Genomic DNA, 72,089 nt, shown 5'->3' on the forward strand with positions numbered 1-72,089 from the left:
TTATAGGACCAGACTCTAAAACACCCACTGATAAGGACCCATGTGGCTCAAACCCATGTTGTCCAAGGGTCATCTGTATTTCTTACCTTGGGGGGCCCAGACGTCCATTATCTGTTCTGTGGTTCTACCACACTAAAGCTGGAGGAAAAGCCAGTGGGGAGAACCCCCTTCATCTAGAAGAGTTTACTTTGGCAAATGACCCAGCTCGGATAGGAAATTGCCATGGGCTGAATGGCCCCAAGCCTTTAGTTATTGCTTAGCTGCCAGTGACCTCCCTGCTCCACAAGGCATCCCTGAGGAAATCAGCCTCCAGGTCAGCTCAGTGGCCTTTTTGAGCCTCCCCAGTTGAAGTGATTACTCCTGTCTGCATGCCACAAATCACAGAAATCGTGAAACAGAAATGGAAAGAACTGTTGGTCAATGTGTCTCAGAAGAGTGTGTTCTTGTAGTTGGGAAAAAAGGGAACGAATCAGGCTTCATGTTAGCTAGAGGGCTGATCCCCTGATTCCAGGGAAATCCTCTTGTGTCTGTTACTCTTTAAAAAGCAAACCTTGATAATGATTGTTTTTTTAATCAAGGCAATCTGATGGTTTGTTAATAAAAGATGAACCCAGAGCAGAGTTAATTTCTTGGAAAAGTGTATTTTTTTAAATTATTTATTCATTTATTTGACAGAAAGAGAGAGACACACAGCAAGAGAGGGAACACAAGCAGGGGGAGCAGCAGAGGGAGAGGGAGAAGCAGGCTCCCCGTCGAGCAGGGCCTGACGGGGCTCGATCCCAGAACCCCAAGATCATGTCCTGAGCCGAAGGCAGATGCTTTACGACTGAGCCACCCATGTGCCCCCAAAAATGTAATTTCTAAGTTAAAAAAATACAAAGTCTCACTGAAACCTCGCAAAGGGAAATGAGTGGGAGTCAGAGGCAGACCTATATTCTATCAAATAAAATTCACTTTTCTGCAAAGAACCAAAGTCGTATCTTAACAGCCAATGGAGGCTCAAGAAAGAAGCAAAGCTGTTCTCACTGTGGGCCAAATTCATGCATGCCTTTGGGGCCAGATACCTCAGAGCTGAATATTAGTAATCATCCTTCACAAACTGAAAGAAGAAACACAGAGGACATTTGGGGGACAATTGGGGAAAAGTTAATGTAACTGTATGAACTGAAACATTAAATTTCTTTCTTTCCTTTTTTTTTTAAGTTTTTTTTATTTATTTGAGGGAGAGAGAGAAAACCAAGCAGCAGGAAAGGAGGGGAGAGGCAGACTCCCCACTGAGTGTGAAGCCTGATGCAGGGCTCCATCCCAGGACCCCAAGATCACAACCTGAGCCAAAATTAAGAGTTGGTCGCTCAACTAATAGAGCCACCCAGGTACCTCAAAGTTAAATTTCTTTCTTTATTTCTTTAAGATTTTAATAATTCATTTGAGAGGGAGAGAGAGCATAAGCAGGGAGTAGGAGCAGAAAAAGATGGGGAAGCAGGCTCCCCACTGAGCAGTGAGCCCAATGTGGGACTTGATCCCAGGACCCCGAGATCATGACCTGCTCAAAGGCAGATACTTAACTGAGTGAACCATCCAGGTACCCCTTGATGTTAAATTCCTTTTTTTTTTTTTTTTTTTTTAAGATTTTATTTAGTTATTTGACACATAGAGAGAGACCACAAGTAGGCAGAGAGGCAGGCAGAGAGAGAGGGAGAAGCAGACTCCCCACTGAGCAGAGAGACCCATGTGGGGCTCGATCCCAGGACCCTGAGACCATGACCTGAGCTGAAGGCAGAGGCTTAACACACTGAGCCCCCCAGGAGCCCCTGATGTTAAATTCCTTAAGAATGCTTTCTATTAGGATTATACAGGAGAATATATATATGAGCATTTTTAATAGATACATATTGAAGTATTTAGTAGTAAAGTTTTAAGTTGTTTATACCTACTTTCAAGTAAATTAAGAAAAAATCTTACATATATAAGTATAATATAGTATATATTATATAATATAGTATATAGTATATGATATAAATATAGTATATAGTTTACAATAATATAATAAGTATAATATAGTATATATTATATAATATATTTTATATATTGTATATATTATATAATATAGTATATAACATAACATAACATAACATAACATGACGTAACATAACATACACACATACATCTGTCCATACATATGTACAGAGAGAACTAACCCAGCAGAACCCAAGAGATTCCTCTCCAGAGTTAAAATAAACCTAAACTGTTGAGGGAAGGCTCATACGAATGAAATTAATATCATCAAAATGAAAGTGAAAAAAAAATTCTACTATGCTTATGTTCAAATGTACAGAAAAGACAGTTCTGATAATTTTGAGACTTAATAGAGATTTAAATTTTTTTCCATGTTGTTTGTAATCATATTACAGATCTTCCTCAACTTTCAGTGGGGTTATGTCCTGATAAGCCCATAGTGAGCTGAAAATATCCCAAGTTGAAAATTCATTTAATACACCAAACCTCCTGAACACCAGAACTCAGCCTAGCCAACCTCAACTGTGCTCAGCACTTATACCTGTCTTCAGTTGAGGAAAATCATCTAAGAAATCCTCCTTATAAGCCTATTTGTAAATAAAGCCTATTTATAATAGCGTGCGGACTAACTCATGTAGTTGATTGAATACTGGGCTCAAAGTAAAACACGGAATGGTTATATGGGTGCAAAAGGGTTTTAAGTGTCCCGGTTGTTCACCCTCATGGTCGCGGGGGAGACTGAGAGCTGTGGTTCACCGCCCCAAACAGCATTGTGACAGAGGATTGCACTACCTATCACCAGCCCAGGAAAAGACGCCAAACAAAATTCAAAGTAAAATTTCTACTGAATGAGTATCATTTTTTGCACCATCCTAAGTGGAAACATGGTGACTAGGACCATCCTAAGTCAGGGACCATGTGTATGCTACTCTTGAGCCCATAGTAAACATCTTATTAATAAAATCGTAATGGCATTGTTAGAAACTTGCTTTGGGTGAAGGAGCTTGGGAAGCAATCTTAAGACCTGTTCTGATCTGCCATGAGGTAGGAGAGTGAACAACTAGTCAAAAAGATCTGTAGTCAAATCATTTCCTCATCTACCCCCCAACCCCCATAAAGGGAAAAGACAGTTCTGTGTGTGTGTGTGTGCATGTGTGTGTGTGTGCACACGTGTGTTTAAAAGGTAGATGAAGCAATATTTGTTAGTTTCTATTATCTGTGGAAGACTTTACCTCATTCCCTCACTCTACCCTTAGAATAACCATGTTAATATATCTAGTTTACATATTGAAAACAGTCTCAGGGTACCTGGGTGGCTCAGTTGATTGAGTCTCCAATTCTTGGTCTCAGCTCAGGTCTTGATCTCAGGGTCGCAAGTTCAAGCCCCACACTGGGCTCCACACTGGGTATAGAGCCTACTTAAAAAAAGAAAAAAAAAAAGAAAGAAAGAAAAGAAAACAGACTCAGAGAGGTTAGGTAACCTACCCAAGGTTACACAGCTCATGTGTTTGAGAACCAGGACTCAAAGTTAGGACTGTGCTCTTGTCATTCTGCCAACTAGACATCAAAAGGTATTGTCCAAAGGCATTATAATTCAGTGCCTCAAGTGGCACTTGAGAGTCACTCCAGGGAGCAGAGCATTGGGGGTAAGAATGGAACCTGCCTCTGGGCTTCTGTTTTCAGGAAATAAGTCCTGGCTACTCAGGGCTGTGCTATTTGCTTCTTTGCTATCTTCCCTCCTCAGGTTCTTGGTCCCTTCAACAGAGACAGAGAACTTATCTGGAACATAAACCTTATGTGAAAAAGAAATAGGACACTTGAACAGTTGTCTTTTAAACTTAGCATCACCAGCCTGTTTTTGTTGCTGTTGTTTGTTGTAAATAAAGTTTTATTGGAACAAAGTTACACCCATTTGTTTCTTATTGAATATGGCTATTTTCCCTCTAACTGGCGGAATTGAATGGTTGTAACACAGACTATAAAGCCCACAAGCCTAAAATATTTCCTATCTTTTCCTTTACAGAAAAAGATCTAAGCATAATGATCTGTCTTTCAACCTCTAAGGCAAAGCTCTGGTGCCTGCCATTTCTTTTTTTTTTTTTTTTTTTTTTTTTAATTTTTTATTTTTTATAAACATATATTTTTATCCCCAGGGGTACAGGTCTGTGAATCACCAGGTTTACACACTTCACAGCACTCACCAAATCACATACCCTCCCCAATGTCCATAATCCCACCCCCTTCGCCCAAACCCCCTCCCCCCGGCAACCCTCAGTTTGTTTTGTGAGATTAAGAGTCACTTATGGTTTGTCTCCCTCCCAATCCCATCTTGTTTCATTTATTCTTCTTCTACCCACTTAAGCCTCCATGTTGCATCACCACTTCCTCATATCAGGGAGATCATATGATAGTTGTCTTTCTCTGCTTGACTTATTTCGCTAAGCATGATACGCTCTAGTTCCATCCATGTTGTTGCAAATGGCAAGATTTCATTTCTTTTGATGGCTGCATAGTATTCCATTGTGTATATATACCACATCTTCTTGATCCATTCATCTGTTGATGGACATCTAGGTTCTTTCCATAATTTGGCTATTGTGGACATTGCTGCTATAAACATTCGGGTGCATGTGCCCCTTTGGATCACTACATTTGTATCTTTAGGGTAAATACCCAGTAGTGCAATTGCTGGGTCATAGGGCAGTTCTATTTTCAACATTTTGAGGAACCTCCATGCTGTTTTCCAGAGTGGCTGCACCAGCTTGCATTCCCACCAACAGTGTAGGAGGGTTCCCCTTTCTCCGCATCCTCGCCAGCATCTGTCATTTCCTGACTTGTTGATTTTAGCCATTCTGACTGGTGTGAGGTGATATCTCATTGTGGTTTTGATTTGTATTTCCCTGATGCCGAGTGATATGGAGCACTTTTTCATGTGTCTGTTTGCCATCTGGATGTCTTCTTTGCAGAAATGTCTGTTCATGTCCTCTGCCCATTTCTTGATTGGATTATTTGTTCTTTGGGTGTTGAGTTTGCTAAGTTCTTTATAGATTCTGGACACTAGTCCTTTATCTGATATGTCGTTTGCAAATATCTTCTCCCATTCTGTCAGTTGTCTTTTGATTTTGTTAACTGTTTCCTTTGCTGTGCAAAAGCTTTTGATCTTGATGAAATCCCAGTAGTTCATTTTTTCCCTTGCTTCCCTTGCCTTTTGCGTTGTTCCTAGGAAGATGTTGCTGCGGCAGAGGTCGAAGAGGTTGCTGCCCGTGTTCTCCTCAAGGATTTTGATGGATTCCTTTCGTACATTGAGGTCCTTCATCCATTTTGAGTCTATTTTTGTGTGTGGTGTAAGGAAATGGTCCAATTTCATTTTTCTGCATGTGGCTGTCCAATTTTCCCAGCACCATTTATTGAAAAGGCTGTCTTTTTTCCATTGGACATTCTTTCCTGCTTTGTCGAAGATTAGTTGACCAAAGATTTGAGGGTCTGTTTCTGGGCTCTCTATTCTGTTCCATTGATCTATGTGTCTGTTTTTGTGCCAGTACCATGCTGTCTTGATGATGACAGCTTTGTAATAGAGCCTGAAGTCCGGAATTGTGATGCCACCAACGTTGGCTTTCTTTTTCAATATCCCTTTGGCTATTCGAGGTCTTTTCTGGTTCCATATAAATTTTAGCATTATTTGTTCCATTTCTTTGAAAAAGATGGATGGTACTTTGATAGGAATTGCATTAAATGTGTAGATTGCTTTAGGTAGCATAGACATTTTCACAATATTTATTCTTCCAATCCAGGAGCATGGAACATTTTTCCATTTCTTTGTGTCTTCCTCAATTTCTTTCATGAGTACTTTATAGTTTTCTGAGTGTAGATTCTGTGTCTCTTTGGTTAGGTTTATTCCTAGGTATCTTATGGTTTTGCATGCAATTGTAAATGGGATTGACTCCTTAATATCTCTTTCTTCTGTCTTGCTGTTGGTGTAGAGAAATGCAACTGATTTCTGTGCATTGATTTTATATCCTGACACTTTACTGAATTCCTGTATAAGTTCTAGCAGTTTTGGAGTGGAGTCTTTTGGGTTTTCCACATATAGTATCATATCATCTGCGAAGAGTGATAATTTGACTTCTTCTTTGCCGATTTGGATGCCTTTAATTTCCTTTTGTTGTCTGATTGCTGAGGCTAGGACCTCTAGTACTATGTTGAATAGCAGTGGTGATAATGGACATCCCTGCCGTGTTCCTGACCTTAGCGGAAAAGCTTTCAGTTTTTCTCCATTGAGAATGATATTTGCGGTGGGTTTTTCATAGATGGCTTTGATGATATTGAGGTATGTGCCCTCTATCCCTACACTTTGAAGAGTTTTGATCAGGAAGGGATGTTGTACTTTGTCAAATGCTTTTTCAGCATCTATTGAGAGTATCATATGGTTCTTGTTCTTTCCTTTATTGATGTGTTGTATCACATTGACTGATTTGCGGATGTTGAACCAACCTTGCAGCCCTGGAATAAATCCCACTTGGTCGTGGTGAATAATCTTTTTAATGTACTGTTGAATCCTATTGGCTAGTATTTTGTTGAGTATTTTCGCATCTGTGTTCATCAAGGATATCGGTCTATAGCTCTCTTTTTTGGTGGGATCCTTGTCTGGTTTTGGGATCAAGGTGATGCTGGCCTCATAAAATGAGTTTGGAAGTTTTCCTTCCATTTCTATTTTTTGGAACAGTTTCAGGAGAATAGGAATTAGTTCTTCTTTAAATGTTTGGTAGAATTCCCCCGGGAAGCCGTCTGGCCCTGGGCTTTTGTTTGTTTGGAGATTTTTAATGACTGTTTCAATCTCCTTACTGGTTATGGGTCTGTTCAGGCTTTCTATTTCTTCCTGGTTCAGTTGTGGTAGTTTATATGTTTCTAGGAATGCATCCATTTCTTCCAGATTGTCAAATTTATTGCCGTAGAGTTGCTCATAGTATGTTCTTATAATAGTTTGTATTGCTTTGGTGTTAGTTGTGATCTCTCCTCTTTCGTTCATGATTTTATTTATTTGGGTCCTTTCTCTTTTCTTTTTGATAAGTCGGGCCAGGGGTTTATCAATTTTATTAATTCTTTCAAAGAACCAGCTCCTAGTTTCGTTGATTTGTTCTATTGTTTTTTTGGTTTCTATTTCATTGATTTCTGCTCTGATCTTTATGATTTCTCTTCTCCTGCTGGGCTTAGGGTTTCTTTCTTGTTCTTTCTCCAGCTCCTTTAGGTGTAGGGTTAGGTTGTGTACGTGAGACCTTTCTTGTTTCTTGAGAAAGGCTTGTACCGCTATATATTTTCCTCTCAGGACTGCCTTTGTTGTGTCCCACAGATTTTGAACCGTTGTATTTTCATTATCATTTGTTTCCATGATTTTTTTCAATTCTTCTTTAATTTCCTGGTTGACCCATTCATTCTTTAGAAGGATACTGTTTAGTCTCCATGTATTTGGGTTCTTTCCAAACTTCCTTTTGTGGTTGAGTTCTAGCTTTAGAGCATTGTGGTCTGAAAATATGCAGGGAATGATTGGTGCCTGCCATTTCTAAAAGAACACAAGTACCCTCAGACTACAAAAAAAAAAAAAAAAAAAAAAAAAAAAAGTTAATAAAATTTTAAAAGCTGATATATTACACATACATTCTCTAACCATTGAACAATAAAACTGAAAGTTAATACCTAAAATAAAATTTAAAAAACAAAACATGAAACTCAAATCATCAAGCACACATCTTACTACCTATAAATTCATTACCGTTTTTTCTTTTAAACCCTCTGGAATCAAAGAAAAAACAAAATCATGTGGTTTAAGAGTTCCATAATACAAATGGTAATCAGATAGAAACAAAGATGAAAGTAAATATCCTGTTGAACATACATGAAGATTAGGTAAAGATAAATGGAACATTATCAAAATCAAAAACTTGGTCTTTGGAAGGCATTGTTAAAAGAAGAAAAAGACCAGCCTCAGACTTGGGGGAAATATTTACAAGGAATACGTCTAAGACATCTAAATACAAAGAATGTATTAGCACACATTTAATACAGTCTTGTATTCAGAATATATCAGTGATTCTCAAAATTCAATAGTTTCGAGAAACCCATAAGAAAATGAACAAAAGATCTGAATGGACCCTACCAAAAAAGATGTATGGATAGAAAGAAACACATGAGAAGACACCCAAGATTATTGGTCATTTGTACAACGCAACCAAAACTTACCATGAGACAAACACCTATGAGAATGGCTCAGATAAGAAATACCACACTCAGTGCTGATAAGAATGTGCAGGGACTGGAACGCACATACACTGCTGTTGGTCATATCAGGTGCTATAACCGCCTTGGAAATCAGTTGGAAATTTCTTAGGAAGGTAAGCATGCCCCTACCTCATATTCAGCCATTCTGCTCTCAAGCATTTTTATCAGAGAGGAAAGGGAAGCATGTGGTCACACAACAGCTTGTAACAAATGTTCATAAAAATGGGAACAACTAAAATGCTCCTCAGCGGGTGAATGGGTAAACAGATATCAAGTTAATAGGCTGAATCAGGGAGCTAGACAATAAACAGAACATTCGGCATGATTCCACAGTTATAAAATTCTAGACAATGCCTACTAACCGGCAGTGATAGGAAGCAAGATAGAAGATGGGGGAACTGAAAGGGGGGAGGGAGGCTTACCAAGGACCATCAAGAGATAGGAGAGACATGTTCATGGCCTTGACCATGGTGATGGCTGATGGTACGCATAGAGGTCAAAAGCTGTCAAACTGTACCCTTCAGATAGGTGCTGTTTATTATAAGTGAGTTAAAGCTGTTAAAAATACTGTAAACAAAGCCATATACAAAAGATAAAACAAAAAAAATTGCAACGTATGTCATAGACTGTGAGCTCATTCTTTTTACAAAAGTCTTAGAGATTAAATTGGCAGTATTTCTAAGAAGACTGTCAGAAGAGTCCATTCTCAAATTATTGAACAGGAAATACCTACTGAAAACATGCTATCTTCCCTTAGTGTTAAAGAGATACAAATTAAAGAACAACTAAAATATCATAGTTTCTTATTAATCGGTAAAAGTTTTTAAAATGTTTATATACAGGGTTGACCAAGGTCTGGGAGAAAACATTTTCTCATGCTCTGTTGGAAGGAATCTACTGACAAAATATTATTTGGAGGACAATTACCCACCACAAGTAAAAATGCACCACCTGTGAACCAAATTATTTTGTTAAGAACTTGCTCTTTGGATATATTGGCAAATAATGTTGAATATAACACTATTTGATATGAGACAATCAAACCATCAAATTTTTTTTTAAAGGCTATGTTTATCACAGAGGGAAAGCTATACAGATGATAACATTACATAGTTTTCAAAAGAAAGATATTGATAGGGGCGCCTGGGTGGCTCAGTTGGTTAAGGTTCTGCCTTCCACTCAGGTCATGATCTTAGGGTCCTGGGATCGAGCCCCGCATCGGGCTATCTACTCAGCAGGAAGCCTGCTTCCCCGTCTCTCTCTGACTCCCTCTCTGCCTATTTGTGATCTCTGTCTGTCAAATAAATAAATAAAATCTTAAAAAAAAAAAAAAAAGAATGCAAAAAAGAAAAACATAGCTTAAAGGGGTTACATTTAGAGAAAGGTTAACTCTGTAATCCTATGTATGATTTCAAATTACGTTCAAATTTTTTAAACCAGGTTCTATTGTGTGTATGTCTATGTGTGTGTGTATATACACATCGTGTGTGTGTGTGTGTGTGTGTGTGTGTGTGTGTATCACATCTTCTTTATCCATTCATTAATCAAAGAACACTCACCCTGTTTCCACAATTTGGCTACTGTAGATGATGCTGCTATAAACATATAACCCTCTGAATTAGAATTTTTGTCTTTGGGTTAACAGTTCGATTGCTGGGTGGTTGGGTAGTTCTGTTTTTAACCTTTTAGTAGGAACCTCCCTACTGTTTCCCATAGTGGCTGCACCAGTTTGCATTCCCACCAATATCACAAGAGGGTTCCCCTTTCTAACTGGAATTGAAATAAAGCTTAAAGGGGAAAAAAACGGGTTCTATTACTAGTACTACTACTACTGTAAAATTAATAAAACTGAATACTTGAAACGTGAGGTCAATTCATACCAATTGGATTAAAAATTGGCATTCTTGGTATCTGGAATTATGAACATAAAATATCCAGATACTATGCAGAATGGTTCCTGAACTTAATTGACGAAAGTATCATTATTTTGAGGCTCTGGCCTTTAGATGACCTTCTGCAAGGTGTATGGCTGTGTAGTCCCATCTCTGGTGTAGCGTAAAGATGGCGGGTGTCCTCTGGTCTGAGCAGAAGTCGCAGCCCTCTTCCTTACAGGACATTGGACTTCAGGAAAGTTACTACCACTCCAACCACAGTTGCCTCACCTGTAAAATAGCAGCAGTAACCTCTGTCACATAGAAAAGATATCACATATTGTTCTGAAATAATTGAGCTAAGTCTTCGTTTGGGCCAAGAGTATTTCATTAAAACTTTTGTAGACACTGAATGCCTAGTGTGAAGCCCTCCATCACCGACAGGCAGGGTTCTTACTGCTGGCTCAGAGGTGCAGTACTGGGGCTCTGTCGACAGTCAAATGTCCCCAGTCAATAGGTCAGATGACAGATGTACCTGGTTGCCCTGGTAACTAGCAAGGATGGCCCTGGATGAACTGGACTGTTTTTTTGTTCTCCTGGTTGTCTTTGGGAAGAGTGGATATAGCTGGTTGGTCAATGTTTGTGCGTTTGTGCTTTCTCTTGGGTAAATATTGATTTTTCTGGCTGGATCACTGAACTCCCAAGAAAAACGCTCCTTTTCATAAGATACCATTTGTAAGACAGTCAATACTGGTCATGTTCATGAATACCAGATGAAATAAATTTCATACATGCTTGGGTCTGAGTGACAGAACCACTGGCATTATAATGTGGCAAAGTAATGAGGATGGGATCATGGAACCTGAGAGGACAGTGCCATTAGAAGTTTCCCTCTTATACTGTTGGTGGGAATGCAAGTTGGTGCAGCCACTTTGGAAAACAGTGTGGAGATTCCTTAAGAAGTTAAAAATAGAGGTGTCCCTGGGTGGCTCAGTGGGTTAAGCCTCTGCCTTCAGCTCAGGTCATGATCCCAAAGTCTTGGGATTGAGCCCCTCATCGGGATCTCTGCTCAGCAGGGAGCCTGCTTCTCTCTCTCTCTCTCTCTCTGCCTCCCTCTCTGCCTACTTGTGATCTCTGTCTGTCAAATAAATAAATAAAATCTTAAAAAAAAATTTAAAAATAGAGCTACACTATGATCCTGCAATTGCACTACTGGGTATTTACCCCAAAGATACAGATGTAGTGAAAAGAAGGGTCATCTGTACCCTAGTGTTCATAGCATCAATAGCCACAATTGCCAAGCTGTGGAAAGAGCCAAGATGCCTTTCAACGAACGAATGGGAAAAGAAGATGTGGTCCATATACACTATGGAGTATTATGCTCCATCAGAAAGGATGAATACCCAACTTCTGTATCAACATGGACGGGACTGGAGGAGATGATGCCGAGTGAAATAAGTCAAGCAGAGAGAGTCAATTATAAGGTTTCACTTACTTGTGGAGCATAAGGAATAACACGGAGGACATGGGGAGATGGAGAGGAGAATGGAGTTGGGGGAAATTGGAGGGGAAGCTGAACCATGAGAGACTGTGGACTCTGAGAAACAAACTGAGGGTTTTGGAGGGGAGGGGGAGTGGAAGGTTGGGCGAGCCTGGTGGTGGGTACTAAGGAGGGCATGTATTGCATGAAGCACTGGTTGTGGTGCATAAACAATGAATCCTGGAATACTGAAAAGAAATTTAAAAAATAAATAAAAATTAAAAAAAAAAGAAAGAGAAGAAGTTTTCCAACAAATTCCCCAAGAGAGGGATGTTGGTGACCCATTGGTTGGTGAATATTCAGCACATCACCCAATCTTTTGGTCCGCTGCACAAAATGGGGCTGGCTAGACACATCTCTCCTTGCAAAATATCAGGGATATTTGCTTAAACAGTAACCCAGCGCATTTATAAACATCATTGAGATGTATTACTCAGTAGGCATTTATCTCCTGGAATTTTTTTTTTTTTTAAAGATACAGGAGAAGGAAGATGGTCTCCAAGGATGATGGGAAGAAAAGGGGATGAGAAGCAGAAGCAGAAGCAGAAGCAGAAGCAGAAGGCTCTTCTGAGTTATCCTGGTGAGGATTTCCTCTAAACACTTCAACATTTTAGAAATGCAGCTGAGCACCAGCCTCCTTCACTGGGCTGGAGAAAACTTCTGTTATTTTGAGAACAAAGAAAGCCAAACGGAGGCTACAAATCTGAGAACAAATCAAGAAATATATCTCAAGGAAAACCCCCTGGGGGTGACTACGATCAGGTCGCTTCACCCACCAGGCAGAAAATCTGTGCCATTCTCTGATAAGTGTCCCCCAGACTTCTGCAGAGGTTAATCCATTCCTGATGCTGTGCTGTGGAAAAGGAGATGATTATCCAATGTGTCATGCCAAAGGCATGACTTCTGTAAGCCCTGTCGGTCACCTCACCGCCCTGGCCGGGCGAGAGGCCCCAGTTGGAATCCCAGATCTTTCCCACCAAGCGCAGAATTTCCCCTGGGTTCCCTGGGCATGTCTTAATTCCTGCTAACTGATGGTAATTTTGACCTGTGAGTTAACAGGAACTGCCCTCCGAATTTCTTCTGGCCTTCGTGCAATCTATTAAAAGCACTTAAGCTTCTGCCTTCTACATAAAACACTCCTGTTTTTAAAAACAAACTTCTAAGTAAAAAATGACAGGGTTAATTATTCTGAAATACGCTGTTTATGGCGCAAACTCCATAAAACACAATACATGATTTAATACACCATCCAAGTCAGTGCTGGTTTTCATTTCTGCACAATCAAGGACTAAATCTGTCACTCCTCTCTGTGTGCTGGAACTTGTTTTATCTCCCATCTTACTTTAAATTATACACATCGAGATCATAATGGGACACAGTCCCCTTTGTTGCCAAAACCTGCTAGGTTAGATCATCTATTAAACTCTATTTATTTTTTATGACAAACAAGAAAAATGACAAAGCAGCTACCGAATGCCTACTAATAGACACCAAATGCCTCTTGGGGTCTCCTTCATACTGGACTCATTTGTTCGAGTCCAGCTAAGTTCCTCTTTGATGCTCTACCTCCCAAAAATAATCTTAAGAAGAAGCTGGTTTTCATAAGCTACCGGGGACTGAGCTGGTCACCATCTGCCCTCGTGTTCTGATTCTGGGGTCAAAAGTTTGACGCCACTTTGACAGGCAGAGTTTTGCTGAAAGGAGAAAATCGCATGTCCCACTGGGGTCCTTTGTCTTAGGGACCAAATGAACAAAGTGAAATATCGACTCCTAGTTCGCAAGAGTCACCTTTGGATGCACACACAGTTCTAGAAAGAGTTACGGAAGTGAACACCAGCAGGAAATAACCCAATTCAGAAGACAGTTTCCTAAGAATTATTCTCAGGGAATTCAAAGGGTGTGTTTGGGCTCAATTTGAGCAATCCAGATTTTGACAGCATCATATATTTTTATGTGTTGTGCATTTCTGTCTGTTTGTTTGGAAATCTTTCTGAGTGGTGTTTAAAACCATTCCTAATGTGCCGAGTTCTGGGCTTAGCCCATTCAAGAGCAAGTTCCAGAATGCACTGGGGTCAGCTGCTGACTCAGTTACCTTGTGGGATTGGAGTCTGTAGATGTGGAAAGATGTCTATGGAATGCTGACATAAAAAAAGCAGTGTCTTATCTTTTTCATGGCATCTCACAAAAGGGGTAGAGAAGAAGGTCTGCCTGGTTAATACAGACCCAAGTCAAAGTGGCCAGTGGAGGAGAAAACACAAACTGCTTTTCTTTCAAGAAGTGATCTGGAGAATGCAATGAAATTAAGTTGAGCAAGTGAAAAACAAACACCAACGCCCCCTCCCGCAGCTCTTCTGCCTCTTTTCCCCAGATACTAATTCATTTGTCTTTGGGTCTTGGGCTTTGGGTGGTGATGAATGTTCTATTCTTTTCTGTCTGTCTTCATGGGTCTTTAAATGAGATGTTATGAGCACAGCCACCAGATGCCATCTTGAACCAAAAATTTGGAATGATCCCACTGATTTCATTTGAAAGTCTCTTGTGTTTTTTTTTTTTTTTTTTTTTTTTTTTTTTTTTTTTTATCAGATCCTTTGAGGCTGGGAGCATCTAGGCAAAGCCAGGAGCAATTTATCTTTTGAAGGTGGCAAAGGAATCATGAGATAGAAAGGGTGCACAAGGCAAAAATCTTCAGTTTCTAGAGAGAAAAGTGGTGGGGCCCCATTTTCATAACCGCTTGGAAGATATTAGCAAGATGTTTTTGCACGCACTCAAGGGGTGTGCAGTGTTTGTGTGTGTGTTTGTAGGGAGGACGGCAGAGAACACAAAGAAACTACACTGTTTCCTTAGGCTTAAAATATTCTGGCTTTGAGTGAATATTCAGGAAACAACCTTTTTCCATCTGCTTTGTCATGCAGCGTAAGTCTGTTAAAATAATTCCTGTGTTGAGCTCTCTCATGCATTGCTGACTGTGGCCTCCTGCCTCTCTGCTCATTCCTCACACAAGGTGAGCTGAATGATAACATCTGAGGGAGCACAGATGAGGCTTATGGTCATGGCTTACTTCATGTGACTCCACACGGAAGATAGCTTAATTGAGCCAGATCCTGCTCTTAATTTAAATTCACTATGTTCAGGACCATTAGGGAATTTTTTCTACTTTAAATCTTTGGCAGACAGGTAGGTTTGCCAGATAAATTACAGGATAGCCAATTAAACTCGATTTTAGGAAAATAATAAATGGCTTTTTTTCAGGGCAGTGAGAGTATTTCCCTAATATTGCACGGGACATACTTATACCAGAAATAATAATTCCTTTTATCTGAAATTCAAATTGAATCGGGTATCCTTTATACTCTGTTTATCCTTTATACTCCTTTGTACTCTGTTTTTGGTGGTGGTGGTAAATCTGGAAGCTTGCCTGGGCTTTGAATTTGAAAGTCACTTTTATTTTATGGAGGAGGGGCAGAAGGAGAGGGAAAGAGAATCCCAAGCAGACTCCCCACTGAGTGTGGAGCCTGACATGGGGGTCGATATCTCGACGCTGAGATCATGACCTGAGTGGAAACCAAGAGTACCAAGGATCGGAGGCTTAACTGACTGAGCCTTCCAGGTGCCACTGTAAGTCACTTTTAATTTAATTTTTATTTTTAAAAAGATTTTATTTATTTATTTGAGATACACTAAGAGTGAAAGAGGGAGCACAAGCAGGGGGAGTGGCAGGCAGAGGGAGAAGCAGGCTCCCCACTGAGCAGGGAGCCCAACACAGGACTCGATTCCAGGACTCTGGGATCATGACCTGGGCTGAAGACAGATGCTCAACCAACTGAGCCACCCAGGCACCCCTGTAAGTCACGTTTAAATACCTCTCTATACTTTTCAAATGATCCTATTTTCTGTAGAAAAAAAAAATGGCCTATGACAAAACAGCAAATGTTAATTTTGTGGGCATTGAGCTGTAATACAAATTCTGCCCATGACATCTATATTGGTTCTAGCTACGTATTTCCAAACGGGAACCTATTGACAATCTCTAGTTTTATTAGAAAATAAGATTAAAATGAGACTCTGCCTTCATCAAAAATTAGATTTTTTTTTTATTACCTTAACACACCTGGTCATACCTCAATTAAATGCAGTTGAAAGCACACTGAAAATTGAATCTGTCTTTCCTATGAATCTTATAAGTTGAGGAAGGTTGAATTAACTTTAAAGGAAAGATCAACTGTTGACTGACTTGAGACGATGTCATTCTAGCAATCTTTTTTAGCTAAGCCTCATATCCTGTCTGACCTCTTGCACTGGCAACATGCCATTAGAGTCTCTGATCTTCACGGTGATGTGGCTGTTTTCCAATGCGGAAACTCCACTGGGACCACAATTATTGGTTCTCCCTAACAGCAATAGTATAGTCAGAGCTCAATATATATGTTATATTATATTACATTATATTATATATTATCATTATATTATATTATTATTATATATGATATATTACTTATTATACATACTATATTATTAATCATTATAGAATAATAATTACTTATTATATATTAATTAATATATTATATTACATCAGGAAATTATGCATTTCCATATTTATGCTTTTGTTTAATCCAGTATTGATCAGGATTCAACAGGGTTCCTTGTGGGTAAGGGTGGTCAAAGGGTGCAAACTTCCAGTTATAAAATAAGTAAGTTTGGGGCGTATCATGTATAGCATGGTGACTATAGTCAACAAAACTCTTATTTTATATTTACAAGTTGCTGAGAGAGTAGATATTAAAAGTTCTCACTGCAAGAAAAAATAATGACGTGAGGGGATGATGTTAGCTGAACTTGTTGCAGTCACTGTTACACAAAGTATATGTGTCCCAAATCATTACATATACCTAAAACTCACGTGATATTTCAATTCTATTTCCATTCTTTTAAAAGACATTTAGAAAGGAGGTTCTTGTGGATTTCAGTTGCTTCACAAGGGAAGGATAAATGGACATAAGCCTTTCCAATTTAAATATGAGAAACTGAGTGGCTATGTTACGAAGAACTGACCAAGAAAAAGAGATGAGGTTATAATCTGCTGTGTCTTCCTGGGAAGCCACCGCATAGCTCTCTGCCAGCTAGAACCACAGTGACAGGGTGGGCTCCGTGCCCATAAGAAACGCAGTCGGAGCAACATTCCATTCTGGCTTGAGTCCCCTCCCAAGGAGAGTGAGTGTGGTATCCAGACGCTGCCTGGGAGACAGTCCTGCCCATCTGCAGTTATAAGGGGAATACAGAATGTGGACCAAGTTGTCCTTAAACTTGGAGACATCTATGAAATCTGTGGCCAGAGGTATCAAATCCCCTTTCCTGGAGGAAAACTTATTTGAGAGCTTAAGTCTTTTACTTCTTATTCTTTTTTGCTCGTGGTTTAAAAAAAAATTAATTTATTTCTCAAAATTTTTGTTATTGCAATATAGTTGACATAAAATGTTATACTAGTTTTAGATGTACAAAATAGCGATTCAACAATTCTTTATATCACCCAATGTTCACTACCAAAGGGTAGGTCACCATACAACATTATTACAATATTATTGACTACATTCTCTTTGTTGTATTTTTAATCTCCATGACTTACTTATTTTATAACTGGATGTTTGTGGGGGAACCTGGGTGCCTCAGTTGGTTAAGCATCTGCTTTTGGCTCAGGTCATGATCCCAGGGTCCTGGGATTGAGCTTTGCGTCACAGTCCCTGCTCAGTGGAGTCTGCTTCTCCTTCTCCTGTTCTCCCTGCTTGTCTGTTCTCTCTTTCTGCCACAGAAGTAAATAAAATCTTAAAAAAAAAAATAACTGGAAGTTTGTATCATCTATTTTGCCTATCCTCCCCCAGAAACCACCAGTTTGTTCTCTGTATTTATGAATGTTTCTGGGTTTTGTGTGTGTGTGTGTGTTTGTCCGTCTGCTTTGTTTTTGAGATTCCACATTTAAGTGAAGTGATATAATGCTTGTCTTTCTCTGTCTGACTTATATCACCTAGTAGAATACCTTCTAGGTCCAACCATGGTGCTGCAAATGGCAAAATTCATTCTTATTTTGTGGCTGAGTAATATTCCATTGTATGTATGTATCTATTTTCTTTACTGATTCATCTGTTGACATAGTTTTGTTTCCACCTCTTAGCTTTTGTAAATAATGTTACAATAAATGTGGGAGTGTAGATCTCTCTTTAGGGTCATGATTCCAAATTCTTTCAGATAAATACACAAAAGTAGGGCTGTTAGATCCTACAGCAGTTTTATTTATTTATTTATTTATTTATTTATTTTTAAAGATTTTATTTATTTATTTGACAGAGAGAAATCACAAGTAGATGGGGAGGCAGGCAGAGAGAGAGAGAGAGGGAAGCAGGCTCCCCGCTGAGCAGGGAGCCCGATGTGGGACTCGATCTCAGGACTCTGAGATCATGACCTGAGCTGAAGGCAGCGGCTTAACCCACTGAGCCACCCAGGCGCGCCCAGCAGTTTTATTTTTAAACTTTTTTTTTTTTTTTTTTTTTAGGAATCTCTATTATTTTCTGTAACACTGCACCGGTTTTTATCCCAGCAACAATGCACAAGGCCTCCAGCTTCTCCACATCCTTGCCAGCACTTTTTATTTCTGATTTTTTTGATAATAACTACCCTAACAGATGTGAGATAATATTTCAAATCTCATTATGGTTTTGATTTGCATTTTCCTGATGATGTGTGATGTTGAGCATCTTTTCATCAATCTGTCAGCCATGAGTTTATCTTCTTGGATATATGTCCATTCAAATCTTTTGCCTATTTTCTTTTTTTTAATTTTTTTAAAATTTATTTTCAGCATAACAGTATTCATTGTTTTTGTACCACACCCAGTGCTCCATGCAATCCCTGCCCTCTCCAATACCCACCACCTGGTTCCCCCAACCTCCCACCCCCCCACCCCTTCAAAACCTTCAGATTGTTTTTCAGAGTCCATAGTCTCTCATGATTCACCTCCCCTTCCAATTTCCCTCAACTGCCTTCTCCTCTCCATCTCCCCTTGTCCTCCATGCTATTTGTTATGCTCTACAAATAAGGGAAGCCATATGATAATTGACTCTCTCTGCTTGACTTATTTCACTCAGCATAATCTCCTCCAGTCCTGTTCATGTTGATACAAAAGTTGGGTATTCATCCTTTCTGATGGAGGCATAATACTCCATAGTGTATATGGACCACATCTTCCTTTTCCATTCATCTATTGGAAGGGCATCTTGGTTCTTTCCACGGTTTGGCGACCATGGCCACTGCTGCTATAAACATTGGGGTACAGATGGCCCTTCTTTTCACGACAACTGTATCTTTGGGGTAAATAACCAGTAGTGCAATTGCAGGGTCATAGGGAAGTTCTATTTTTAATTTCTTGAGGAATCTCCATACTGTTCTCCAAAGTAGCTTGCATTCCCACCAACAGTGTAAGAGGGTTCCCCTTTCTCCACATCCCCTCCAACACATGTTGTTTCCTGTCTTGCTAATTTTGGCCATTCTAACTGGTATAAGGTGGTATCTCAATGTGGTTTTAATTTGAATCTCCCTGATGGCTAGTGATGATGAACATTTTTTCATGTGTCTGATAGCCATTTGTATGTCTTCATTGGAGAAGTGTCTGTTCATATCTTCTGCCCATTTTTTAATATGATTATCTGTTTTGTGTGTGCTGAGTTTGAGGAGTTCTTTATGGATCCTAGATATCAACCTTTTGTCTGTACTGTCATTTGCAAATATCTTCTCCCATTCCGTGGGTTGCCTCTTTGTTTTGTTGACTATTTCCTTTGCTGTGCAGAAGCTTTTGATTTTGATGAAGTCCCAAAAGTTCATTTTGCCTATTTTCTTAATCAAGGAATTCAGTTTCTTTTCTTTGTTGCTCTTGGGTTGTAGAAGTTTCTTATGTTTTTTGGGTATTAACTCCTTAGCAGATACGTGATTTTCAATATGTTCTCCCATTCTGTAGGTTGCTTATTTGTTCTTTGATGTAGTCTCTTTTTTTTTTTTCTTTTTCACCTGTGCTTTTGGTGTCCTACCTGGGAAATCATTGCTAAGGCCAATGCCATTAAGACGTTCCCCTATGTTTTCTAGTAATTTTATAGTTCTAGGTCTTACATTTAAGTCTTTAATCTATTTTGAGTTGATTTTCATGTATGGTGTAAGGTAAGAATCCAATTTCATTCTATTGCATGTGGCCATCCACTTTTCCTAACACTCTTTATTAGAAAAAGTATCCTTTCCCTGGTTTGTAATTGTGGCACATTTGTCAAAGATCAGCTGCTCATGAGTTTATTTCTGGGCTTTCTATTCTGTCCCATTGATCTATATGCCTATATATTTTGTATACTGTACCACACTGTTTGGGTGAGTGCAGCTTTGTAACATGCTTTGAAATCAGAAAGTATGAGGCCTCTAGCTTTTTTCTCTTTTGTAAAAAGATTTTATTTATTTATTTGAGAGGGAGAGGGTATGTGAAAGAGGGCATGAGCAAGGGGAACAGGGGTGCAGAGGGAGAGACAAAAGCAGATTCCCCACTGAGCAAGGAATATGATGTAGGATTTAATCCCAAGACTCTGGGACCACGGCCTGAGCTGATGGCAGATGCTTGACCAATTGAGCCACCCAGGTGCCCCTGTTCTTTTTTTTTAACCATTTATTTATTAGAGAGGGGGGAGAGAGAGCACAGTGGAGAGGATTCAGGGGAAAGGGAGAGAGAAAGTTTAAGCAGACTCTGTAAGGAGTGTGGAGCCCAACATGGGGCTCAACTGCATTATTCTGAGATCATGACCTGAGCTGAAACCAAGAGTCAGATGCTTGACCAATTGCATCACCCAGGTGCCCCATGTTCTTTTTTCTTTATTTTTCCAAGATAGTTTTAGCTATTCTGTGTTATTGGTGGTTCCACGTGAATTTTAGAATTGTTTTTTCTATGTCTGTGAAAAATGCCATTGGGATTTTGATAAGAACTTCACTGAATGTGTGTATCACTTTGGGTAGTATGGACATTTAACAACTCTTCCAATCCATAAGCATGAACATCTTTCCATTTATTCATATCTCCTTTAATTTCTTTCAACAGTGTTTTGTAGTTTCCAGGCAAAAGGCTTTTGCCTTCTTAGTTATATTTATTCCTAAGTATTTTATTTTTTTTATGCTTTTATAAATGTTTCTATTTCTTTTTGTGCTGTTTGTTGCTGGCATACAGGAATGCAACTGATTTTCATGTGTTGATTTTGTATCCTGAAACTTTAGTGAATTTGTTTATTAGTTCTAGCAGTATTTTTGTGGAATCTTTTAAGATTTTCTACTTATAAGATTATTTTATCCACAGAGAGACTTTTATTTCTTTTCCAATATGTGCCTATTATTTCTTTTTCTTTCCTAATTGCTATGGCTAGAACTCCTAGTACTATGTTGAACAGAAGTGTGAACTAGGCATCCTTCTTTTTTTCCTGATCTTGGAAGAAAAACTTTCAGTTTTCACCACTGAGCATTTTGTTAACTCTGAACTTTCATTATACTGAAGTAATTTCTTCTATTTCTAGTTGGCTGAGAGTTTTATCATGAAATGGTGTTGAATTTTGTCAAATGGTTTTCTGCATTTCTCAGGACATTCATGTAATTTTGGTATTTTATTCTGGTAATAAAGTACATTACATTTATTGGTTTTCATATATTGAACTATCCTTGAATCTCAAGGATGAATCACACTTGGTCATGGTGTATGATTCTTTCAGTGTGCTATTGAATTTGGTTTGCTAGTATTTTGTTGAGGATTTTTGAATGTACATTCCTCAAGGATGTTGGCCTATAGTTTTTCATTTTGCTTCTAGTGTCCTTTTCTGGATTTGATGCCAGGGTAATGCTGGCCTCATAAAATAAGTTTGGAAGTTTTCCCTCCTCCTCAATTTTTTGGAAGTGTTTGAAAAGAATGAGTGTTAATTCCTTTTTAATGTTTGGTGGAATTCACCAGCAAAGCCATCTGGGCCAGGGCTTTTCCTTCTTGGGAAGCTTTTGATCACTAATTCAGTATTTGTACTAGTTATGGGTCTATTCAGATTTTCTATTTCTTCATGATTGAGTGTTGGCAGATCATGTTTCTAGAAACTTACCCATTTCTTCTGGGTTATCTGATTTGTTGGCATATAATTGTAGAAGGAAGGAAATAATTAAAAAAGAAGAAAAATAAAACAGACATGAAAAATAACAGAAAAATCAAAGAAATTAAGAGTGGATGATTTGAAAGTATCAACAAAATTGATAAACTTTACCTGGACTAACTATAAGAAATGAGAGAAGACTCAAAGTCAGAAATGAACGATGAGATATTTCAACTGATGGCATAGAAAGAGAAAGGATTTTAAAGCTCCTAATTCTAATGGCTTGATTAGTTCTCTCCCACCTTGAAGACAGACAGACAGACACACACACACACACATGACTTAGTTGTAAGGATTTTCTTTCTGTAAATGTAGGCTGGATAGGAATGTTAATAGTGGGCATCACCGTACTTAGCAAGGAATAAAGTGCTTGGTTTGTTGAGATGGAAAAACCTTATTGGAACCCTACTAAGTTGGAAGGAGTGATAATTTAGGCAAGATTCAAGGGGATTCCAATAAAGATATTTATTTTGCAACAGTGTAGTAGTTATCCTTGGTTCGCTTTTCTGTGTTTTTATTATGCACAGTAAACCACAGTCCAGAAGCATATGACACTCTTCTGACATATCATCAGAAGGTCAAAAGTAGCCTAACGTCACATCACAATGTCTCCATCATTCCCCTCACTTCCCCTCATCACACAGGCATTTTACCAGCTCACATCATTGCAAGAAGGGTGAGTGTTAGACATTTTGAGAGAGAAAGACCACATTCACATAACTTTTATTACAGGATACTGTTAGGTTTTATATTATTTATTTTATTTAGTTATTATTGTTAATCTCTTTCTGTGCCTAATTTATACATTAAACTTTATCATAGGTGTATATGTATAAGAAAAAGCATAGCACATACAGAATTTGGTGCTGTCTGAAGTTTCAGGCATGCACTGGGGGTCTTAGAACATATCCCCATCAGATAAGGTGGGGGGGTACTACTGTCCCTTTGCTTTATTTACTTTCTAGTTTCCTAATTTATGACTCCTGATCCTAAGACTTAACGATGTATGAATCTGGAGTGCCTGGGTGGTTTAGTCAGTTAAGCGGCTGCCTTTGGCTCAGGTCATAATCCTGGGGTCCTGGGATAGAGCCCAGCATCAGACTCCCCACTCAGCTGGGAGTCTGCTTCTCCCTCTCTCTGACCTTCCTCCAAGCTTGTTCTCTCTCTGTCTCAAATAAATAAGTAAAATTGTAAAAAAAAAAAAAGTATGTATCTTTATTTTCTACGATTTGTTTATTTATTTGAGAGAGAGAGAGAGAGAATGTGTGCAAGTGGGGACAGGAACAGAAGGAGAGGGAAAAGGAGAGACTCATTAGCAGACTCTGCACTGAGCACAGAGCCCAACACAGGACTCAGTCCCACCACCTTGAGATCATGACTTTAGCTGAAATCAAGAGCTGGATGCTTAACCAACTGAGCCAACAAGGCCCCAAAGATATATGAATCTTGACCAGAGGTGAAGCTAGGAGTCAAGTCTGCCTGGCTCCAAGGAAGCAGTCATGTTTTATGTGATTTTGAATTAGGCGAATCTGAAGTAGTGTGTACAAAATATTATTTAACATGTTTATGCCAAAATAAAGCACACAGATCTCAACTTTTTTAAAGTCAAGAACTGAAAAATTTTAAAACTGATTGATAGGATTCAATAGCAAGACGTTTTTAATCTTATTGCCAAATTGGACTGTGTTGTGGCTGGTTAAAAAAAACCTACACAGGGGCGCCTGTGTGGCTCAGTGGGTTAAAGCCTCTGCCTTCAGCTCAGGTCATGATCCCAGAGTCCTGGGATCGAGCCCCGCATAGGGCTCTCTGCTCGGTGGGGAGTCTGCTCTTCCCCACTCTCTCTGCCTGCCTCTCTACCTACTTGTAATCTCTGTCTGTCAAATAACCAAATAAAATCTTAAAAAACAAACAAACCCACACAGGGGTGCCTGGCTGGCTCAGTTGGTTAAATGGCGGACTTGGTTTTGGCTCAGAGTGGCGAGATGGAACCTGGTGAGGAGATCTGCACTCAGTGGGAAGTCTGCCCCTCCACAACTTGTGTACACACACACGTGCACACACACACTCTCTCTCTCTCTCTCTCAAATAATCCTTAAAAAAATACAGTGCCCATGATTTTTGTCAGTATTCTATGAAGCACGTCACAATTAACATGTACCAGTACTCCTGGGCAATTCTGGTAAATGTTATGTTGATCTCAGTATGTTTTCCATTGCAACTTATTATTTAATATGCATTGTTATTAGTAATGCATCCTGGCAAAATAACTCCTTTAACAACGTCCTCCAAATGTTCACTATGTTGTGGTGTTAGAACTGCAACTGAATATTGCACCTGGAAATCACTAAGTTCTAGAAACATGTTGGATGTGATTAAAAAACACTATAAAAAGTAGGTCAAACTACCAAAATGTGCTGTGCTGTTAATTTTGGAGAGAGTACTAAGAAAACATTAGAGACACTGCTGAGGAAATAAAAAGCAGTCTTAAAGCAAAAATATGTAATAACAGTTGAAAGAGTATATGGTCCCCAAGTTTAATTTGCTCTCTACTCCCCTTTTACATTTGTTCCAAAGGGAAAATTAGTCTTGAATAATGGTAGGTTTTCAGGAATGCATCTCTTGCTCAAAGTTCAACCACGCTGCATTTTTCATTAAAAGCATCTGACAACATTTTGCCTTCTTGTCCAGTTTTATGAAAGAGTCCTGGGGTTTATCAGCAAAATGGAATTTCCATGAGGATGAAGTCTAATGTGGCCTTAGAACTTAATACCATGTCTGCCTGGAAAATAATAGTGTCTAATAAATATGTGGTGAATAAGTAAATGAACAAGTATACAACCTCAGATAACTTAGCACCAACACCCATCCCAAAGATTTCGCTCTAAACCTAAAGCCCTCCAGACCATGTATGAGAGCATTCATTCCCGAGAAAAATGTTGATACTTCTTAGGTCAGAGAACTGACAATTTATCCCTAATTTTCCCTGCCAAGCAACAAGTAATTAAACCCGTTTACAATCCTTTAGTAACCCAAATAAATAAATCAGTCTTTGGCACAAAACTTTCAAAGGCATCAAAGTCTGCCTCCTGTGGGAGTTTTTTAATACAATGCTTTGTTTTGATGCTTTCCACCTCTTTTGAGAGTAAATGGAAGAAATAGTATTTTTTCTTTTTTAATAAAGATTTATTTATTTATTTTAGAGCCAGAGAGAGCAAGCATAAGTGGGAGGGGTACAGGGAGAAGGAGAATCTGAAGCCGACTTCACGCTGAGCATAGAGCCTGATGTGGGGCTTGACACAGGGCTCAATTTCCCCATCCTGAGAACACACCCTAAGCCAAAACCAACAGTTGGAAGTTCAACCCACTGTGCCTCCCAGGTGCCCCAAGAAACAGCTTTTTAATACTCAGCACCATGTTCACCAAAATGGATGATGAGTTGTTAGTTACATCGCACAAAGCCCTCTTTATGAGAACCCCCACAATAAATTCCTGCTTGGTGCTTCCATCAAGTAGATACGCCTGAGCAACTGATTAGCTTTTATCTCTTTGAAACAGTAAATTGTATAATTGACCATGTTTCTTTTTGTATGTGTGTGTGTATATGTGCATGTTAAGTGTTAGAAAGCTTAGAATCCAAATTTGTGGACCAACGTAACAAGGGTTTAGCCCAATTCCCAGCCATAGCTTTTGTTCCTTCTCATCTCTTTCTTCCTTTGCTTTCTTTTTAAATTCAACTTGTGTTTTATGCATCTCCCCTAAGCCCCTCTGCAACAAGGCAAGGTCTCAAATAATGTCAAAATCTATCAAAGCCATTAGTTTTTTCTTTTACCCTCCGAAGGGGCAGATTCAGGCATGAAACTCCCTTCAGTAAATGAGATAAGCATGCTTTCTTTTTTCACAAATCATGGTTTTGTTTTGTTTTGTTTTGTTTTCCTAAGCTAGATGATATTTTGTTAAATACCCAGTAACTCACTTTGGTTATAGGTGGCTCTAATTTATCTGGTATGAAATCTAAACTCACTGATCTGTAGTTCCCTCTGGGCTGATTTGGGGGGTGGGGAGCAGGTTGGGGGTGGAGCATAGATCACATTACTCATCTCTCCAGCTCAGAGGGCTATGTCAATAACCCCCCAGTTTTCCAGTGACCCCTCATGTAAGTGCCATCTGGTCTTTCCGTGCTATATTTCTACCTGGCTTGACAGTTACACCTTGTGCTTTTGCAGTAATTGATCCAATAATGCTGATCTCTTTGGTAATTTGCTAGCAAAGCCTAAGGCACAGAATGCACAGACTCTAAACTCAGATGTGTGTTCCTATCTCAAACCTGTGACTTGCCAGCTGTGTGACTTTGGGAAAGTGCACAACCTTTCTGTGTCTCAGTCTGCCCATGTATAAAAGGAGATCAATAACGGGAAGTTGTGGGGATTGAATGAGGCAAGGTATAGAAAATACCCGGTGTGGTGCCTGGTGGATGGCTAGTAGTCACTAAAAATGTTGTGTTGTTGTTGTTGTTGTCATTGCTGCTGTAGTTTGAATTCTGCATTTGCACAACATCCACTTAAGCCTCTAGCTGACCTTGCCCTTTTTGTGGATATAAAGAGTCTATTATTTTTAGCCTTGGAGTCCCTTACCAATACTCTCTTAAATTCTTTTTTTGGGCATGTCTAATTTCTAGTGTATGCCTTCCTGTTTTCCTCACTTAGCCTGTCTTTCCATTTTTGAAAAATGGCAGGAGAAAAACCCATTTTATTTTGCTAGTTGACCATGAAGAGTTGTATGTGTGCTTTTGTTGTTTTCTTGAAAGTGCCAGGTCTTTTGGTTCCTTGGCATGCATTTATCCTGGACTTCGAGCAAGCTATTCTAAAATAGTCACTAGGCTGTCTTAGCTTTTAAACTCTTCCTTTCAATTTTTCCCCTAACAAATGTTCCCACTCGGCCATTAAGCTCTTTTCATGAATAATAACATGAGGCATTTCTTTGGTTTTCCTTCTCCCTCTGGAAAGTGAAAATTGCCCTGACAACTGCTCACTAGTGTTGCCCCCATCCCCCCAAGCCTTCCTGCAAGACTCTCAGTCATGTCTTGAGGCCAAGTTCCACACATTTCCTTCTATTTGAATTATACTACAAAGCCGCCTTCTTAACTTTCTACCAACCTGCCTCTTTATCAGTTTTTCTGCCAGCCTAGTAGGGCTCTGTCCTTTACCCACTCGGCAAGCATTTGACTATCGTGAGTAATGCTGTAATAAACATGGGAATGCATATCTCCTTCAGTAACCCGTGTTCATTTCCCTCGGATAGATACCCAGAAGTGGGATTGCTGGATCATATGGTAGCTCTATTTTTCATTTGTTTGAGGATGCGCCACACTGTTCTCTGTTGCAGCATTATTCGCAATAGCTAAGATGTGGAAACAACCAGCGTGTCCATGAATGAGTTAAGTGAATAAAGAAGATGTGGGTGTATAGACATGTAGTACAATACTATTCAGCCATGGGGGTGGGGGAGGGAAATATTGCAACAACATGGACGGACTTTGGAGATATCAGGCTAAGTGAAATAAATCATACTGACAAAGATAAACACTGTACGGTATCTCTGAAATGTGGACTCTAAAAACAAACAAACAAACAATCTTAAATTGCAAAATCAGAGCCTAAAATGGTGGTTACCAGGAGCTGTGGGACAGGAAAATGGGAGAGATGGAGTTTAAGGGTAGGTACTTGCAGCTGTGACCCTTCCCAACTTATAATATTTCCACTTGTGGTTTTTCAACTTTGTCATGGTGAAAAAGTGATACATACTCAGTAGAAACTGTACCCTGTGTGTGGTATGACCCTCTGCCCTGAAGCTAGCTGTATGTGGTACTGCTCTCTGTCGTGAAGCTAGTCATATGTGATACGACTTTCTGTCGTGAAGGTAGCGATATGCAGTATGACTCTGTCGTGAAGCTAGCGATATGTGGTAGGACTCTGTCGTGAAGCTAGCAATATGTAGTATGACACTGTCGTGAAGCTAGCGATATGTGGTAGGGCTCTGTCGTGAAGCTAGCAGTATGTGGTATGGCGCTCCATCATGAGGCTAGCGATATATGATTCGACTTTCTGCTGTGAAGGTAGCTATACATATAGTATGACTCTGTTGTGAAGCTAGCGACTCTCTGTCGTGAAGCTAGCAATATGTGGTATGACTCTGTCGTGAAGCTAGCAATATGTAGTATGACACTGTCGTGAAGCTATCAATATGTGGTAGGACTCTGTCGTGAAGGCAGCAATATGTGGCATGACACCCCCCACCCCCTGCCCCAGCCTGAAGTTAGTGGCATGTGATAGGACTCTCTGTCGTTAAGCTACCCGTATGTGGTACGACTTTCTGTTGTGAAGCTAGCGGTATGTGATACGACTCTCCATCGTGAGGCTGTGATATGTGATACGACTGTCGTGAAGGTAGCTATATGTAATGACTTTGTCGTGAAGGTAGTGATATGTGGTATGACTCTGTTGTGAAAGTAGTGACATGGGCTATGACTGTCATGAAGGCAGAGATACGTAGTATGACTGTTGTGAAGCTAGCAGTTTGTGGTACGACTTTCTGTCGTGAAGGTAGCTATATGAAGAATGACTCTGTCGTGAAGCTAGCGATATGTGTTGTGAAGGTAGCAATATGTGGTATGAAACCCCCCCCCCGCCCCCCACACCAGCCTGAAGTTAGCGGCATGTGATACAACTTTCTGTCTTGAAACTACCGGTATGTGGTAGGACTCTGTCGTGAAGCTGGACAGTGAACCACGTTTTCCCATCAGCCCCGCCATTTTGAGATTAAACCATCCATAGACTTAACAATCACATTGCATCCATACAGCTATGCTGAGTCTCCCTTTCAGTAGGGTATTCAGTAAATTACAGGAGATACTTATAAAATAGGCTTTGTGTTAGATGATTTTGCCCAACTGCAGGCTATTGTAAGTGGCCTGAGCATGTTTAAGGGAGACAAAGCTAAGCTATGATGTTTGGTAGGTTAGGTATGCGAACTGCATTGCCAACTTATAGTACGTTTTTCAATTCACAATTGGGTTTATGGAGATGGACCCCATTGTAAGTCAAGAAAAATCTGTAGTAGATAAATAAAACCTGGAGACCCAATACATCCTACAGTGATTATAGACAACAAGACTGTATTCTAAACATGGAACTTAAGAGACTTGGATATTACTTGTTCCTAGCACCAGAAGAAAGGACATGGTAGAGGTGTTAGCTAATGCTGCCATGGCAAGGGTCTTGCAGTGTAAGGGTACCAAATCACCATAAACACCTTAAACTTACATAACACTGTATGTCAAATGGAACAATGAAAAAACCCAAACAAACAAGTATTTGAGTAGCCCCTGTAATTGGTCACACTCTCTGGGAAGTGATGGGTTCCGCAAAATACCATTCCTGCCCTCAAGGAGTTTACATTCTGGTAAGGACTAATGTTACAAGGGTGTGTACAGGTGTGATGGATGCATTTTGCTCCGGTGCTCCACTTGGTTATATTGGCTGAGGGAAGTCTTCCTTAAAGGATGAGATAAAGGGAAAAAAGGAATCATTACAATGCTATCCCACATTAGTGGCTATCAGGAGCAAAGAGACAGTGAAGGCAGAGTTAGGTTTCTGTAGATTGAATGATGAATAGAGAAAGCACATCAGGCAACTCTTTCAAGAAATGTAGCCATGCAAGATTGGGAAGACATAGGATGAGATCAAGAAAGTATAGCTAGGGACTGATAGAGACAAAATAATTAGGTGCATCGAGGGACTGGAGATCTAGATATTACTACCAGAGGAATATTATGATAATAACTATTAGAGTTATATAGAGGGAGTTGTCCAGAGAGGAGGTGGTGGTCAGCAGTGTGAGTGGCCACAAAGAGTTGATGCTGGGATCATCAGGACAGCACATCACAGTTTACCATTGAGTACAATGTAGAGAAGCTGAATCCATTCAGGTAGCACTGGGGTGGGACAGACGTCTTTAAGCCCTGCACTAAAGATTTCAGTAAATGATGAAAAGACCTGGTTGAATGAATACATTCAAGCAATATGGACGGCAGTATAATGATAGCTTGGACTCCAAAGTCCAAGAAACATGGTTCAACATCCAGCCTTGTCCCTTACTGTATGAGACTGGACAGTTTGTCTTACTGCTCCCGACAATTCCGTATCCTCATCTGTGAGTAGGGGATTAATCCTAATGCTGTTCTCCTACAGTTACTGGACTGTTGTGTGAAAATTAATGGCACGCAGTAAACGCTAAGTCAAGATGCAAGACCATACGACAGTAGAGATCAGTTTCCAAAGTGAGGAGCCTAAAGGAGTGTAAATTTTCAAAGAAAATATCTAAAATAGACACAGAAACCAGAATCAATTTTTGGTTCTTAAACACCTTAGCTATATGGAGGGAATAAAATGAAAATATCAGTTGTTTGCTATGGAGAGATATCATTATAGGGCTTTCCCTGGAGAAGGTGATGCATGAAGTCCTACCCTGAAAGGTGGGGCATGGAACAACTTGGAGAATTTCCTCTGTAAATCCTGAGGTACGAGAGAAAGTACTATGGTCTTGCTTCCTTCTGAGAAGTCTTCAAAGCTAACTAGTCAAAGGAGAGACTCAGCCTACACTCTTGGAGTTGGGAACAGAGAAAGCTGGGTTGGCCTTCCCTATGGACTAGATATGGTCCCACCAAAGAAAGAGTGGTTGTGTGGTTATATTAGGTCCTGCCCTACTATTACTAGAGGATGGGGATGCGGATCAGTGAAAATAGACATAGCTGCTTGGCATGAATCTTGAAGAAACAGATTTATTTGAAGCTGAAGAATTCATCTGATTCTGAAAGCCACTTTGAGGAGAAAGAGGTTGTGTCTCTCTATGAGAAATCTCAGGATGGTCACATTTCAGTCAAGCACAGAGGAGGAGAAAACATTTGTGAAGAGGCTGTGTATTGAGAGAGTCTGCTTCTCTGGAAGGGGTGACCCTTAATGTACAGTGTGGAGGTTGAATCGGAGAAAAGTAGCAGATGTCAAGATAAAATGAAGAGCGTGCATTACAGAGACACTAACATCTCCATTTGGGACAGAGATGGAGATAGGGTAGGTAAGTTCCATAGAATCAGGATGATTTAACATCTGCTATTCGTTATTCGTATATGATGTCAAAGGCCTATAAAGTATAGTAATGTCAAATAGGAATAGGAACATAAATTTAAAATAAAGATGCAGTGAAGAGTAATAATGGAATTGTCTTTCTAGTACACATTCGCACACGTTGGATTTGCCTGGACTGGAAGGCTGGTTTGTGGATACCTGTTCTCTCAAGATGGGTATGTGTATCCTTTCAGTATGTTCATAAAACTCAGCAGTAACATGGAGTTGAAGACATGCATGGCTAGGGGTACAGGGAATGAACATTTTTCTTCCTTCCTGAGTCCCCCAGTTTCCACTACTTTGTAATTTCCAGTGAGGCGCTCTTTGTTCTCCTTTCCAGGGAGCCCTGTTTGGGTTTGCACCTGTTTTTCTTGTTGTGGCCTTGCCTCTTCTGCCATGACTGGGGGGGGGGGGGGCGGGGTCACATCGTTCCATGTGAGTTCCAAAGGCAGAAACACTAAATCCATTGCCTACTTCTCCATCCAAACACAGATTTGCTTTTGGAGCCTTGCCCTGATGTCAGGAAGAACAGGGTGGGGAATGGGAATCTGTGGCTCCTTGGAATAAGATACCACTCAGACCTCACCCCATTCCCTGGCACCCTCCAGGACTCCCACCTCGAGAGCTATGCAGACACATGTGCTAGGATTTGGCATTCCCTGGAATTAAGCCAAGTCACGGCAAGATGTGCTTATTAGTTGATGATGTGCCGTTTGCTTCAGGAAATTACATTTTATATGTTTATGCATTCTGTATGTATTTTACTGATATACATTTGCTATGTATTTCATTTGGCAACTTCCCAAACATTCTCATGCCCAGTGTCTCAACCACAGTGGTAAAAAATACACAGCCTTTGGTATATATTTTCTCAACGTGATGGCTGTGTGACCTCGGACCACTGGGGAAATCTCTTTGCACCTCATTTTCCTTGTCTGAAAAGGGTATTAGTCAAATAATCTCCCTCATAGGATTGCCTTAGGAACCAAGTGAGCTACTGCATATAAAATTCTGAACCCAATGACTAATACTTCGTAGAATGTTAGTTGTTAATAATCATGGTACTATTACTAATAGCTCCATAAGGGCTATATACAGGCAAGGTAGGCTCAAGAATTTGATGGGCTGATTCCAGATCACACACTGAAACAGTGCTCTCAAGAGTCCAAATTCAGTGCTCTTTTCACTGTGTCATAATTAACTCACATTTCAGTATTCAGTGTCAAGTAATGCTGGCCATTCTCTCTCTCCCCATCAATATATCTATCATCTATCTGTATCATCTATTCATCAGGTATCTATCATCTATCTATCCACTAACCATCCATCCATCCATGTGCCTAGTATCTATCATCCATCCATCCATCCATCCATCCATCCATCTATCCATTCATCCATCCAACCACCCATCCATCCAACCATCCAACCATTCATCCATCCATCCATCCATCCATCCATCTTATATAAAGGATTTTTTAAAATTATACAATGACTGCGTGATTTTTTATAGCATTAACAGCTTGCTTGTGTGTCAGGCAAAACTGACCCAAGTCGGACTGACCTTTACCTCATGGTTCTTTGAGACAGAGTGGTTCTCTCTCTTTTTTCCTTAAACTCACAATTTTCTGAAGCATCCATGGAAACTTTCTCCCTTCAGAGATTAACTTAGATGAACTCAGGCAATTCAGTTTACTTCTTAGTGCTTTAGGCATTTTATGTGTAGAACAGCAAGATGTGACTTTTCTCCTCCAGAAGGAATGTGAGGGGCTTGTGGGTTCTGCAAGACACAGTGTCATGTTGGTCTCCTGAATAGAGGTCTGCTCAGAAATGGAAAGAGATCTCATAGCAAGAACACAAGCTCAGTGTACAATCTAAACACTCTTTAGTTGGATATCAGGCAACAGCTTGGATTTCTGTGTTTTCTGAGTGTGATTTGAGAAAAGGAGCCTGGCCTGCCACCCACATTTTTGGCAAGGAATGAGGTTTACAACTGCCCTCTGTGGGCTCCTGTGTATGAGCACTTTGAAGGACATGTGCGAAGCCAAGAGTGACATCACCGCTGCTGTTATCAGATGAAATGAGATCCATACTTAATGGCTCAGAGGTTGGGCTGCCTGGCCAAGAAATCGCATCAGGAGTTCACCTTGCAACAAGTAGGTGCTCAGTAAGTATTGTGGATATGCCCTGCTGACCTTGGAAATCAGTGGAGTTTCAGAACTTTCCATTCATTCTATAGATAGCTTTGTTATTCCCTTGGTGACTAATGAGTCTGGCTCCCACTTTTCACCACCTTCTTCAATAGCCACCATTCATGAAGGCCTGAGTGTTCCTCTGCCAGACACACTTCATTTGGCAAAAGTGATTTTATGAGCTCATAAGGTCATTTCAGGGAATGAAAGATGAATTTAATCTGATATCTGTTGCTTAGACTGAATGCCAAGGATACTTATCCCACCTTGAGGTACATTTCTGTAAATGTTTCACTTTTTTTATTCGGAGGATTCTTCTTTTCCATCTCAGTTTGTAGCTAAATTCTGCTCTTTCTCTGGGTGTGACTGTTGTCCCATATTTGACTATCTACCATCTCTGTGATAAATGCTCACATCCAGCTCTCCAGGCCAAAACCTTACTATTCTTCATGAGTTTTTACCAGAGCTATCTTCACAAAAATTATCATGACCATATGCTACTTGTGTTATAACTTACTTAATAATTTTCTTTAAGTTGATTTACTCCTTATCGATCTATCATCTACCTAATCTATTTGTAATGTATGTGTTTTATGTATGTGTATACATTCCCATAAATGGATCACCTAGTATTACTTATCATAACTACTTGGGAACTACATGGATGTCCATGAGGCTTCAAGTGATCGGCAAATCCTGTGGATTTCAGCTCAAAACAACTCAGATTTGGTCTTATTTCTTTCCCCGCCCCAACTAGGGAGAGTCTGCTTCCCCCTAGAAGGGGGGCTAGATTTTGCAACAGCTTCCTTCTTTTTCTTTACTTAATTCCCCAGCTGTACCAAACTACTTGTGTATGTGTATGAGAGATGGGTATTGAGGAGGGCTCACCATGGCTCACAGTTTGTGAACAAAATTACATTTGTCTAAGATTTAGATAAACAAAAATAAATATCAGCCTGGATAAAGGAAAGCCACATTTGTTTGCCAGCTGATGTCATCTAAAATCATGTTTGTCTCCTGTGTATTTTCAAAGAGGCTGCATGAGGCTAATTAGAAAAAGAAAAAAAAAAAAAAAGAAAAATAAATATTCTGGAGACATCTGGCTCATGTCACCTTTTCCTTTAAAAATTGAATTATTTACCAGTCTCATCTGAACCTTGTTGACTGGTACAGAGATGGGACATTTTTTTCATTTAATCATGAGTCCATAAGCTTTAGGAAGAAAAGATTAATAAAAGGCATGGAAGAATTTACAACAAAGACCACATTTTAATTTAATTTTGAAAAGGAGTATATAATCCTCGTCACCAAATGCTAAGACAATGTACATTTAGTCTGTATTCACTGCCAGTAAATAAGAAAGAGGAAAGGGACACATAAAACATGTCTCCCTACACTCACTTCAGATGTTGGGGCTAAGTCAGCGGTTCAGTGTGATGTGGTATTTTCTGTTTTCTGGGAATATCTCAACATTTGAGTGTTTGATCCTTTCTCTGAGGATGGATAAATTCATGTTGAGGGTCCTCTGTGGCCTTCAAACTAGAATTTTCTTAGCCTGGTGCCTGGAACTAATTAGTAGCTAAAGTAAATCTCATCTGGGCAGTTATTTAAGTTCATCTCTCAATACCCGTAAGTTTAAGAACTCTTAAATATCCAGCTATGAAAGTTAAAGAAGTACAGTGTCAGATATGATGGGCATTCAATAGTATTTGTGTCCACATCACACTCTGCAAGAGTAGGCTGTAGACGTTGAGCTGAAGAGCACTGGGCACACCCCTAAATCCCATCTGCAGTTGGGGACTGAGGGGTAGCCTGCAGAGACAGAACAATGTTGGGCTTAGAACCCATTCTATTAGCATCATTTATTGAATATAAAAAAAGTTGGGTACCTGGGTGGCTCAGTGGGTTAAAGCCTCTGCCTTCAGCTCCGGTCATGATCCCTGGGTCCTGGGATCGAGGCCCGCATCCGGCTCTCTGCTCAGCAGGGAGCCTGCTTCCTCCTCTCTCTCTGCCTGCCTCTCTGCCTACTTGTGATCTCTCTCTCTGTCAAATAAATAAATAAAATCTTAAAAAAGAAAAAATTTAAATAAATAAATGAAGTCAAAAAACCCCTCTAGTCACTGTTTCACCATAGGGAAAATTGTGTGATTTGGAGAATTTTATTTTACTTAAAAAATTATTTATTTATTTATTTATTTGGCAGAGAGAGAGACAGTGAGAGAAGGAATACAAGCAGGGGAGTTGGTAGAGGGAGAAGCAGCTTTCCTGCCAATCAGGGAGCCTGATGTGGGGCTTGATCCCACAACTCTGGGATCATGATCTGAGCTGAAGCCAGATGCTTAACAACTGGGCTACCGAGGTACCCTGATTTGGAGAATTTTAATGCAGCAACAGAAAACAGGGAAATCCATAAAAACACAGGATGTGTTACTTCCTACATGTTCTCCAACCTCTAGACAGATAATCTCCAAGAATAAGGAATATATACATGTGTATATTGGTGAATTTTGCAGAAGATTTTTGGAGAGATTCCACCATTTTTTTTTTTTTTTTTTTTTGTGCTAGAACACTGAGTTATCCTGGGCCCTGGGCAGCCAGTTCCTAACCTGATTCAGTTTTTTTTTGTTGTTGTTGTTGTTTTTCTTCTCATTTCCTATAAAAGACATTTTAAACCTTCCCATTTTCCTCCTACCTTGTCTTATTATTCCTACTGCTCTTGTTCTCAGCAGTCAAAATGCCCTTGTTCCCCAGATACATGGAAGCTGTCAGAAAGAACACCCTTGCTTTGCTGGGAGGGCCTGCATAAGAGCCCAGCCTCCATCACTGCTGTAATAGGCAGAGGTCCTGGCCTGGTGATTTTCTCTACCCAGATCCTGGGTTCTTTCTGGCTGCTCCTTCTATCTGCCTATCTCCAAATGCCTAAAGCTCTGTTTCCTTTTCCTTCTAAGCACCCCCTCTAGTTTTTCTCAATGACTCATATGACTTTAATTAGCCCCTGAAATGTTTAGGGTTTCAAGATGTGCTCTTCCTGATCAGGGCTTCAAAGCCATAAAGCCAAATGCCTAATGGGCATCTTCATCTGGAAGGTTTTCCCAAATTAGTATTTATGAACTGAACCCAAGCTGTTCTTCCCCTTATGGTTCCAGGCTTTCGATGAATGGCACCACCAACTCTGCAGGTGTCCAAAATCTGAATCTTAAACCTCATCTGTGACTCTTGATTCTTTCTCATTTCCTTAGTCTCCAAGAACTTGGGGTCTAGCATCTAAATGCCTCTCAGTTCTGTTTCCCTCTCTCCATCCTCAATGTAAATACCTTAGTTCAGCATTATCTTTCATTAGGAGCACTGGCAAAGAAGAATTATTCACCAGACTCTTGTTAAAAATTATAAGACAGATTTTATTCAAGCTACTGCAGTAGGGGAGACAGAATGTGCTCAACTCCACAGAGGTGACTAGGCATTTTAAAGGGAGGAGGAGGGGAGGGGAGCATACAGGGCTTTCTAGAGTCAAGGAAGTTGAAAATGACAAGAATCATCTAGAGGGATGGCACAATGTGATTAAGCCTATCTCTGCCCATTGACTGGTATGTATTGAAGTTAGCCTTCTACTCACCCCCAGAGACTGGGAGACAAGGGCTCTTTCTTTCTTAATAATTATGTTTTAAAAGGATGGCCTCAGATTCTTGTGAAAGACATTCCAGGGTTGAAGAAGATATATATCAAAGGAACAGAGAAAGGATTCACAACTGCAAATTTTCTAAAGTCAATGCCCTAGAAAAAGGGAGGTCAGGGGCCTATAGCTAGGTTTTGGCTAGAACAACTGGTAAAGTATCTTGGCAACATTGAGTTTTCTCAGGCCCACATTTAAGGAGATTGGGGGTCATCATCCTAGAGAAACAGCTTTGAGCTGATAGACAGTATGCTAGTATTTATTCAAGTCTCTCTATGTGTGGGTGGTAGAGCAAATTGTTTGTGCTGTAAGCTGCAGTTTCTATAGGCCAAAGTTGAAGGCTGCCTTCTCAGAGCCTGGCTAGACTTTGATCAGGAAGAGTCTCCTCAGTAATCTAATGCAAAAAATTGTGGCCTCAACCATGGCTTTCAACATTTCCTCCCATCCCTGTACCTACGCGTCACTCCTCCCAGCAACAGTGGCTTTGATTTCATCTCCTTGAATCTTGTCTGGCAACTCGCTTTGATCAATAGAATGCAGTAGAAATTTCTGGCCCATATAAACTCTTTCACTCTTGTAGAACCCTGAGCCATAGTTTTAGCAGCCTGACTGCCCTAGCTGGAGAGAGAGTGGCCCAGCCAGCCTCCAGCATTCCAGCCACCCCAGCTCAGGCCCTAGATGTGACAATGAAGCCTCTTTGGATGTCCAACCTCAGCCAAGCTCCCGGTTGAATGAGCCTCGTGAAGAAGACCCAGCTAACACCTTGTGAAGAAGGCTTGGGCAGTCTCTGCACAGCCCTGCCCAAATTTCAGAATCATATGCAAATAAATGGTGGTGGTTGTTCCAAGCCGTGGATTTTACCTCTGGATACATGCACTCAGGAACCTTTGTCTGTCTCTTGTGCTTTTCTCACTTTGCTTGAGAAATCAAGACCCACTGCTGGACATTTCATTTTTCCATGATAATGAGTTCTTAACTAAGATTTTTTAAAGAAGAATTATGAACTTCGGTTGTTTAATGCCAGGTATAGTAACTTTAAACTTCTGATGATTTTGCTTACTCTCAGATCCGTATTCTCTACCTTTTCAATTTTAGGTTTACAAATAGCACATTTATCTTCATTACAGACTATTTCAGTAAAGTCAGTGTGACTGGACAGATGGATAACGTGAAACCATTCTTCTAGTCTGTGATTTGCTTTTCCTAGCACCAACTGTCATATCCACACAATTGCAATTAAATACTATTCATGGAGATATTTTTTCTTTCCAGTTTCCCTGGTGAACTGTGAGACATTTAAGGTAATTCATAAATACAGTTTGTACTTCTGTCATATATATTAGGACATACAAGAGAAAGAATTGGAGGTTACGTGCCAGTATGGGCATAAGGGGTAAGGGGATGTCTACCTATTCTTTTGTAGAAAAGCACACTTCAGGATTGTGAGGACACATTCAAGCCACAGAAGGGATAAGACCTAAATATACATCACGGGAAGGTTAGAGCTAATGATTGTCCCTGCATTTTTCTCCATATTATCTTTACCAGGCCACTGCAGGACCTGGGAAGACAGATGAAGCTCCCTATGGGAAAAGCAGCCTCCTAGCCCCCGCTGGTATACCTGTACAGATAAATAATGGGGGAGAACCTCTTATCAGTTGGCCCAGTACTGTTGGATTCTCCAAAGACCAAGGCTTGAGCCAGTTGGTTTATTTGTCTATAAGAAGAAAACAGAAACACAAGTTTGATAGAAAAAAATGAGAAGGATAAGTGAAAACTGGATGGCTGAGTTTTTTGGGGAGTTTTTGGTCTCTATTTCCAACTTTTCCCCTAAATTCTCCCCTAAAACAAACACATTCCTGTGGAAGCTTCACCACATAAACAGATCCATTCACAAGGATGCTGCTTTGAGGACTGAATCCAACTTAAGGTCAAGGTTAGGGCTCGGTGCCAGTCTCACCAACTTTTAGTACTCCAAGAAGTTCTGATTTGATTTAAATTCAGTTTTGTTCCTCTTTTAAAAAAAATTACAAAATATGCCCAAGCAAATAAGGAGGAAGTAAACGTACCAGTTGCTCCTCTTCCAACCTCACTGGCTTCTCTGCTTCCCTTCTTATCTGAATGCTGTCCAGATCGCAAGGTCTGGCTCAAGCTCTACCACGTGGAGTTGTGCATATAGTAGTCCTCAGAAACACATTTCCATTCTGTTGGGTTGTCCCGTAGTATATGTCAATGCAGATGGGAAAAAAGTGATGTCATGTGAAATGCATGAGATATGAGGGGAAGGGCCCGCCTCTGTGTTCCCTAGCTTTGCCACTTCCTGAATTAAGTTTGAGCAGATCCTTTAATTTCTCAAGGCTCATTTGTTTAGACAAACATTGTTCATTATGATATTTAAAGGAAATGGCAGGTAAAAGTGCCCAGGGGTGCCTGGGTGGCTCAGTCAGTTAAGCATCAGACTCTACACTTCAACTCAGATCATGATATCAGGGTTGTGGGACTGAGCCCTGCATCTGGCTCCACGCTTAGCATGGTATCTGTTTATCCTTGTCCTTCTATTCCTGCTCCCCATCTTTATCCCTAAAATAAATAAGCAAAATCTTAAAATAAGAGTGCCTAAAGTGTGCCTGACACATCACAGATACTCAGTGTTGGGTGTGTGTTTAATCACTGTAGTCTTTTCATGGCTAGTGAAAAGGGACAGAATCTCTATAGGGTGTTTCATCAATTTCCATGGATGTGTTTCCCACTTGAGTGTCTGGAGGAAGAGGACCAGCATATAACCCACCATAACCGTGTACTGCCGGGGAACCAGGAGGAGAGCTGTTCAGCAAAGAAGACTTCAGGTTCACATAGCAGATTTCAAATAGGAACCAGGGATTCTGTGAGGTCAGTAACAATTCCACTACTGCACTGAGGTCAGTAACAATTCCACTACTGGAATGTGAGGCTCAAACTGGCAATGAATATAATAAACACGGGCTTTTTATAAACAGTGTGATGACTCCTGTTAATAGCTTGGTTTCCATTGATCCTTACTATCTCTCTACAGGGATTGAGGGAAGAGAGGGAAAGGGGTGCATTTTGGGCCTTCTTATTTATTAGTAGATTGATTTCCTCTTGGTCTCTTTTCCTCCCCAAAACATGTGGTCCTGAAATGTAGGCAAGAGCCTGATTTAGTAGGAAGAGTTAAGAATTCAAATGCAGAAGGTTTTGTGTCTGAGTCAGTTAACAGGCTGTATACTGTGGACAAGTTTATCAACTGCTCTGTGCCCCCATGCCATCTCCGTCATATTGGATAGCCATCCTCATCACATGTCTCACAGAGAGAAGCAAAGCATTAAAAATGAGGCATGTCGAACTGGAGTTTGTTCCTAACTCCCTGGAATCTCATACGATTCCTAAAGAAGTGGGAGCCGATGGCCAGGATTCAAGAGCAGGAGGTGGGTGTGGCATAGAAAGCGTTGCAGAATAGAGTTGGTAACTAGGTCAGTGTTCCTGAGTGAGAAGTGTGTGGTTAGAATTAAATGCAGGGAAAGACAGTAAGGGAATTCACAACTTTGTTTGTATTAACATCAGCCTAATAATTTGCTGACTTGAAAGATTCCTCTCAGAGGTAGAAATAACTCTACTGCTAACATAAATTTCCATGGAGTCGTTTGGTTTCCCGCTTGCCACCAACTAAGGGACCCAGTTGATTACATATTCTCATGCAGTTTGCATGCAAACTGAAAAGCTCTGCTTGGAACACTTCTGGTAAACAGGATACATCTGAGATGCTTAAAAGGTCCCCCAGATGCTAGTTTTCCCAGCATCTCTTATATAAAGATGTGCCGTTTGAGGTGAAATCATCACGACATACAATGGCTGACCTGTTGGTATCACAATGAAAACGTGGCAGGAAGTGGGGTGAATGTGACTGGCATGCAACTAGGTCATCGTTTTATTGTTTTATTATTACATTTGTGTTCTTTGGCAGCAGTTTAGTGAAGGTTCCCCATAAAGAGATTTCTTTGGGAGTGAAACCACAATCGTGGGGGGTTTGACCATCACCTTGTTTGTAAGGAGTCCACAGGGGTTCACAACCAACCATGGAGATCCATCGAACAGATCGAGTGGAGATAATTTGTGTTGTTGATGTGATTCCTTAAGATTCTTTGTTTCTGGTGTAGGTCTATCTCCCATTTGCATAATTAACCTTATGGGAAAAAATAGGAAGGGATTAAATAATCCAACAATGTTCCTTCCTCCAACCCTGACATGGCAGTCACTTTTTGCTTACATGGTAGCCTTCTTCCCTACCGCACAAACACACCTTCTTCCTCCCCACTTTTGTTTTGGACTTTGTTTTCCCATGTGGGTAAAAAGGGTAAGCCCTCCTCAGATCCACAAATGAATTACCATTGACATAAGCTACTCATCGCAATTCTATCTTCCTTGCCAGTGATTGGCTTAGGCATAAACCAATATGGTTTAGACATAAAGGCCTAGAGGTATTCAAATAAGCTTCTGCTGAAAGTTTTCCTCTCCTAAATGGGGATGTATGGGAGAAATACTCCATTTCTTTAATAGACATCCTCAACTTGTGTTTGATGCCTGGAAGTGCTGCAGCCATCTTGTGACTATGAGGAGCAACTGCCCTGATTGGCTACACTGGCAGAGAGAGGAAACACAGAACATAGTCGTGCCATTGGATTAAAATTTCCAGACTCACCTGTCTCCAGATGTCTTGTTATAGGAGAGAATGAAGGCCTTCTGATACTTTTGTTCAGTGTTGGTTATTCATGGCCCAAAGAATTCTAATACTTCCCAGTTCCTCCTTAGAAAAAGGAGCCTAAACAGAATTTATTTCTTTAAGATGAATGAAGTAAAGCTGCAAAATACAGAGTATGAGCTTCTGACAAGTGTTGGGTTGCAACATCACTCGGTTCCTTTCTTCTAGGAACCACTCTTGATTTTGGCTGCAGAGAGGCTGCGCCAGGAGTGGTGAAGGCTGAGGTCTGGCACTGGATACTTTGGGTCTGAATCTTGGTTCTCCCACTTCCTGACTGTGTGTGTGTCTGTGGGCAAGATACTTAACTATGAAGCATAGTTTCCTCATCTCTAAAATGGGGATAATAACACCCCTTGGATGTGTTTTGAGGATTAAATGAGATGATGCATGAAAGGCACTTATCACAGTGCCTGAAACTTGGTAAGATTTCAACCAATCCAATGTCATTGCCATTTTCATCTGCTCTGAGGACAGAGACTTTATTTTCTAGTTGGCCACACCTCTTTTGCTTCCACCCTTAGCTCCCATGCCCTGATATTCTTTTTCTGCTTATTCTCCTGCCTAGCATGTTGCAGACCAGCCTTTGCCTGTGACTCAGGCTCTGTCTTATTCTTGGGCAGTATTTCCAGTCCCGAGCTGGTGTGTTTCTGGATTCCAGTGCTGCATCTTTCCTCCCATGTGGCCAGTGCTGGTGGCCTCTTACCTAGGGCTTGTGTGATTTTCAGTGTGGGTATGAATGGCAGCTGGCCTGAGTAAGGCAGAAGACATTCTACATGGGTGAGTGGACCCCAGGGAATGATCCTGGTCAAATCAAAGGGCTTAAGAGGACAAGCTTTTCAGATAATAGAAAGCATAATACTGTTGACTGTGACCCCTTTGTGACGGGGCTGCAAATGTGTCATAGGGTAACATCCCTGAGAAACCCAGAGATAGTACCTGCATGGTAACCTGTGGTGCAGGAGAATGTGGGACCTAGCACCTGTAGCATTAGGAGGATGGTCTAGTTACCAGGGAGAAAGACGTACTCAATGGAGAAAATTTCCAGGTAACAGAGTTCTTCCTCTCTAGAAACTTCCAGGCTGGGGAGGGAAGGAGGAGGTCCATGAATAAATAAATGGGTAGATAGATGAATCCCATTTTACTGATAAGAAAACTAAGATTGAGGACTGGAGTGCCCACGCTTGTCAAAGACCACACAGATACTGTGCGTTAAGTGGACTGATCTGTAGATTACTGAACGTTCTGTACCACGGCGAAGGAAGAATTATATGTTCGGTGTTCTCAAGCTTTTTCACGAGAACCATTTGTTAGAAAAATATGAGTATACAGACCTTATCAGCGGCCCACAGATATTTGAATTCATAAAATAAAGGAGGGACTTTCCACCCCCAACCTTGCAACCAGTCCGCTTCTTCTACTATGTATTTTGATTTGGGGCCATTGTGTGTCTAACTGGGGGAGCATTTCGACTCCATCAACCACTGTGCATCTGTAAATGTAGATTAACAAGCAGGCTTGACAAAGCGACGCTGTGTATGTTAATAAACTCATCAGCGTTTGCCAGAGAGACGCATGACCTATGGAGCTGCCAGTGCTTACTAATATGATTGTCAGACCAGATGACAGTGTAATGACATCTCCTGACACTCCCATTGGAGCAATACCTTGGGACAAGATAACGTGAAATTCATTTGACTACTGCACAAAACAGTGCACAGACGTCAGCTTGAAATCCATCCTGTGTGTTTCCTTACTTCTCTCCCCACTATCAAACTGCAATGATCCTGTTTTGTCTCACAGGTTGTAAGTATACTCATGAAAAGGAAATGTGTTGTACAATATCTTTTTTTTTGCATCAGATCGTTTCAAGTAAATGGAGCTGCAAAATGAAATGATGGAAATGAAGATGATTATATTCATTACACCTTTGTGTGTAGCCTGTTTCTTGGAAATTTATTCATATGCTATGCTTAATAAACCATAATTTAAAAATCACCTTGCATGCAAATTTCTAAACTGGTACTGCCATCCATTATACCATTTCTTGTTTCCTTGGCGGAGTCTGGCACCATCCCAACCCCTAGGAAAGTAAATGGATGAACAGATATAGTCCTAAAGGTTGATTGATTCCACTGGGAAGAAGAGACATGTATCAGAAGCGCCTTTATTTTTGTTCTCCCCAAGTAGGCAGAGAGGCTGACATTCAGTGTGCCTCTTCCATTCATTTTTTGAGGGAACTGAGAATACTATGAGGGGTAGGTGTTTATTTATGTCTTCCTGGAAAAGCACGAACAGCTCTTGCAAGGCGAATGACTTCTTGAATCATGGAGTTAGATAGGACCTTACAAATCATATAGTCCAACACTCTTCTTTGGCTGAAGAGTAAGTGGTGTACGTACAATGGAATGACAATCGTTATATGTAAAAATGATGCATCCTTAGCAGCCATCTTGCCTTCTGACATGTGGGGAAGGGAGCTGTGTCCACAGCCACTGTCTTCCCACCCTCTGTTTCCTATCTATCAACACTATCCCGATGGTAGAAAGTAGGTCATGAAAGTTTTCCCAAAGTGATGGGGTTAGAAAGTGCATTGTAGGATGGTAAGATTTTACAGATGAAAGAGGGTAGGCTTTTCAATGGTACAACAGCTTGAGCAATGACCCAGGGGGTGGGATAGGAAAAAGTATATTTGTGGGACAGCAACTAGACTCTCTGTCCCTAAGAATGTCTTTATACAGAGGGCAGGGCGAGATACGGGATCCAAAATTCAAGGGAAGTTGGGGCTAGGTCATAGGTGACCCTGAGTGCCAACCCTGAACGATCTCTAACCCAGATTTATCTCCTGAGCAATGAGAAGTCTTCACACGTTTTTGAACAGGGGAAAAATTCAGAACAGCAGTGCTCCAAAGATTAACGTAATGGTTCAGGGATGGAAAAGTGTTTCTTTTTTCCTTTCTAGGTTCTTTGCTTGTTTAATTAAATTGACATGAGATGGGTTAAAAGGAGAAAAGCAAAAGTTCAATAACGTGTCTGATGTAGTTTATGAATCTAGGTGAGGTTTGGTGGGGTGAGGTCTGGAACCAAAGGCCAAGAAAGAATTCTTGAGATGTCTTTGGTGCAAAACTGTGATTTTTTTAAAGCCATGGGCAGAAAGAGCTGCGGTACCAGGACTGGGACGGGTGGCTGATTATATACTTGGGAGTTGGGGGTATAGGGGAAAAGGGAGGTTTTCTAAAGTACTTTCATATGCTAAACAGGACCCAAAAGATACTGGCTGGCTGTTGCCATTGTCAAGTTAAGGCTGTTTTTCCCTTCAGTAAGGTATTAACATTAAGACAGTTGGGAGCCTGCTGGGGGAATGTTACACAAATCTCACCCAGAATGGGTGGTTGGGGTGGGGAGGGGCTTGCAGGATATCAGCTTCCCCTTTGTCCTCTGCTTGCTCATCTGTAAACTTCATGGGTACCGGGAAAGACCCAGGGAAACTGAGCAGCTCTCCAGATAGCCAAAGCCAATCACCCTAAATTCCACCTTCAACTAAAGACAAAAGAAGATGTTGCGGGTAGGAAGTCAGGTATGGGAGGTCATCAGGAAAAGCCCAGTAAACAAGGATGAGGATTTTATGCAGATTTAAGCCTTTGCCTTCTGCATTGATAAGAATGTTTAGAAATTGAATCATTTTCCCTTGAGGGCAGAGTGAGGGACACACCTTTGCAAATGGAGATTTCGCTTATAACTGTAAACACCTCCTATAAAGGTCTTCACAGCTTCTCCCTCATCTGCAGTTTCCCAAAAATAACTAGCTTAGAAGAGTCGGTATGCCAGAGAGGCATAGTTTGGGGTGGCAGATGTGGATGGTGGCTCAGACCAAGGAACTCCTAGGCCCCCCTGCCTTTTAAAAGATTTTATTTATTTATTTGACAGGGACACAGGGAGAAAGAGAATACAAGCAGGAGGTCTGGGAGAGGGAGAAATGGACTCCCTGCCGAGCAGGGAGCCCAACGCGGGGTTTGATCTCAGGACCCTGGGATCATAACCTGAGCCAAAGGCAGACACTTAATGACTGAGTCACCCAGGTGCCCCAGAAACTTGTAGCCTTGATACAATGATGCTGGAGACATACACTGTTCTTGTCCAGGTGGCATAGTTTGCTTGCTTCTTCTGATACCGGAAGTTCTCTCTTTGGCACAGAATCCTCTTCATGGGGCCTGGATGGATGACTTCTTACCAGGAATGTGATTGCTATGAAGTCTGGGTAGAGTGAACGGTACCTCTGACTCTAAGTTTTAGTCTGGCGGTGAACATTTGACCCATGTGAGGATGATGAAGTTCTAGAACCTAGGTGAGGTTCGGTGGGCTGAGGTCCGGAGCCGATGACCAAGAAAGAATTCTTGAGACATCTTTGGTGCAAAATGGTGGTTTATTAAAGCATGGGGACAGGACCCATGGGCAGGAATAGCTGTTGCCCTGGATTGTGAGGGATGGCAGGTTATATACCTTGAGGTTGGGGTAAGGTGAGAGGAAGGGAGGTTTCAAAGGAGTTTTCATATGTTAAAGAGGGCCTACAAGGTGCCAGGAGGAGGCCTTGCCCTTGTGGCTTGATCAATGTCGTCTTTAGGCCAGCCATCAACATCAAGATAGTTGGGAGATTCTTGGTGGGGTGTTATGATCCTGCTATCATTTACCTTCCCTTCTACCTCAACCTCCTCCAGTTTCATTTATGATGGGGAAGGAGACATTAGGGCTTGAGGAACTGAGAGTTATTTGCCTCTGGAAATTTGTGCTATTGATAAGGTAACTTCTTTGTTTGTAGATCTCTAGGACATTTGTAGAACAAGAGAGATTCCTGTCTTGCAGGATTGTGGTCTCTGCAAGTTAACTATTTGTTTATCATCTATGGCAGCCAGGGGTGCCTGAGGAATGCTACACATATTACGGAGGGGAGCCGGTGGAGAGGGGGTGCAAGGTGCCAGCTTTTGCTTTGTCTTCAGGCAGCCTCCTGCTCCCTCATCAAGGATAGTATGAATCCTTCCTAGTGCTTTTCTGCCAGCACTATTAAGAAATTATCCAGTTAGAATTTGTGATTAAGGGGACACAGCAGCCATTCTGTACAACATAGGAGTATTTCCTGATCTACAAGCTCAATCCAAGTGCTCACAAGTCGTAAATTCTAAGCTCTGGTGGTAAAAGGAAATTGCCCTTTCCCAGAGCCCTTCCCAGAGCTGAGTCTGGGAGGGGAATTGTTCTCCATGAAAAAATGGGAAGAATCTGTTTTGTTTTTGCTTTTCTTAATTAATGCTTGTTAAACTAAACTTTCTTTAAAAGGCTGTTGCCTAACAGCATCATCTGGGGGGTACTTTAGGGGAATGGAAGAGTAGAAGGGGGATGGGAGTAGAAGGAGGTAAGACAGAAGGGCAAAAGAAAAAAATCAGGGGCACCTGGGTTAAGCCTTTGTCTTCAGCTCAGGTCATGATCTCAGGGTCCTGGCATGGAGCCCCACATTGGGCCCTCTGCTCAACGGGGGGCCTGCTTCCCCCCCACCCTGCCTGCCTCTCTGCCTACTTGTGATCTCTCTCTCTCTGTGTCAAACAAATAAAATCTTAAAAAAAAAAAAAAAGAGAGAGAGAGAGAGAGATCAGAGCAAGAGAAAAACACAGAAACCAGGACCTCAGTCTTGAACTTGGTGACTAAGGAGAGGCCTAAAGAAAACTGAATCTGAAAATGAAACGAAACTGAAAATGTCAGCATAATGCAAGATGGGAAGCCCATTCACAGATGAAGCCAGCTCATGAGGACATTAGAAGCTTTTGGGGAATTCTCAGAAACCTCAGGGACTTTCCACAAATTGTGAGAAAGGGGGTTCAGGCCAGTCTTTTCTGGAATAGGAGGTGTTATTATCCTGTGAAACTTACTGGAACAGGTCAAGCTTTAGTGGAAAGAACCCTGGCTTCACAGTGAGAAGGACCAGCTTCCAGCACCAACTTACTCCTGTGTCAAGTTGTCTAAACTTCATGACGTGATTGCCCTCATGACAAAAGGATGGACTTGGATAAGAATATCCTGCTTAGTTTTACAACACCACGACGTGTTATTATCAACAAGCCATGGGATGCTTGTACGGAATAGAAAATAGAGTGGAGCCCATGAGGGTATATATTTCTCAGGGGGCCAGCTGCAAGGCCTTTTTCCAATTAATCTGGGAAGATGGAGGAATAAGACCTTTCTGAATGTTCGAGATGTCCAACAGGTGCAGGGACCCGATCGGGCTAGGTAAGAGCTCCAAGTCAATAGGGCCTATTTAAGGACATTTGCTCTCACCAGGCACAGAGAAATATGACTTGCATATATTATGTCTGCAACACAACCTTAGGACAGGCACCGGTAGCATCCCTTTCCCAATTATTCAACCTTCCAGGTTCACACCTGCCAAGAGCCATCTGGCTGTTTTGTTAACATGACTGCATCTTCCCGTCACATGGTTAAAGACAGTTGAACTGGCAACACCAGCTTCCACACATGTTCATGCTCCATCTCCGGGGCGAGCCTCCACACATCCCCGTGTGGGGGTAGCACCTGTCCCTATTCCATAGCTGAAGAAACTGAAGATCTTCCCGGAGAGCACAGAGGAAGATCCAGGACCCAAAGCCAGACTTTCTGATAACAAAGCAGTCTCCTACTGGGGCACACATCAGGGTCATAGACCAATGCCATAAAATCACCTGGATGGGCATCCAGCATCCCAAAACCAAACTGGGGGAGTTGAGAGTGACCTATGTGTCCTGAGGCTGTGAGCAAACATCACACTATTTGGATGAGGGAAACTCTCACCTGCTCATTCCTGCTCCAGAATGATCCCATGCACGGCACATAACCAATAGCTTCGGCAATACTCTTTTGCCAGGTTCCCAGATGGCACTTGAGTTCTAGGGACCAGACTAGCACATTGGGAGCTAATGGCGGAACACACGGTCTGCAGGAGTGTGGAAGGGAGACTCTGACAACTTGTGGGGCTCAGCAGTGCCCCAGTGTCCACACACAGCCCCACAGTTGCACAAAGGGTCATCCTGGTCACCCCTCCCAATCACCCCATCTCCACAGTGTCTGTCTGGGAGTGGAAATGCATGTCTTTCTACCAAGTTCCAACCGGAGATGTGTACTGATGTTGGAACAGCTCTTGTAATGCGACCAAAGGACCCAGGTCCTTGTTGTCTCTGATGAACTTGTTCCAGCTATCTGGCTTTCACAAGTTCTCAGTTCCAGGTTGCATGAATGCAGCCTAGAATGATCTCCACAGGGCGGGGGAGGGAAGGATTTAGCTCCTGGCATTCATGGGGGTTTTCAGAAGGAAATTCCCGATCTAAAGAACCACTTGAAAAACCTGCCGGGCCACAGCACATTATGGCTTGGTTTGCATTTTTCTGAGAGCTAGTGAGGCAGCCCTTGGGCACTGTGGTGGGAATACAAAATGGTGCAGCCACTATGGCAACAGTATGGTGGATCCCAGAGAAATGACAAACAGCTACTGTGTGACCCAACAATCCCCCTTCTGGGTATGTGCTCAGAAGAATTTAAATCAGGATCTCAAAGAGGAGCTTGCTGTGGTGTGTTCACTATCCACAACAGCCCAAATGTAGACACAACCTGAGTATCCCTTGACAAATGAATGGATTAAAAGAAACCACACACACACACACACACACGCACACACACACACACACACACACACTTCAAAAAGAAGGGAATCCTGCCATATGCAAGGACGCGGATGAACCTGGAGGACATTCTGCTAAATGAAACAAGCCAGACACAAAACGACCAAATACTGCATGATTCCACTAATACGAGATGTCTAAGGTAGATCCATATTTTTTAAATGGCAGCAAAAATGGAATGGTGGTTGCCAGAGGCTGGAGAGAAAGAAAAATGAGGAGCTGCTAGTCAACACGTATAAAATTTCATTTATGCAAGATGAATACATTCTAGAGACTGGTTATATGACCCTGTGCCTGGAGAGAACAGTACAGGATTGTACACTTGACAAGCTATTAAAAGGGTAAATATCATGTGACGTGTTCTTAGCACAATACAATTTTAAAAAGAAAAAAGAAAGGAAAACCTGCTGGGGCAAAGACAAATTATGCTCCCTGCTCAGTCTTTCTGTTCATCTCCTAAAAGGAAACCACCTGCTTTGTCCCAGAGCCTGCCCAGGCATGCAGGCCTTTGAAAGTTAGAACATTTTCGTTTTGACCCCAAATGAAAAAGTAAAAATTTTCCCCAATCAAAGAAAAACCTGAGTCAGCAGAGCTAAATGGTTTATGGAGCATCATGTTCATTTGAAGAAACAGGGCTAAGATCCAGACTTACCTTGATGATGATTTAGAGTTTCAAGGAAAATTACTAAAAATACATCCAAGCTGGGGGAAGGGGGAGAATGTAAATGTATTTGTAGTGAGGATGGGGGAGAGTCAAAACCCAAAGAAGCAAAAAGCAGACTGGTGTCAGATTCTTCTCTATTTCTAAAACTCCAGAAAAGAGTGAGAAAACCTCTAGAGTTTCATAAAGTTTAGCCACTCCATGAAAACACGAACACGGTAGGCAAAAGGGGGAGGGGGGCCTCAGTACATTGGACAGTGGGGTTTGGAGTGGTTACTGTAAGACTAAAGATAAGAGGGACTGTTCACACACATTGTCAAATTTGTTTCTCATGTGGATCAGGGTTTTGCAAGACTGTAACCATGGGTATGTGATGGTTGAACAAACAAATCAGCAAACATAGTAAGGGGAGTCAGAGAAAATAGCTAGAAACAAGCAAGGAGAAGAAGCCAGAATGAAACTTCTGGTGCTTGGTAAGAGCCAGAGCTGCTAGGACAACCTCATGATTATTATTCTCATGATCATATTATTTAATACATCTACAAGTTGATACAGAAGTATAAACAGGTTGGTATATATTGCTTAGAATACACACATGTATTATCCTTTTCTCTATGCTGAGCACTTCCTAGAAATGCTATCCCAGGGAAAACAAGTACACTTAGCATTCAGATCTTGGTTTCTGTCTTAGTCCATTCAGGCTGCTCTAGTGGAATACCATATAGACTGTGTCATTTATGAGCAATAGATATCTATTTCTCTAGGTTCTTGAGGGCCCACCCTGATTCATGAATGGCCATTCTTTTGTTGTGTCTTCACAGGGCAGGAGGGATGGGAGGCCTCCCTGGGATGTCTTGTGTAAGGGCTGCCCCTCATCATGCCCTCATCACCTCCCAAAGAGTTCACATCCAAATGTCACCACACCAGGAACTGGGATTTAACATATGAATTTCCAGGGGACCCAAAATATTCAGCCTATATATAAAACGGTATCAGAATACTATTCTCCAATAGGAGGGACCAAGGCTCTCTACAGTAGTGGCTGATTTTAAGGCTGGGCAGGGAAAACACGAGATGAGGGTCTTGACATGCAAAAACAAAACAAAACAAAAAACAATGAAATGCTTAAAAAAAAAAAAACGATAGGGGCATGCCGAAAAGACACAAGGGTCACCCGAAAGAGACTCAATGGCCAAGCTAGAACAAGATGAGCAAACAAATAAATAAAAGCATTTAACTTTGGATCATAACCTGAGAATACAATAAATATCCACAAGTCCATACTGATACCAATACTTGATTGAACACATAAACAGGCAAAGAGGATTAAGAGCACAATCTCGACGAGTACTGAGTAGTACATGGAAATGCTGAATCATGATGCTGTACTCCTGAAACTAATATAACACTGCGGGGGAACAGCCCTGGAATTAAAACAAAATTTAAAAGATTCATCAATCAGTCAATCCATCATTGGAGAAGGGAGAAATAGTCCTTACAGAAAAATTCCAGTGAATAAATGTAGAAGGGACGAGGGAGTGAAAACACCACGACTGAAATACTATAGTAATAATTGGTGTGGGCAAGATCCATGGATGAGTGCTAATGCCATGGGATGAAACACGAGGGCATATTTTTTTTTTAAGATTTATTTATTTATTTTACAGAATGGGAGAGAGTGTGGGGGGAGGGGCAGAGAAAGAGGGAGGGTCTTAAGCAGAGCTGGATGCAGGGCTTGATCTCACAACCCTGAGAGCACAATGTGAGCCAAAATCAAGAGTTGGTCACTTAACCCACTGCACCACCCAAGGGCCCTAAACACAGAGGGTATTTTAGACAGTATATTTGCACAGCCTCAAAGTTCTTGTATTTATTAACTTGCTGTGGTGGTTTTAACATGTGTCCATGAATTCTTTGGTATTCCTCCTTCTAGGAGGAATTCATTCCCAGTTTGATTCCAGCTCCCTTGAATTTGAGCTGAATTTAGTGCCTGGTTCTAATGACTGGCATACAGAAAGAGAAAATAATGATTTTAGAGTGGAGAAACCCAGCAGACACCATCTAAAGTGAGTGAAGAAGGCTAAAACCACCAGTTATAAGTCATGGTATCATATGCTTGCAACAAGAAGCCACTTCCTCCATAACATTTTCTCCCCAAATCTGTAACTCTAGTCCAATCACGAGAGTTTTCTCGTGATGAGAGAAACCTACATTGAGGATATTCTACCAAACATACCTGAGCGGTACCCTTCAAGATGTTGACATTAAAAACAAGGAAGGATTAAGGGACTGTCAGCTGGGAGGAGACCAAGGAGGGCTTACAAGCAGATGCAACACGTTATCCTGGATTGGACCCAGAAACAGGAAAGGAACACCAGTGAAAAACTAGTCAAGTCCCAGCAAAGTATTAATTTAGTTAACAGGATTATAACATGGCTATATAAGATGTTAAGATTAGGAGAAGCCAACTAAAGAACATGTAGGAACTCTCTGTAACCTTTTTGAAACCTTCTGGTAATCTAAAATTCTTTCAAAACCAATTTTTTAAAAAAAAACACACTTAAATTAATTTAAGGGCTACCTGGCTGGATCAGTCAGTTGAGAGTCTGACTCTTGATTTTGTCTCAGGTCATGATCTCAGGGTCATGGGATCGAGCCCTACAGGGGGCTCTGTGCTCCGTGCAAAGTCTGCTTGAGATTCTTTCTTTCCCTCTGCCCATCCCCCTGCTTGCCCTCTCTCTCTAAAATAAATAAATCTTAAAAAAAAGAAAAAATTTTAATTTAAAAACTCCAGCTATGTCAGAAATAACCCAAAGCAAAGTATCACAGAATATATATGTATGTGATGGATAAGAATATATAAAGGCAAGTTTGAGCAAACAAAGGAGACAAAGGGACAACATCACCATTCAATAACATAAAATGTATTAGAGGGGAAACAACTCGGTTCAGTAATTATTGACTTCCATAACGATATAATTGCATGAAACTTGATTCAGTAAATGAAACATCTTCACAATATATAAAGGAAAAACTCTTGTAAGTGTAGACAACATTAACAGAAATATGAATGTTGATGATTTTAACACACCACACTCGGTCAAGTAGACATAACATGTGTAATTGGATAATAAAAGAAATGAGGTTGATTTACTAGATATGTCAAAGTTTTTAACCAACAGAGAACACATATTCTTTACAAAGCCCCAGGGAGAATTTTGAAAATTGATCATAATCTACAAAACAAAAAACTTTCAATGATTTCTAAGAGGAAAAGAATGCGCTGGCTACCTTATGTGGTCACGATGCAATAAAACTAGAAATTGACAAAATTTACAACAACTGCAAAGAAGTTCTAAATACTTAGAAATGGGGGGGGGGAACTAATGTCATACAAATATTAATTGCAGAATATTTGGATGAAAACAAAACTGAGAATATTATGAGCAAAACCTTAGAATGCAGTCCAAACTTCAGTCAGATGCAAATTATAGATTAAGTGCTTTTATTTCAAAAAAGTATAAGAAAAACGAATGAAACGATGAATTCCATGAGGTGGAAAATGGGCCATGAGACTACAAAATGCAGGAGAAAAAAGACTAATACATCTAAAAGTCAGAAAAGAAATTAGAAAGAAGTAAATTGTAGAATCAGTAATTGAAGGGCTGGCTTTTTAAGAAAAATGAAATCAATAAACCTTTGCTTATTCTAATCAAAAGCAAAAAGGAGGGAAGAAATGAGAAAATTACTAGTAAGAAAGGGGAAGGAACCACAGGAAAAAATATAGAGAAAATCTTAAATATTCAAAGCTGCTGGCATGGAAATAGACATATAGATGAATGTAACAGACAGAGCAGAGAGCCCAGAACGAAACCCAGGCACATATGGTCAATTAATTTACAACTAGGAAGCCAAGAAGATACAATGGCTTCCCATCCTCACCATCACCTGGTTATGCCAGACTCGTAAAACAAATTGGGAAGCATTCCCTCCTTAAAGTGTTCATGTAAAAGTGGTAGTTTTTCCTTAAATGTTTGACACCATTGGCGCTTGCTTGGGCAGGGGTGGGGTGGGGGTGGGATGGATGGTATTTCATGATGAATTAAATATCTTTAAAAGTGTCAAAACTATTCAGATTTTCTATTTCTTCCTGAGTCAGTTTTGGAAAAATTGTGTTTTTAAAGGCATGTGCTGATTTCATCTGAGTAATTATATTTATTAGCATAAAGTTGTGCATAATATCCCCCAGCATATCCTTTTCAAAGATCTATAGGATCTATAATGATACCACCTCTGCCATTTCTAGTTTTAATCTATGTCTTTTCTAATTTTTTCTGAATAGTGCTTCTAGGCACTTTGTTAGTTTTATTTAGACTTTGCAAAGAATCAAGCATGAATCTTATTATTTCCTATTATTCTTCCTATTTTATTGATTTTTTTCTTTATTATTTTATCTTTTCTACTCATTTAAGTTGTAATTTATTCTCCTTTTCATAATTTCTTAAGATGGAACTTGATTTTTTTTTTAAGAATTTATTTATTTATTTGACAGAGATACAGTGAGAGAGGGAACACAAGCAGGGGGAGTGGGAGAGAAGCAGGCTTACTGCTGAGCAGAGAGCCGGATGCAGGGCTCCATCCCAGGACCCTGGGATCATGACCTGAGCCAAAGGCAGACACTTAACAACTGAGCCACCAAGGTGCCCCTGTGCTTTTATATTTTTTAAATATTATATATATATATACTCACACACACATGTGTGTGTGTATGTATATATGTGTATATGTGTCATATGTGTATGTGCACACACACATATATGTATATATGTATATACATGTATATACATATACACACATGTATATAAATATATATATTTATTTTTCAGAGAGAGAAGGAGCAGTAGAGGGAGAGGGAGAAGCAGGTTCCCTGCTGAGGAAGGAGCCCAATGCAGGGCTCAATCCTAAGACCCTGGGATCATGACCTGACCTGAGCTGAAGGCAGAGCCACCCAGGTACCCTTGATTTGTGGTTTTAAATCTTGCCTCTCTCTCTCTCAATCTTTTTAAAAATTTTATTTATTTATTTATTTGTCAGAGAAGAGAGAGAGCACAAGCAGGGAGAGCACCAGGCAGCGGGAGAAGCAGGCTCCTCACTGAGCAAGGAGCCTGATGCAGGAGTTAATCGCAGGACCCTGGGGTCATGACCTGAGCCAAAGGCCCGTGCTTAACTGACTTGAGCCACCTAGGCATCCCAAACCTTGCCTCTCTTCTCATATAAGCACTTAAATCTATAAATTTCCCTTGAAACACTGCTTTAGTTGCATCCCACAAACTTTGATAAGTCATATTTAGAATACAATCTGCATATATTTCTCTATCTATATCTTGGAACTTTTTCCTTATATAATAACTATTAATGCTGCTGTGAATTGTTTCCTTCTTTCTTTCTTTCTTTTTTTAAAGATTTTATTTATTTATTTGAGAGAGAGCGAGAGAGGGAGAGCACAAGCAAGAGGGAGAGGGAGAAGCAGACTCCTAGCTGAGCTGGCAGCCCCATTTGGGCCTCGATCCTAGGACTCTGGGATCATGACCTGGGCCAAAGGCAAACGCTGCATGAATGAGCCACCCAGGTGCCCTGCATTCTGTGTTTCTTGATATTAATACTGTGATACCTGGTTACTTTCCCCTGCATTTATCTGTTCTGTTTTCATACCCTTCAAATGTAAGTTTTCTAGGTTTCTTTGTTTTCATTGTGCACTGAAAGAATGGTTAAGCTCTTGTTCTCTGCAACCAGTGAACAGTCTTCGTTTTCTCATGTTTAACCAGTTGTCAGTTTACATTGTCTCCTTGTCATCCTGCTTTATTCTTTCCCCTATAGGCTTGTGCATTGGTTTTTCTTTTCCTCTTTTGTTATAGGAGTCCTATATATTTCTTTATTTTCTCCAGGGGATTTTAAGATATAAATCCTGCTTTTCATTCAATTACAATTTCATTTTAATGTTTAGAAAAACTGCATGCATTAGCTCTTTAATAATCAGTCTTAAGTAGGAAATAGTGTCTACTACTTCTCTTCAGTTCAGAAAATTACAAAATTCCTTCTTTTCTCCCATTCCCTATTTTATGTGAAATATAAGATTCTAGAAGCAGCTTATTATGTTTTTTTCTCATTTTAAAGCCTTCTAATCTTTCAAAAACACTTATGGTAATTGCATAGTGCTTTGCAACTTTATTTTAAATTTATTAAGAATTATATATGTAAACGATTTCAGGTTTCACTTCTAGCCTTTTATTCTACTTCCTCATTACTGAGTCTGAGTTTTTAAAAATTGCTACAGTTTCTTATTACATTTGAGTTCAGCTTTGGGTAACATTTTTCTGGCTAGGTATGTGGGTTGCATACTCTGAGTATTTGCATATCTGGGAGATTTTCCCATTATTTTCACACATGAATAGTATTTTGTCTAGGAATTTGGGGGTCAGTAAAATTTCCTCTCAAAATGTTTTATGAATTTCTCCAATGTCTTCAAACATTTAATGTCACAGAAGAGAGGTCTCAGTCCTTCCTGATCCTTGTTTGCTCTGCAAAAGAATTTACTAGATAGGTCCCTTCATCCACTGAGCTCCCCATAATGAGCTAGTGGACTCTACAATATAATTTGAATTATAAGAATTTAAATTACACTTTAACTTTGTCCTGGTAACTTACCATGAGAATAAAGACAAACCTATTTAGAGAACATTTTTCCCAAAGGACAGAATAGGATTGTGATAGAAATCATGGTATAGTTTAGGAAAACAGGTTTTCTGCCCTAGAGCTTGGTCATAAACAGGAGAATGCAGGCGAAGGAAGAGGGTAGCCATGAACAGAGAACAAGGAAACATAATGGAGATGGGAGACTACCAGCGGTTGACCCACGTTCAATCAGCCTCACGGGTTTAGTTTCAGTTAAAGGGCAGAAAATAAGATCAGAATAAAATTTCGTATTTTTCTCCTATAGAAAGAGGTCTACTAATGTTCCTGGAAACATAATATCTGTGTTTCACCACTTTGTGAATATCGTCCTTCATATTATGATTTCCTCTATAGACTTTATCTATGTTTAGGATAACAATTGTATAGTATTTCAGTATTCTGCTTCTTGGGAATAATAATATCACCTATGGCTCCAATGGTAAATGTCATGTGTATTTATGGCAAGTAAATACATTATTATGTATTTGTGAACCCCCAAAAATACAATTATGGCCCCAAATATAGTTTACCCTATAGAAATTTTGAGATAACCTTTTGAGATAAATGATGATGGAAAGAATGCCCTTTTGTACATTCAGCCAGAGTAACCCCCAACACACATCAAAAGGGGGAAAAAGCCAGGAAGAGGGGAAGAAATCATCTCTCTAGGTACCACAACTTTCTTACAACTTCCAGATTTCCACTGAGTCTAACTCCTGCTGGAAAAGTCCCTCTGGGCGGACACAGGTTTCAGAAAGACATGCTGTGGAACCTGGGGAGCGAATGCCATGGAGGGGGAGAGAAGTGTCACAGTGTACACCCAGCTGGTCCAGATTATCCAGCCTCCAAGGTGTATCTGCCGGCTGCCCCAGGTTCCCCTTATAAATCACCTCCCTGCTGAACATCAGACCCGACTGGGGGCTGATTCATTGGCTGAATGCCGCTACCTGGCTTCGGGAGAAGCCTCTGTCCTGTAATAGTCATCACGCTTTAAGCAACCTTCACATTTTTGAACAGTGACATAGTGTCCTCAGCTGAAGAAAGAGGAAGTCTGCAGTCCGTTTCCGGCAGCTCGCAGGGAGCTGTTTTCCTCTCCTTGACATTAGCAAGGTTTGTCAGCTTGTTAATCTTTAAGGGGATTTGGGGTTGAATTTGGGGGTGGGGCGGTGGGGCTTGGGTGGATAATACAGTCAGAGCTCTTCAAAATGGTTTGAGGGAGTAAAATAGATGCCCATGTTTTTTATGGCTACGATTCCCGCTTGGCCTTGGGTTTCAAGTCCCAAGTTTATGTGAAAGGAAAACCACAAACTATTAGATATGTAAGCACTGTAATAATAGTCTCTACCTTTTTTCCTGATGACTTCCAAGTCTGTTTCCACAATTCTGAGGTAGCAGAAGCAATCAATAACTATAATATAAATTACATGTGGATTGAGCATTCAAGCATTACGGGGTCTGCCTTCTCCAGAAGACCAACGTTAACCGCCGAGGTTGGCTGGGACCCATTTTCTTCCCTTTTCCATTATTTTTCCGCCTGATGCCCAACAGGCAATTGAGATCTGGTGAGAAAAGCAGAATTCGGGAGTCGCTAGACTCACCCCCTCTCACGGAACAGCTTTATTCTGATAAACTCCCCTCCCTTGCGAAGACCACAGTCACCGTGAGATAAAACAGAGGAGTGGAGACTTCTCCCTCAGAGACTGACTCTAGCAGTCATACTTACTAATTATTCCCTGACAAATACATATTGGCCTTAGACAGAATGCTTGAGATGGGCTCCATCTGGCAAACATCACAGGAGGCTTCTGTGCATTTGGAACAATGATGGCATTGTCTTAGTATCAGATGGTCGAGACACAGTCGGAGTGACATCTGGCCCTACAGAAAACGTGTTCAGCTTCCCTCCTTGGGGCAAAGAGAGAAATCATCAAAGAAGTGTCCTCTGTAGATTTTTCTAGAAGAACGCTATGGTCAGAACGCCATGCCCTTTCCAACAGAGTGGTATTTAAACTGTCCTTCTGGGGCAGCCGGGTGGCTCAGTCAGTTAAGCGTCTGCCTTCTGCTTGAGTTACGATCTCAGGGTCCTGGGATCGAGCCCTGCATCCAGCTCCCTGCTCAGCGGGGAGTCTGCTTCTCCTTCTGCAACTCCCCCCCCTCCACCGCTGTTCATGTGCTCTCCCTCTCTCTCTCTCAAAATAAATACGTAAAATCTTTTAAAAAATAAAAAATAAACTGTTCTTTCTGAAACATGCAGGTGCCAACGTGCTTAAGGCCCCTGTGGGAGTGTGAAGGGGGGGAGGAAAGATTTCTAACTTGCATTTAAACGAGAGCCACCCAAGTTTTTATTACTTTAAATATTAGCTTCCTACCTAAGAGCCAGGCTGAAGGAACAGCTCTACTGCTTTTAAGAAAGGGAGCACCTGGGTGGCTCAGTGGGTTAAAGCCTCTGCCTTCAGCTCAGACCATGATCCCAGGGTCTTGGGATCGAGCCCCACATCGGGCTCTCTGCTTAACAGGGAGCCTGCTTCTTCCTCTCTCTCTCTCTGCCTGCCTCTCTGCCTACTTGTGATCTCTGTCTGTCAAATAAATAAACAAACTTTAAAAAAAAAAAAAAAGAAAAAGAAAAAAACGGGGGAGGAGGGTCTGAAAACTCAGATCTATGACGTGACACTTTTGCTTTATAGATCTGGTTGCATCCCATCGCCGGTCGTGGCAACCAAACCAATTTGTGGCACGGGGACGGATTCGGAGCAGAAGGGTCTATGACTCTGTTTTGAGAAGTTTCTACATGATTTGAAATACAGCAGAGAGAAATCATCAGCATTGGTAATAGAAATTACCAACCCTTGATGGGTCCGTTTTCCACAGAGAATCCGGGCTTTGTAACAGAGACCTTTTACTTCCACCAGGATTTAACATCATTTCATGTTCCTAAAGAATCACAGTTGGTCAGAAACACTTAAAAAAAAAAAAAAAAAAAAAGAACAGGGGCGCCTGAGTAGCTCAGTGGGTAAAGCCTCCGCCGTTGGCTCAGGTCATGATCCCAGGATCATCGGGCTCTCTGCTCAGTGGGGAGCCTGCTTCCCCCTCTCTCTGCCTGCCTTTCTGCTTACTTGTGATCTCTCTGTCAAATAAATAAATAAGATCTTTAAGAAAAAAAGAAAGAACACACACCCCTTTTAAAAGATGTTTTTCTTCTATTTTTTTTTTCATGAAATTCAAAGGGAATAGATGATTTTCTCTTGATATTTATTCTTCTAGGCTGCCTTCAGTGAACTTTTAAGGAGAGGCAGGGAGACACAACAGAATAATACACAGAAAGTTTGCCATCAGAACTGGGTTTGGGTCCTAATTCTGCTACTTACTGTCTGCATGTTTTGGGACAAGTTATCTAGCCTCTTTGCATTTAAATGTCCACACTTACAAAATAGAAACACCTAAGTGGCCTCATTCCTATGAATGTTAAATAGAAAAAACACAGAGAACTAGTCACAGCAGAGACCTACAAATGAGGTCTTCACTCATTTTATTTCAATTTTTTATAAATTCAAGTTTCACTGTACAAATTGCTAGTAGAATGACCTTGTAGCTATGTGAGGTATTCAAAAGACAACTGATTATCATTTTAATATCTGTAAGCATTGGGTGGTCTGGGGTGATGAAAGTTTGCAGGCTTCAGTCAAGTTCAAAGCTGTTCAGCAGACAGAAAGTACACCGACATAAGGTACGATCCAAGGCTACAGAAAAATCTGATGAGGTAATCAACCTAGGTTCAAGTTGCAGGTGTCCCTAAGTAGACAGACGAATTAAGAAATGTACGAGACATGAATCTAGAGGTCTTGTGCCCCATGAAAACCTCTTTTGAGTTACAGAGCCACTGATGTGGAAAAATCAATATGGTATAAGGCACCACATCAAAGTCGCCGACAAGAACCCAGGCAGCATCTTGGCTCAAGTTTTTCTTTTTGCAACTCCTGAACATGCTGAAAAAGCAACCCCACATCATATCTGCGTTAATATGATAGTGTCCTTACTTGGCAGAAAGTTGTCCTGAATGCAAGCAACACTCACCCATCAGAAATGCCTTGTCCAGGTTCCCGTCATTCACATGAAAGGGTGAATTCCGTCCTCAGTGGTATGCCCCTTACAGTGTCCCCCAAGAGTTAGAACTCAGCATTCAAATGTGGAAGTTAAAGAACATGCTGGTTTTTAATATTTGGTATTAAGAACTTGTTATGTTTAAGAAAGTTTGACCCTAAGACACTGGCAGCCTGGTAACCTTGAATTAAAAATGTGAATTCCATATTTAATTTAGACTCGTGATTTTCGTTTTCAGCCTTTCTAAGTGTGTATGTTCTGTTGGAACATTTAAGGGAACTCAAAGTTCATTATGCTTATCCTTGTTTATTAGACGTCTGAGGGATGGTTTAAGTTACACAAAGTCAAATATATCAAATTCAAATACGCAATCTAAAATATTCATGGGAATTAAATTATTGAAATTTATAACTGGGACCACACATTAATCTAAAGAGCTTTAAGAGTGAATGGTGAAACTGCTAAAAGAATAAAAAGAATGATACAATTTATAAGCAGACTTTAAAAGTACTAGGAAGAACTAAGGTTTTTAACTTTGTAACTGTAATGTATCGAATATTAATTTTAGAAATTAAATAAACTTCTGAGGAGTGCCTTCTGTGCACATAAGCTACCCCTCAAGTTAATTGTAAAAAAGGCAACCCTTAAATTAACAACAGTGAGTTGGGAAGGTTGTTTTCTCAACAGAATGGGCTGGACTCAATGAACTATAGCCTGAAACCTTTTTCACCATCTCCCATTAATCTTGTTCTGTGGGAAAATTCTCCATCCACACCTAGCTCTCATCTCACATGGGTTCCACAGCTTTTTCTGTCTCTGTCATAAAATAAAGATCCCAACCTTGTCTTAATTAGCACATAACTCCAGTTCGGAGCAATTTTAAAACCCCAAATTCCAGTCAATATTTAAGAACTTTCCCCTCCCTTGGCATGGCTTACTTCTGGACCGGAAGCCTGCTACGGAGGGTAGGGGGCTATGGGGCTTCCTCACTGAGTCTTAACTCTAAGGACCCTCCCATTCCTTAGCAGATCCTCTTGGCTCCTGCAATGTTGGAACAAGGAGGGAAGAAAGGCAAGGCAGAAAGGAACTCCCATAGCTCCATTACAACATGTCTTGGTATCCTCAGGCTGTGGCAGATTCCACAAATGGAATCTTTTGATGTGGCCTTATTTGTGACTTTTCCACAGATCCTCTTCTGGGGTCTTCCAGCTGCGGTTTCCATGACTCAACTAGGGTTAGGCAGGATGGGACGCATGTAATCCAACACGGTGCTGGAGTTCTTGCCCCATTCCAGACATCTTCTTGGATGGGAACCCTTTGAAAGATGACACTAGGGCGGCTCCCTTCCATTACCCCATATCTCATCCCAAGGAAAACCCATTTTTTTTTGCCACCAGTGGAAATGCAAACCACCCCCTGCCACCAACCATGCATTCATCTCTCTTTTCTGTCAGCTCCATTTTCTTGGTCCTGTGTCACATGCTAGACTCTGTGTCTCCAATGTGAGAGAACATATATCTGAGTCTTTTACTTGCCGTGGAGAGCAGGGAAGACATCCTCCTCCTCTGCAAACTGATGAAATGGGGGGAGGGAAGAGTGTAAATGCCACCACTTCTCCCATTCTCTGGGAAGCGATTTCTTCCATGTCAACTTTTCTCACACCCTCAGATTGGGTGAGAGGCTAATGTTGGCATCACCAGATCCCCAGTCCATTGGTGGTCCCTGAACCTTGATTTAGGAGTGAGGATCTATAGGATTTGTTACGCTTTGCTTAGCTTTGGGAATTCAAGTTTAGGAGTCTTGAGGCAATATTCTGTCATATAATTACCTTGAAACACACTATGCTCATAATTTACAGTGAGAAGATGCTGTCACAGCCTAAGAGTTTAGTATCATTAAGTAATTATTTCTCAGGTTGAGAAATGTGTGCCCTTCCAGGTTCACTGGCATATTCTCAGAGATATGTATAAATGTGCCATTTTTCCCTTTAATAGTATAAGAAACATAGGATTCCACCACAGGCTATGCACAAACACTTTCATAAGAGATTCAGAGAACATAAGTAAGAAGACAAACAAAGATATAAAACTTAATCATACAGCCCCGAGATGACCACTGTTAACATTTTGATACGTATTTGTGCGAAATGTTTCTCATAAGCCTGGATGCTATTGTTTTGGCTGGTTCTCTTGTAATCTACTATCTAAAGCTAAATATTATCTTAATATTTTATTCATTGTTATTGTATGTATTTCTTTGCCATTTATAAAATGAGGTTATGCACACAATAAAATCTAATGATGCGTATAGTTTTATACAAAAAAGCATAAAGTCTCCCACTGCAATCTTTCTCAACTCAAATCCTACTCCCTCGCTGCGACTACTTTTATCACTTTCTGTTTTAGATACTTCCGGTGGATCTTTCTGTCTTTAAATCAGAGGTTCTCATTTCTGACTTCACATTAAAAATTATTCGGGGAGGGGGTGGGGGGAGCCTGGGTGGCTTAGTCAGTTAAGCATCCAACTTTTCATTTCGGCTCAGGTCATGATTTCAGGGTCCTCACATCAAGCCCTTTATAGGGCCCCATGCTGGGCATGGAGATTGCTTAAGATTCTCTCATGCCCTGCTTATGCTCTTTCTCTCTCTCTCTCAACAACAACAATAAATTACTCAGGAATTCTCTAAATTTCTCCATACTGGCCTTTCCCTAATATTAACCAACCGGGACTCCTGGGAGTGGGACTCATGCAATGGTATTAATTTTAATGTCCAGTAGTAATTTTGCTGCATCTTGAGAGTTAGGAGTTAAGTTAAATAATATGCTTACACAAGAACTGCTTGATCTATCCATTTTAGAAAATACTTATTAATTTTCTGCTGTGAGAACACAAGATTTAATTTGCTTACACACCCCTGTCTTCCCCCTTCCCCATGCTTCTCACTTTGGGTAGTTGCATAATGATAAAGGTTTTTCCATGGGTTGCATTTATAATTTAAGACAAATGCTGATACTTCCATGTCTGGTTCATCAGTTTTGTTGTATTTTATTATTTTTTTAAAGATGTATTTATTTATTTGAAAGAGAGAGCTGGGGGTTACTGAGGGACAGGGAGAGAGAGACTCAAGCAGATTTGTGTTGAGCATGAAGCCCAATGTGGGGCTTGATCCCATGACCCTAAGATCATGACCTGAGCCAAAACCAAGAGCCAGGAACCCAACTGACTATGCCACCCAGGTGCTCATGGTTCATCAAATTTAGACATTGTTTCATTATTGCTTATTACATAAGAGGAGACCATTACCCTCCTTATCCTCTTTTACCTTTCCCCGTCCTACCTACCAACTTCCATGAACTGCTTATCCGTCTGTATATTGGGGAGAGTGACAGCATTCACATTCAATCTAGAATGTTATATATATCATTATTATTTACTTATATATAATACATATTATTATTATATATTTACATACACTTTAAATGAGATTTTATTTATTTATTTGACAGAGAGAGACCACAAATAGGCAGAGAGGCAGACAGAGAGAGAGGAAGGGATGCAGGCTCTCTACTGAGCAGAGAGTCCAATTCGGGGCTTGATCCCAGGACCCTGGAATCATGACCTGAGCAGAAGGCAGAGGCTTTAACCCACTGAGCAACCCAGGTGCTCCTACATACATTTTTTTTTAACAGTGACAGCATATAATAATGTTAAGAAGAGTCTTGCTCCATTACTTACTAGCTTTGTAATCTTGGTCAAGTCACTTAACTTCTTTTTCCTTGGTTCTTCATCTCTAGAAAGGGGAAAATAACCTTATCTTTGGGGTTGCTGTGAAGATGATACCACTGACCCATCACGCAGTAAATTCTCCTGATCTGTTACTTATTCTTTACTGCTTAGCCCGGTCATGTGTAAGCATCACATTTTTTCCTTTACCGCTTCAACAAGATTGTCTCTGGACCACTTTGAGTAGAACACTTCTTGAATCGAGGTTAAGTGAATTTCTTTCTCTTATGCTCTAACAACAGCTTTCCTAAAATGTTCTTTTCAATTTTCGTTTCCTATTCCGACCTCAGATTTCATGTATGGTTTTCCCCTCACCTTGCCAGAAGTCTTTATGTGCCTTTCTTTTTTCCTGTTTTAAGAACATGTAGTGTGCCCCACTCTTTCTTCAAATTATTCTGGCCTTTCCATTATGTGGTCTACAACTGCACGGAATCCGCTTTCTTCCTGGGGACACTCACCCGCCCCCTGACCTCTTTCTTCAATCTAGACCAGATGCTCTCTAGGCTTCACAGCTACCACTGGGGTCTATCAACGTTTCCTGCATTCCACCATTTCCTCCCTTTGATCTCTCTCTATTTTTGCTGGTGTAAATCCTCAAATAATTTCCTCAGAATGGTACATGAAAGGCGAATTTTCTTAATCTTTGCATACTTGGAAACCTTATTATCTGCCATCAGGTATTTACAATGAAATTCTTAGCAGTATTTTTTTTTTTTTTTTTTTTTTTACTAATTGACAAGCTCATTTAAAAACGCATAGGGAAATGAGAAAGACCTACAATAACCCAAACAACTTTGAAAAAAGAGAAAACACACACACACACACACACACACACACACACACACACGGAGAGCTAATTCTACCCATGGTAGAATTAATACCTTCAATACATGTTTTAAAGTTACAGTATGCAAGAACATGTGATATTCAAAATTAAATAAATGGCTCAGTGCTTCTGGTATCTTCCAAATCTCAACCACCTTAAATGGTCCCCTCACTTTCTTCCAGGTAGGGCTCACAAAGCAGGCCTGAGCAAACTCATGATCATCCAGAAAAACGCATCTCTGGTCATATGCGTGTTCTAGATCTCAGCAGTCCCATCAACAGTATGGGTCTAACCTCCAAGGAGGAATCTTCTGGCTACTAGAAAGCTGTTAATATCTGGAAATGTTATCAGACACCTTGGACTCTGTTTCTGTCTTTTCATCACCATCGTGCCTACTATAGTTCATACAATCTTCTTTCTATATAGATTTGGATACCAGCCTCCCAAATCCTGTAACCTCCTGGCCATTCTGCACACTTCAGTCATAGTGCTTTCTCTGAAATGCAAGTCTCGTAAATTCCACAACCCCCTGGGGGCACCCCCGCCCATCAGCACACACACAAGCAGACCCCAGCTTCTTTAACAAGGCTAAATGAGACCGACATGAGACATCTCCTGTCTTCTCCTTCCCTTAGTCTAGTTTTTCCAATGTACCAGACTCCCTCTCACATTCCAGCACATCAGGCACAGGCTTTCCTTGTACCTAGAATGTTCTTTTGTTTCTGGCTCTCTCCTCTCTGTATTTCAAGTCTCTGCTTCAATGGCACTCACCCTAGAGCAAGTCAACCTTGACCCCCCTCACAGTCAGATTCAATGCTTCTTGGGGTCTTTTAGGAGCACTTTCATTCTGTTTGTCACACTAGACTGTAAGCAGTTTGGGGGAAGGGACCATGACCATGGGCATCCTAGTTTCTGGTCCATAGCAGACCATCACTGAACACTCATCGAACTAGAAAAAGAAAGAGGAAAGTGTACAAAGGGATAGTTCTCTTAAACCAACACGTATCCCCTTCCTTGGGCTGCTATTGGGGAGATGTTGGCACTATTTTAAAGCACAAAGTTCCAGTGCCTTTGGGCTGGTTTACATTACTCTTTCATGAAGGCTAAAAAAGGAAACCAGGCTGTTGGCTGGATTTTCTAAATATGCTATTAGCAGTGATCTCTTTTTAATGATTGCCACCTCCTTGCCATTTGGAACACAGAGTGGGGAAGTCTCCTAACTATGGCCTGAGCAAGAGCAGCCTGCTGCCCAAACCTCCGGGAAGAGAATGTGCAGAGGATGGCGGCTTTAAGCCCCTGGAGAGCCGAAGGCTTGCCGACTGCAATGTGGCTACGCAAATCTCCGTGTGATTATGTTGGCTGTTTGCGTTAGGAGAGGATGGTAAAACCATGAGTCTTCTTGATGCGTTTGTAACTGATATTCACAGTGGAGGAAGGATTTGAGAGTCCAATAGCAAATTGGCCCTTCTCAGAAAATTTTTATAAGGACTCTCCTTCTCAACCCACATTTGCAATCCTGCTGAATGGGGCTTTTTAGATTTTCCTCGTGAACATCCATAAAATCAACAGCCAAAGAAAATGCATTTTGGACATGGCTATGTACCAGGATAAATACAGGTTGATTTTATTCAAAGATAATGAGATTTTTTTTTCCCCCAAGTTAGGTAGGTAATGACTCTGATTTCTTGTATCAAACATACCAGACGTTATGAGCAGAAATGAGTTCAGAAATCTTGCATGTAGGTCCCTCGAGATGCCGTGCAGTTATGAAAACCATGCTTCTCTAGCTTACATCCTTTCTGGAGTCCCTTGTGGGCATGGCCCCTGAGCCTGCAACACATTCCTTTGCAAAGAGCCAAAAATCACTCTGAACTAGAATGGTGAATAGGGTGGGTAATTAAAAGAAAGGTATGCTTCTCAAGAAGACAGAGGAAGAGGGAGAGAGTCGGTGTGACACATACTGCAATGCCATGGAACAATTCAGCTCATGGCTGTGTCTTCTCCTCCCTGTGGAAGCAACCCTTGCACCATAGCAAACATCAACTTTTATCCTTTAAAAAAAATGCAAAGCAAGGAATACCATCAAATCCGTATAAATATCTGTCTTTTCATTAACAGCAATTGCAGACACATTCATAGGCACCCAAACCCACCTTTACCTTAATGGCCAGAGCGAAAAAGGAGCCCCAGCCCTACACCTGGGTAAATTCATGACGACGTGAGTGAGGGTGGAGGCCATCTGCCTACCTACCTGAGCATAGGACACCCATAAAGGGAGCCTTGGGCTCCCCTGCTTCTGACAAAGCAAGGCATGCACAAAATGTGTACATCTACCAAGCGTAGCATTTTCTGAGTTCTTACTCTGCTACAGGCACCCTTCTGAGGCTTCTCATGAGCCTCTCATTTAACCCTTACCACCCCATGCTACTATTGATAGAAAATGTCTCTGTTGTACAAAGACACAGAGAACTTACATGACTTTTCCAAAAGCCACAGAGACACACTCAGGCAGATTCCAGAGTCGGGGCCATTGCTCAGGAATGTGTGTTCTCTCCTTTGAAGGGGAGAACCGAATGCCCGTGGCTTTTTCTTTCTCATGGTTTCCTCTGTGGGGTTGGAAATAGTTACCTGCGATTTCTAACTAGGTTGCTGGACGCAAGCAACCATGAATAAGGGCCAATTACAAGCCATGGTGAAACATTACCAAGCTTTGATCATTAATTGGGGATAGACTGTGTAGACGGGGAGGAGTGATATATGATTCTCAGCATGCATGGTTTCATTGAAACAGGAGTGAAAGAGAAGGAAAAAAAAAAGAAATTAGTCTGTTTTAAACATTTGGAGCTTGACGAAGGAGGACTACCCAAGTGGGAAGGAATTGTCAGGAGCCTCGGACACCTGCTTCCGAGAGAGGGGTGGTAACTTGTCACCAAGCAAACCGAAGACTAGACTGGGACAAGGCCCCATGAGAAAACAGCAGGAGGACAAGAGTATGGGGAACCACTGAAGGGTGAAGATATTCACCAATCAAATTATAGGTTTCCTTGCTCATGTTTCAGGAGAAGGAACCATGAAGATGACTGAAAGACTACAAACTTCCTGATGTTTCTCAAAAAAAAGAAAAAAAAAGTGAGAAATATTACACAGAAAGAAATAGAGTGGAGAGAGATGATCCAGATGACTCGACATGTAGGGGTTGTAGGTGGAGAGAGGGTTTTGATGAGTCAAGTTAGAGTACCAAGGAAATAATCCCTTTTCTCAAGAGGAAAACCCCGTCTGTAATACTCAATCAATTTTGTTTTGAAGTTTACTCCAAAACTGCACCTTGGGGGTACATCATTCTATTTACCCAGCTGTATGCACCACTTAATCGAGCCTCTTGGGTCATATAATGTAGCTAATTTTAGTATTCTAGATCAATCTTCTCTCATCATGGGAATTGCAAACGACCCATGGTCAAGATTCGCCAAGTCTTTCATCCCTTCCATACGATTACTGCACAGTGGAGAACTGATAGGAAAAGGCTCAGTCAGTCGTTCATTCAAACAACCTTTGTTTACTGGGAACCTTCTTTGGACTTGGCGCAAAGATAAGTAAGTCATAAATACAATGCTGTTACAGCCAGTTACAGAAGACCGCATATGGTGTGGTTCTATTTTTATGAAATGTCCAGACTTGGCAAATCTATAGAAACAGAAAGCAGACATGTGATTGCCTAGGGCTTGCGGGGGGGTGGGTGGATGGTGCGGGGTTTGGTGGGATGATAGCCAAAGGGTATGGGAGCTCCTTTTCAGGGTGATAAAAAAATTCCACAATTGATTATGGTGATAGTTTGTACAACTCTGTACATATAAAAAAAAGCCACCGAGGGGTACCTGGGTGGCTCAGTGGGTTAAGCCTCTGCCTTCAGGTCGGGTCATGATCTCAGGGTCCTGGGATCAAGCCCCATATCGGGCTCTCTGCTCAGTGGGGAGCCTGCTTCCTCCTCTCTCTCTCTGCCTGCTTCTCTGCCTACTTGTGATCTCTCCTCTGTCAAACAAATAAATAAAGTCTTTAAAAAAAAGCCATTGAATTGCACACTTTAATGGATGAACTGTATGGGGTTCCAATTATATCTCAAAAATGCTATTATGTAGTTTGTCCTCTCTCTTAAGGAAAATTGTATTCAAATAAGGTGGAAAGTACAACAGTAAAGGTTTGTGCAAAGAACTTGGGAAGCAAAGCAGATAGAGGAAGGACATTTATTTTGTCTAAGAGTTTCAAGGAAGCTCAACAACCATGTGTTAGTTGACTGACTGACTGACTGATGACTAGTTGCACCTATGGTGCTCGGCACCATATTGCTTTTAGCCTTGATAGCTCTTGGCTTTCTCGTAATTCATGAAATCAAGGCCCGATCATATGGGAGAGGAGCGTGCCCCCTTGCTGCCTGGAACTCTCTGAAACATTTGCTTTGCATTCAGACCAAACCCAGAAGAACAGGAAATCAAGCTCTGACATATGGGCATTTGGTCCAGTGGCCAGAGCTTTCTTTCCTTGGAAGATTAATGAAGCACAAAGATGCCAACCCTCTCCTTTCAACTCGCCACAATAATCGGCTCTCAGCAGCCTGCCAGTTTAATATTGCTTCACTTCAGTGCTCAGGAAAAGTCCCAACTGGAAAAGGGCAGGAAAAATTGGTCCAAGAGTTTTTATGAAGAGCAGCTTAACAACCCTTCTAGAACATTCCATAAGCAATATTACAAGCTTTCCTTTCTTTTTATATCTAGAAATGGGGGAAAGAGCAGGAGAAAGGGCATTGTAATCATGAGTCAAATTTCAAAGTCCATAAGTTGAACCTCTGTGAGGCCCTGGATATTTTCTAAATTAATTGACCATCAAATTCTTACCCTCTACATCTGCATTACATTACAGATCATAAAACTATTTGGGGTTTTCTGCTACTTAAAGGAAAGACTGTGTGGGCATAATGCTTCGAGAGGGTCTGTTCCTTTTCAAAAATTATTTTGAATTTATAAAAAGAAACAAGATTATCTTTTGTGTTTATGCCTCTCTCTTCCCCTCTAAGAAGCTCAAAGGACTTTGCATAGTCTTGTCGGTCTTGATAAGGGAAAATAGAGACAGACTTCTACATTAGGAGCTGACTCAGGGAGAACTTGGATTTCTTGCTAAGCTGGTCAGTGTGTTCTCCGACTGTTTATTTGATAAATTTTGTAAGAGAAGCGCATTCCTTTAAACCCTTTATTAACCTATTCTTTTAGTCCTTCAACAAATACTTCACTAAAGATTGTGCCAGACACTGCACAAGTCTGGGATACCAAGAAAAGAAGAAGAGCCTCTGGCCTCAGAGGGTTTCCAACTGATGTGAGAGACAAGCAATATAGAAGTAAATAGATAAATGGTAGAAGAAATAAATCTGGTCTGTGATAGGAGATAAAATAGGCAATAGGTTTACCTACTTCACCTAGAATAAGTCCCAAAACCTCCTGGAGGAGGTGGTGATTGAGCTGAAATAGGAAAGAAGAACAGAATTCGGCCACCCAGGGAGAGTCAGGGAAGTGTGCAGCAGGCACGGGGGAACAGCTAATGCAAAGGCCCTGGGGCAGGGAAGAGTGTATGTTTTAGGAACATACAAACTAACACAGCCAGAAAAAATTAATAAGGGGAAGACTGACAAGAGAGAAATTGTGAACGTTTCCTTGTAGGTGGGGGGCACTGTGCTATAAACTGAAAGGATACTGACTACCCATATTTGTTGACTCACATAGCAACTGTTTACTACATAACCAGGCACTAGGCTAAGCCATCCACATGCTTCATCTCACTCCAAATGTATGAGATAGGAGGCATCACTGTCATCATCCACATTTTACAAGTGAGAAATGAGAGTAAAAAGTTGAGGCTAGTGCCTAACACACATGGCCAACAACGTACATCAGGAAAGAGTGATCTGAACCCAGGCATTTTGATGCCAGAGGGCAGGCGCCCAGATAGTCTGTTATGTTGTTCCCTATTGTTGTGTGACATTCAAGGAGTAAACAGGCAATAAGAAGACAAAGTCTTGGCTCAAGGAAATCAGAGGATACTCACAGAACATCTCAAACGAGGCTGAGAGCTAGGCCACGGCTTGCCAAGGGAATTAACCAGGCAGAGAGGCTGAGGCAGACCCAGTGTTCCAAGACAGAGACCAGAGACTCTCCAAGCACATGGAGCTCAGAGGACCCAAGCAGTCATGCACGCCTGAAACATGGGGCCAGGAAGTGGCTGGGACTTGTTGAGAGATGGTTATGAACCAATAGATCTAACCCTGTTTGCTGACTTCTAACATGACCCACATCACCAAAAGTATCAAGACGCTCCTCACTGTGGAAAGTGAAATCAACATCTTACTATGTTTGGAAGCAGATCAAGGGAAACCACTGAAGAGAAATTGTAGAATAAGGTAATTATTCTGAGTCTGCACTAGTACTCCAGGATATCATAACTCTGTATGAGCAAAAGACCACGCAATACCCAAGCCTTACTCAAGGCTGAGAAGCTACCGCCTACTCTCCTGAGTCATGGGGGAGCTA

This window comes from Mustela lutreola, chromosome 15 (assembly GCF_030435805.1).
Source record: "Mustela lutreola isolate mMusLut2 chromosome 15, mMusLut2.pri, whole genome shotgun sequence".
Classification (NCBI taxonomy): Eukaryota; Metazoa; Chordata; class Mammalia; order Carnivora; family Mustelidae; genus Mustela; species Mustela lutreola.